Source organism: Momordica charantia, unplaced genomic scaffold (assembly GCF_013281855.1).
Source record: "Momordica charantia cultivar OHB3-1 unplaced genomic scaffold, Mcharantia_2.0 BLBB01000020.1, whole genome shotgun sequence".
Classification (NCBI taxonomy): domain Eukaryota; kingdom Viridiplantae; phylum Streptophyta; class Magnoliopsida; order Cucurbitales; family Cucurbitaceae; genus Momordica; species Momordica charantia.
In genome coordinates this window covers 1-57,809 of record NW_028275176.1, presented here as the reverse complement: position 1 = coordinate 57,809, position 57,809 = coordinate 1, and the positions used below count along the sequence as shown (strand labels likewise).

The following is a 57,809-nucleotide window of genomic DNA, read 5'->3' as shown; positions in this document are numbered from 1 at the left end:
CTAGCCATTGCCTCTTGCATCTCCCTAACATGCTTTGGCACTTTCTTCTCGGGCACTTTACTTTTTGCAGCACCTTTTTTGGGTTCTATAATTTCAGTGTTTACTTCCTCAATTTTCTCATCAGCAGCAGCTGCTGCGGCCGCTGCTGCAGCAGCTTTTTTTTCCTTTTCCTTCTCCTTCTTCTTTTTCTTCTTCCTTGCTGCAGCTGATTCTGTGCTCTCTTCTTCAGCTTCCTTTTCAGCTGATGCATCAGGAGGAGCAACAAGCTCAGGTGGATTCTCAACTTTGTCCTCTTGTGAAGGAAGAGGAGGGTCTGCTGGTTTTGATGTAGGAGGCCCCTCTCCTAGCTCAGCAAGAATCTTATCCAAATCATCTTCTTCTTGAGCAGTCCTTCCACTCTTTTTCTTTTTCTTCTTATTTTTGAAGTTTCTGCTAACCCCCTCCATCTTGTTAGCTTTTGATAAATCAGAATCAATATGCTACTTGCTGTATTCAATATTTCAGATCCGACTACATCTCTTACTTCATTGCCCAGCACACTTTCATCACTTAATGCAGTAACCATACCGCTGCCTTTCTTCTTAGAGGACTTTTTCTTTCCAGAAAATGCAATTACAGTGGCATCATCTTCATCAACACCATCAACATTTAATTTATTTGGCTCTGAAATAGAAGCATCCCCATCATTTTCCTCATCAGGGAATGCTGCACTAAACAAATTGCCACTTTTCTTTGAAGCCTTGGATGACTTCTTTTTCTTACCCGAGAAGCTAATTGATGCAATATCTTCATCCTCATCCTTCTTAGCATCTCCATCCTCATCCTCATTATCAAGACCACTAAAACCAGAAGCTGTAAATGTATTCCCAGCCTTCTTACCACCTTTCGATGACTTTTTCTTACCTGTAAATGCAATAACAGGCTCGTCATCAATATCTTCATCAACTCTGATCTCATTATCAATCACATCTTCATCATTCTCATCATCAAGAGCACTGAACGCAGCGGAAAAACCAGTCTTCTTAGAAGACTTAGACGACTTCTTCTTACCTGAAAAATTGATCACGGAATCATCCCCTTCATCATCATCCTTTTCCCCGGTTACCACAGATTCTTCATCATCATCATCAGCAGCGCCATCATTCCCCTCCTCATCAAGCAAACCAAAAGCGGAAGCAGTGAAAGCACTGCTACTTCCACTTCTCACTTACCCTTCTTCGACTTACCCTTCTTTTTCCCGGTGATAACAATCTCTGAAACACCATCCCCATCCTCCTCGTCCTCTTCCTCTTTAAGTTGTGAAGCTTTTGAATTACCCTTCTTACCCTTCTTCTTCCCCGTTATCACGACCTTCTCCTCCTGAACTTGGGCTTCTTCAGACAATTCAGTTCCAATGGAGTACTCATCGTCGTCTACTGCAAATGTCTTTTTCTTCGACTTCCCACCACCCTGAGCTGCCGCGGGAGCGCCGTCATCATCCCGTGCAGTTGGCTTCTTCCGACCCATGGAGATATCGGCAAATTAAAACCCCAAAAACCACCAACGCTACCGCCCCGAAAAACCTATCTGCAAATTGATCACCAAAAAATTAGACTCATCAACATCAATCAGCTATATAATCAGATCTCTCACCAGCAGAACAAACCCATCAAGAACAACAGATTATACAACATACATAAAGAAATCAATAACCCCACATCCAAAAACAAAAAAACGACAATGAAGCTCAGCTGAGATGAGAAGCAAAACACAAATACAAACACAAACAAACGCGTATCCAGAGAGAGATTATGCGCACTTCAGCTAGTGATTGGCGACAAGAAGAAATCGAAAGTGAAGGTAGAAAGAGATATTTAGGAATCCGGCGATAGGGAACGGGAATCTGGGAGAGGTTCGTAGTGCAGAATCTTGTTAACGAAGCGGAAATGCGAGAGAATTCAGATACGAACTGATGATTCCGAGTTTGCTTTCTCTACTTAGGGTTGCATATTGGCCGCAGGCAGTAGCCAAATGCAGACTGAACCGAACCGGCGTCCAAAGTTGAGAACAACCGGTTTCGACCGAACCGGTTGATTCGGTTTCTTCTGTTTGAGAAGGGGCAGCCAATGCGAGTTCCGTTTTATTTGGATTTTAATTAACCAACCAAACTCAATTGTAAACCCAACGGTCTCTCAATTGGTTAAGGTAAATCAAAATCATAAATATTAACACTCAAAGTCTTTTGCCATTGTGCAACACCCTGCAATGTAAATTAAATTTCTTTTTAAATAACAAATCTTTATTTTTAAACTTTGTTTAATAAAAAAAATATTTTTCTTTTTAAAACCAGAATATTTGTTTTTTTATGTTAATTTTAAAATTTTTATTTTATTAACCGTTGTTCAAATAAAGATTTTTTTTATATTTTTATTATTTGCACGAAGACCAAAACTACTCCACAAAACACACTATTTAGGATTTTTGTGTATTTAAAAAATGACATCAATAGCATAAAAAATTAATAAAAATAATTAGTTGGAAAATCCAAGACTTTAAACACCCACAAGATTACTAACAGTGATAGACCATTCAAATATCAAAACTTCAAACCTCCACGATCACAACTTAGATCTAAACATTATAATCTTAAATATCAACAACTACATAATTTCTAAAGAACGATCATAAATCAACTCAAACCGAATTCCCAACAAAAATATCCAGATACCAACATAATTTCAAGGTATAAACCAAATACCTAAATTATTAGAAAGCTTAAACTAGTTTTTTTTAGATAAGAAAAAAATCTACAAAATCTAATCCTTGAAATTATGCATTAACTTTGAAATATTAAAAAAAAACTACAGAATTGGGCAAAATATTTTATCACATTAATAACTAATTGCAGTCCAAATGATTTTTTTAGAAAAAATCTACAAAGTCTAAACGTATATCAACCTCACATAATTTAATTCTACAACTTAAAATATTAAAACTATAAATGTATAATCCTACAAATTCGTTAATATTTTATAATTCGAAAATCCTAAAATATCTCATCATATTACTTTGTTAAATACTTGTTGAACCTTCCTAAAATCTTCCCATGTAGAATTATAAATATTAATTCAAATATGTGTATCACAAAAAATTACAAAATTAAAGAATGGAGAAATACCTACAAAATTAAGATAAAACACGAACTAACAATATTGAAAATCATCAATCAAATGCACATCCAGAATAAAAACATACCAATAAATAATAAATGAATATCTCGCTTTATTCACTTTTGCTCACCTACACGTTTACTCGCCGGAGTGTGTTTAACTGTGAAGTTTGAGATTGGATTGAAATTGGTTGTCAAAGGGTCATCAAATCTGCACTGTCGGAATTCAGATCGTCGCGCAGAGGGAAAGGTCGTTGCAGGTTATCGAGATAATCCTGTCGTCGCTGGTATGGTGCGTCGTTGTCGTCGTAGTGGGTATCGTTGGAGTTCAAGAGAATGCTGCCAGATTATTCTGCTCTTCTCTTCTCTTGTGTCTCTTTGTATTGTTTATCTCCCCCTATACTGTGTGTGCCTCCTCTCTTAAATACTTAGATTTGCAACAGTAACAAACTTAGAAAGTGGGGAAAGATGAAGGATAAAAGGTCACATAACAGGGCTTTGACGTGAAAGATAACAAACTAAAAAAATCAAATATTAGTTTTAGTAAAAAAAATCCTTTTTAAATTTAAACAAATACTATTATTTAACAAAATTCTTTATTTAAAACCAAATCTTTTTTATTTATTTATTTTTTTACTTAATTATAAATCAAAATCTGTTTTAAAATTTTAATTTAATTAAAACTTTACCTTAAACTAATGTTACATTTTTTTTATTAACCAAAAACAATTACATTAAAACCTTATGTTATTTTTAATCAAATAATTAAATAACACTTAATAAAATAAATAATAATAATATTTTTTTAACAAAAGAGAGCCGGACCAAATACGGTGTCTACAGCTTGCCCCCTTTGTGTATCATTGCAGAACTAAAAGGGTAGACAAAGACAAAAGACAAACTATTGGGAAGGCGAGATTTTTATTTAAAGAAGGTTAGAATAACAGACCTTGTTGGACAGGCTTGACTGGATCTTTGATCGGATTCGATTTAACCAATAGAAAATTAAAAGGTAACAACTTGGCTTGATACAGGCTTCGACCAAGATCTTCGATAGGGTTCGATTTAACCAACGGGAAAAATAAAAGTCAACGAACCTGGCTTGACATAGGCTTCGACCACGATCCTTTGATCGAGTTCAATTTAACCAACAGGAAATTAAAAGGTAACGGACCTGGCTTGACACAGGCTTTGACCACGATCTTTTATCGGGTTCGATTTAACCAACAGGGATAAATAAAAAGGCAACGGACTTGACGTGACACAGGCTTCGACCACGATCTTTTGATCGGGTTTGATTTAACCAATGGGAAACTAAAGGGCAACGGACCTGGCTTGACACAGGCTTCGACCACGATCTTTTGATCGGTTCGATTTAACCAACAGGAAATTAAAAGGTAACAGACTTGGCTTGACACAGGCTTCAAGCACATCATCTTTGATCAGGTTCGATTTAACCAATGGGGAAAAAAAAAGGCAACGGACTTGGCGTGACACAGGCTTCGCCACGATCTTTTGATCGGGTTCGATTTAACCAACGGAAAACTAAAGAGCAATAGACCTAGCTTGACATAGGCTTCGACCATAATCTATGATTAGGTTCGATATAACCAACGAAAAATAAAAACGCAAGGACCTGGCTTGACACAGGCTTCGACCACGATATTTAATCAGCTTCGATTTAACCAACGGAAAACTAAAAGGTAACGGACCTGGCTTGACACAGGCTTCGACCACAATCTTTGATCGGGTTAGATTTAACCAACGGGACACTAAAGGGCAATAGACCTGGCTTGACACAGGCTTCGACCACGATCTATGATCAGATTAGATTTAACCAACGGGAAATTATAAGGCAAAGAACTGGCTTGACACAGACTTCGACCATGATCTTTAATCATGTTCGATTTAACCAATGAAAAACTAAAAGGTAACAGACCTGACATGACACAGGCTTCGACCACGATCTTTAATCGGGTTCGATTTAACCAATGGGACATTATAAAGCAAGTACCTGGCTTGACATAGGCTTCGACCACGATCTTTAATTGGGTTCGATTTAACCAACAAATAAATTAAACACGCTTGCTCGAGTAAAATGAGATGTCACGAAATTTCTTGCCCTAAGACTTTTTGGAGACTTATTCAAGAAAAATGTAAAGAATGCATGAAACAATGCATGAAATATGTTTGACGCACGATGATAACAGGAAACTTTATCTTGGATGTGAAAAATAGAGTGAATCACTTGCTTTTGTAATATAAACTTGGGATTGTCCAAATAGCCCGATCACCGCATTTCGCTTTCCTTCAAAACCCTTTTAACTGGATCGAGAGTACACAGACAAATTGAGACTTGGCTAAACACTCCTTAAATGGGATGATGACTTTGCCCTTGATAACTTTGTAATGTCATATTTGCCCCAATGATTCTAGAGAACAAATATCCTTATCTTTAGGCTTTCTATGCCCCTACATTTGATTTCGAGTAACAAGTGACCTTGGAGAACGTGAATGTAAGCAACTGCCGTCATTCATAAATAGAAAGAGACAAAAGAGAACATAATTTATAAATGAGATTTCCAATTATGACAAAGGACACATATCTCAAAGATGTTCAAAATTTGTAGGCTATAATAGAGAATGGATACACAAAATGTCTTTCAAGTAAAATACTGAGATCAAAGTGAAGTTTTTCGAAATACACGGGAAATTATGTATAATACTTTCGAACATGACTTGGATTGACCGGATTTAAAAGCTCGCTGCCATCCATATTGGCCAAAACTAGTGCTCTTCCAGAGAAAGCCTTTTTCACCACAAATGGTCCTTCATAATTCGGGGTCCATTTGCCTTGATGATCTTTCTGCAATGTGAGAGTTCTTTTTAAAACCAAATCTCCCTCTCTAAACCTTCTTGGGCACACCTTCTTGTCATAGGCTTTCATCATTCTTCTTTGGTTTGTCATCTGCATAATGTCGTCGACCTCTTTTCTTCTACAAAATTTAGTTGCTCATAACTCCTTTGGACTCATTCAGCCTATTGTAACTTAGATTCCATGATAGCTCTCAATGATGGAATTTCTACTTCAACGGGGTGAACAGCTTCCATACCATAAACTAATGAAAATGGCGTTGCCCCGCTTGAAGTACGAACTGAGGTGCGATAACCATGTAAGGTGAACGTTTCATGCCAATTCCTATAAGTTACAGTCATCATTTCAACGATTCTTTTTATGTTTTTGTTAGCGGCTTCCACTGCATCATTCATCTTGGGTCGATAAGGGGTTGAATTGAGATGCTTGATCTTAAACTGCTCGCAAAGCTCGCTCATCAATTTGTTGTTCAAATTCCTTGCATTATCATAAATTATGGTTTCAGGAAGACCATAACGACAAATAATTTCTTTCTTGATGAATTTGACCACAACTCCTTTTGTTACATCTTGATAAGAAGCTGCTTCTACCCACTTGGTAAAATAATCTATGGCTACCAAAATGAATCGGTGCCCATTTGATGCTTTAGGTTTGATAGGAACTATTACGTTCATGCCTCACATAGAGAAGGGCCAAGGGAGCTGCCAAAAAATGTAAATGAGAGGCAATAACATGAGTCTTGTCCGAGTAAATTTGACATTTGTGGCATTTTCTTGCATATTTGATACAATCTGTCTCCTTAGTTAACCAGTAATAGCCGGCTCTTAAAATTTGCCTAGTCATCATATGGCCATTTGCATGAGTACCACAAACTCATTAATGGATCTCCTTCATAATCTTATTGGCCTCTCTTCCTTCAACACATCTTAGGAAAACCTTGTCGTGGTTTCTCTTGTACATTATTTCTCCATTTAAAAAAACTTCATTGTCAACTTTCGGAGAGTGCACTTATCATTTTCTAAAGCATTGAGTTAATATTCTTTACTCTTGATATACTGCTTGATGTCATGAAACTAGGGGTTGCCGCCGGGTTCTTCCTCAATGCTCATATAAGAAGCTGGGATATCTCTCCTCCCAACTTTAATTGGACGAACCTTTTTATTGAGTTCTAAACTGAACATCACTACTAATGTGGCTAATGCATCTGCTATTTGATTATTTTCTCTTAGCAAATAATCAAATGGAAAATAATCAAATGAGATTTCATCAAATTCTTGTGACAATTCTATTATGAGTTATTTGTAAGGCAACAACTTAGCGTCTTTTGTTTCCCATTCTCCTCTTAACTGATGAATTACTAGCATAGAATCCCCAAAAACTTTGAGTTTCCTGACTTTCATATCAATAGCAGCTTGGACACCCATTGAGCATGCTTCATACTCAGCCATATTATGTGTGCAGTCAAAACATAACCTGGCGGTAAGAGGGTATAAATCTCATTTAGGTGACATCAATATAGCCCATATCCCATGACCTAGCTCGTTAGAGGCACTATCAAATATCATGGTCCAAGTTTGTGGGTCTAAATTTTCCTCACCTGTGGTTATGGTGGAGATTTACTCATCTGAAAAGTCAAACTTCACCAGTTCATAGTCATTTATAGGTTGTTAAGCTAGGTAGTCGGCCAGAGCACTCCCTTTAATGGTCTTTTGAGTCACATAAACAATATCGTATTCAGACAAGAGAACCTGCCACCTTACAATTTGACCTGAGAGAGATGACTTTTAAAAAATGTACTTTATGGGGTCCATCTTTGAAATGAGCCATGTTGTATAATACAACATATACTATTTTAGACGTCGGGTATCTCAAACTAGAGCACAACAAGTTTTTTCTACCTGAGAGTATCTAATCTTGCAATCAGTGAACTTCTTACTTAAATAATATATGGTTTGTTCTTTCCTGCCTGAATCATCATGTTGCCCCGGTACACATCCCATTGAGTTTTCAGTTACTGTGAGATATAAAATAAAGGGTCATCCTGGAGTTGGTGACACAAGAACTGAAGGGTCCTAGAAATATTGCTTGATCTTGTCGAATGCTGCTTGACAATATTCACTCCATACCCTATCATTGTTCTTGCTGAGCAACTTAAAGATGGGTTCATAAGTTGTTGTCGGGTGGGATATAAACCTTGCGATGTAGTTGAGTCATCCTAGAAGCCCTCAGATTTCTTTCTGAGTCTGTGGAGGTGGCATCTCTAAGATTGCTTTGACTTTATCTGGGTCAACTTTAATCCCTTCTTGTCTTACTACAAAGCTTAGAAGTTTTCCAGTAGTTGCCCCAAATATGCATTTGTTGGGATTGAGTTTCAATTTGAACTTCCTCAATCGATCGAATAGCTTCCTTAAAATAGGTGTGTGCTCATCGCGCTATTTTGACTTGGCAATCATATCGTCCACGTAAACTTCAATTTCTTTGTGCATCAAGTCATGAAAGATGGTAACCATGGCTTGCTGGTAGGTTGCCCCAACGTTTTTTAGCATGAATGGCATAACTTTGTAGTAGAAAGTTCCCCATAGTGTAATAATTGTGGGTTTTTCGCGATCCTCAGGTGCCATCTTGATTTGATTGTATCCTGAAAACTCATCTATAAAGGAGAAGGTTAAGAATATAGTAATATTATCTACCAACACATCGATATGAGGAAGCGGGAAGTTGTATTTTGGACTTGCACGATTCAAGTCTCTATAATCTACACACATTCTTACGTGTCCATTTTTCTTTAGTACATGGACAATGTTCGCCACTCCCTCAAGGTAATTAGATACCGTAAGGAACCCTACATCAATTTGTTTTAGGGGTGCACGTCAAAACCGTCAAAACAGAAAAAACCGAGAAACCGAACTGAACCAAACCGAAAAATTAGTTTAATCGGGTTCATGGTTCGGTTCGATCTGAGAAATAAACAAACCGAATTATTCGGTTCGGTTTCGGTTTGAAAAAGTAAAACCGAACTTCAGACCGAACCAAAACGATTACCTTTAAATATATATATTTTAATATTTTATATATTTAAACATACATATATTATATTATATTATATGTAAAGTGTTTGATATATTAATGGTGATGTGAGAGGATGTAAAAGATAGATAGGTTAGCGTGCAGGAAAAGAAATAATGTGGTGTCATGTCAGAGATGTCTTTTCTTTATTTATTTATTTTTCTTCTTCTCATGAGTCGTGAGTCTCTTCATATACGTGTTTCTTTCTTTTATGTTTTTTTTCATCAAATATGAATCTCCCTCTTCCCAAAGACTCATTAATCCCACCCATTTCTTTTCTCTCTTTTTTCTCTCTTCAAAATGGAGTCTCATCTACCTTTTAAAACCCACGAATTTCTTTCTTTTATCATTTTTTTCTTCTTCAAAATAGCTTATGAGTCTCTTCTCTTTTCAAGACCCACGAATCTTTTCTTCTTCCTTCAATGGCCGACACACATAAAGAAAACTCACAACACGACAGTTTTGACAACGTCAACAGATCCAACTATCTACACCATCGTCATGACCGACGCCCCAAGCTACGGTTTCTCTGCTCCGACGAGATTTGCAGACTTGCGTCTACAAGAACGACTTTCTTCATTTGTCTGCTAAACCGCAAAACTGAACCGTCAAAACCGTCGGTTTTCGGTTCGGTTCTATTCGGTTTGCATCTTGTTTGCGATTCGGCGCGGTTTTTGTTTTTCTCATTTTTTAAATTTCGGTTCGGTTTCGGTTTGGTCCCAAAACCGAACCAAACCGAACGTGAACACCCCTAATTTGTTTCCTCACTTCATCCTTTATCCTAATTAACATATCTGACCTCATTTTCCGTAACTTCTGTCTCACCGGCTTGAACTCTGGGTTGATTGGCAATTTGTGCATACTATATCTATATCTAAACCAGTCATATCTTGATAGGACCAAGCAAAAACATTAGCATATTCATGAAGTAACTCTATCAACTTTTTGCGACTCTCTGAAGACATATTAGTGCCTATTTTAACCTATTTGGCATCGGCTTGTGACCCTAACTTAACTACCTCAGTTGATTCCTCATGGGGTCCCAACATCTTTTCTTCTTCTTCTAGCATTCTCAATAACTCAACTAAGAGCTCATAATTTATTTTCTCATCAGACTCGACGCTGTATATAGATGTATCGAGCTCGTATTTTGAATCATTATCACATTCAATCTCAATATTATTGCTTAAGACATAATAAGGGAGAAAGGAAAAGAAAAAGAAACAAATGAATAAATTGACCCAAAGAAAAATAACAGAGCAAAGGAACAAAGTGAGTGAATTTAAAATTGATTGATATGGAAGAATTATAGACAAATAATAGGTCTAGATAGAATGTACAAGGAATAGAAAATTAATTTATTAATTAAGAAAATGAGAGAAAAAATTGACAATTACTTTGACGTATTATTCACTAAAGACGGTAGCTCTAACATGCTCCAATTGCTCAGCTTGAAACCGTTTGGGCACAGGAAGACAAAAGGTCTGATTTCCTCTCTCTCTTTCTTCTGTCACTACTGCCACTGCAGAACTCTCATCGTACTCCTGATGGATTATGCCGGCACTTCTGAAAGAGTGGCTGAGAGGTGGAACAATCCTCCTTGGGTAATCATGCTCCCTATTCTCAAATATTGCTAGACGTTTTGTTTTTTCACGGTTCTACACTCTAGTGATGTCGCCTCTATTTAACTTATACCCTAGCCTAAACCTCTTTGTGGTCTTAGCCATCCTCATCAGCTTGTCTAAACTCCCATTGTCTCCCTTAAAGACGGCCTCCAATAGTCTTGGCTTAGGCCTTCCAAACTTCCATTATAAAGTTGTAGCATTTGCAATCTCGAATGACTAGAATGAAGACTCAAAAGCTTCTTTTGTTGCTTCAACGTATGACATCGAAGCAAGCCTTGAGACTAGAATGTCTTCTTGTCCTGATATGATCACCAACTTTTGGTCAACCGCAAATTTAATTTTCTAATGTAGAGTAGATGGAACTGCCCCTGCCGAATGTATCCATGATCGCCCCAACAAAAAACTATAAGCTGATGTAATGTCCATAACCTGAAATGTTATGTCAAATGTGTAAGGATCTATCTGGATTGGGAAAGGACCTATCTGGATTGGGATCTCAATATCCCAAACAACAGCGTTGATAGCTCTATCGAAAGCTCTTACTATCACATTATTAGGCCTCATATAAAACATATCGACCAGTAACTTCTCTAGCATGGATCTCAACATTATGTTTAAAGAAGATCAATTGTCAACAAGGACTTTTGCTACTAGGAAGTTTTTACACTTAATTGAGATGTGAAGAGCTTTGGTATGTTTCTCCTTCTTCTTCTCACTTGCTTTCTTTTTATTTTTTTCACTAGTAGGCTCCTTCACACGCTTTAGCAGGCTATCTGGTGTATAACATCTCCCAGTTCGTGTCAAACCTCCTACCCCGATGATATTGTCAACTGAGAGTGAAGGAGATGATACCTCTTGTCAGACAGTTACCTTGCAATCATATCTCCAAGACACTGCTTTGGAACTTTTATACTCGAAAGAAGCTGGGACCGTGATAGTGATCAGTTTCCGACTATTGCTGGGTGCATCAGGCTTTTCAAGGTAAAATATGGTGAAGGGTTTTGGCTTAAGAGCGGCATTTGAGCTTTCAACTGCTGAGACATCATTCACAACATTTACCCTTTCTTCTGGTGAGATTTTGTAACAGAAAGGACTTTTGAGTCTAACAACTCTTAAACTCTCTTTTTAAAATGATTGCATTGCTCTAGAGAGTGTCCTTTTGCCCTAGCATGGAACAGGCACGTCAGACTTTCACCATACCCTTTATACTTGAAGTTTGGGCATAGGTACTCCACTGATACATACCCACCACCTAAGAGGATTTCAAATCATTCCTGTATAGGGGTTGTAATTTCTGCAACCTTACTCTTTGACTCGATCCCTTAGCATTCAACTGCATTTATTTGGAGGTTCTGATGATTCGGTAGTGGATTATTACTTACATCAGGCCCATTTTATTTTTTAAAGTTCAACCAACCTGCCTTGATTAAAGCTTGAACTTTGTATTTCAATGCAGTGCAGTTCTCTGTTGAATGCCCTACGGCTCATGCGTGATAGTCACAACGGACATTTGCATCATACCATCTTAGGTATGAAAGCTTAATCGGATCTACAGGTACAAGCGCCAACTGATTATTCTAAAATAACTAAGACAGAAGCTTAGTATAAGTCATGGGGATTGGGTTGAATTGAGTCTGTTTACGTGCCCCTTTATTATTCTGCTGCCTCTGAGTATAGAACGTATTATGCTACTGACCCCTAGGTGGGAAATTTTGACTAGCCGGGGGTCGAAAATTTTGAAAGGCATAAGGAGAGTAATGTGAAGTTGTATTATTTACATACTGTTGATTATACCCGTATGGTGATGGATAATAATATGGAGCATATCGTCCGACCATACGGTTGTTATTTTCAAGAGTGTCGGTATGCTCCTACCATTTGCACCTTACCATTTTTCTTCTTCGAAGAACTTGTCTTCTTTGTGGTTGATGTCTCACTAGCAATATTAGTTAATCGACCATGCTTGACACCGTACTCGATTTGAGCTGTGCTATGAGGCCATATTTTTTTATGAACTGAGTATTTCTGTCTGGTCTTAAGTCTTCCCATAATCGTTTCAAGGCATCCAACTGATTTTCTGGGAACGCTACACTTTGAAATGGTGTGACGACATTCTATGATAATGCATCACCATAAGTATGCTGCATGTTCTCTGACCATTGATGAACATTTTCTTGGTCTTGCTCTTTCCATTCTTGGGTAGGAGTCTTACTTGAACTCATGCTTTAATTTACTGTCAATATTAATGATTTAAGATTTAGGTCAATTTCGGTACAATTGGCGGAAAATAATTTTAAAGGAAAAGGGAAAGTTGTGAATTTTTTTTTAATTGTTGTAAAAAAATAACGATTATTATAATAATAATAAATAAATAAAGTGAAAAATGAAAAGCTTATGTAAATGCAATGAGACTCTTTTAAATACTTCACTTTATTAACACCAACCGAAACAGAACTAAACAAAAAATAAACAGCGAAAACTTATGCTAGTGCTAAAATGAGCGTAAAGTTAATGCTTACACAACTTAGAGGAAAACGACCCCCAAATTTTTCATATGCTTTCGCAGTAAGGTCCATTTGAGTGAGAATTCCATACGCCGCAGGGCAACCGAAATTCCACGAATGTCACACTACTCAATCTCCAGTCTAATCTTAAAGTAAAGTCTGGGTAGGAGGCTCATATATTGTGTGAAATGCATGATAATATGAAATTATAAAAGCAAATAATAAGGACAATATATGCACACACAAAAAAATGATGGACCAAAATAGTTTATAACGGATAATAAACGACAAAAATATGGCTTGACTCTCAATAGTTCCCAGTGGAGTCGTTAAGCTGTCTCAACGTTATCGCGACACGGAGCGGCCGACGTCATCGCTTGAAGGGTCTGTTTCGAGATAAGGGTTTAGAGTCGCCACCAATCATCTACGATGTGTGATTGGTCACCTAATTAAAAAACTTGGTCTGCGAAAAACTGATTTTTGGTTTAGGTGTCGACTGAGTGTAGGGAAAGTGTTAGCATCCTACGACACTTATTTTAAAAACGGTACCATATTTTTGTCTAAAATTATCTTGTTATTTTATTTGGTCCAAAAGAAAAATATCTAAATGTCCCACAATCTATTAATTCACACTTCGTAATAAAATATGAATTGATAGGTGTGAGTGGCACGGAAACCATTATAAAAATTTATCACCTCAAGAGTATCAGAAAGACTCCAATCTCTATCATTGGAGTTTCTGAAATAATTATTTAAAAATAAATAATAAATAATGATAAGTAAAATAAAGGACTTGGTTCCTACACACAAAAAGGCTTGAACCAAAATCATAAATATAAAAACTCAAACCTCTTACTAGTGCGTAACACCCTAGAATGTAAATTTAATTTCTTTTCAAATAACAAACCTTTATTTTTAAACTTTCTTTAACAAAAAAAATATTTTTCTTTTTAATACGGGAATATTTTTTTTTTCATTTTAAAACTTTTATTTTATTAACCATGGATTCAAACAAAGATTTTTTTAATATTTTTATTATTTGCACGAAAACCAAAAACTACTCAACAAAAACACACTACTTAGGATTTGTGTGTCTTTAAAAAAATGACATCAATAGCATAAAAAAATTAATAGAAATAATTAGTTCGAAAATCCAAGACTTTAAACACCCACAATATTTAACGATTACAAACAGTGATAGAGCATTCAAATATCAAAACTTTAAACATCCACGATCACAACTTAGATCTAAACATTATAATCTTAAATATCACCAACCACATTATTTCTAAACAACGATCATAAACCAACTCAAATCGAATTCCCAACATAAATATCCAGATACCAACATAATTTCAAGGTATAAACCACGTACCTAAATTATTAGAAAGCTTAAACTAGTCTTTTTTTTAGAGGAGAAAAAAAAAAGAAAAAAATCTACAAAATCTAATCCTTAAAATTATGCATTAACTTTGAAATATTAAAAAAAATACATAATTGGGCAAAATATTTTATCACAGAGAAATACCATTTGTATAAATAATTGTGTCACGAACCTAACTATTTGGCACGAGTAATCAAAATATTTTATCACACTAATAACTAATTGCAGTCAAAATGATTTTAAAAAAAATCTACAAAGTCTAAACGTATATCAACCTCACAGAATATTAATTCTACAACTTAAAATATTAAAACTATAAACCTGTAATCCTACAAATTCGTTAATGTTTTATAATTCAAAAATCCTAAAATATCTCATCCTATTACTCTGTTAAATAGTTGTTGAACCTTCCCAAAACCTTCACATGTAGCATTATAAAATATTAATTCAAATCTGCACAAAAACTTAAGAATGGAGAAATATCCACAAAATTAAGATAAAAAAAACAAACTAAAAATATTGAAAATCATGAATTGAATGCACATTCACATATAACAGCATACCAAATAAATATTAAAGATCTTGCTTTCTTCACCTTTGCTCACCTACGCGTTTACTCGTCGGAGTGGTCACATAACAGGACTTTGACGAGAAAGATAACAAACTAAAAAAAATTAAATATTAATTTTAGTAAAAAAATCTTTTTTAAATTAAAACAAATACTTTTATTTAACAAAATTCTTTTATTTAAAAACAAATCTTTTTTATTTATTTATTTTTTATTTTAATTATAAATCAAATTCTTTTAAAACAAAAATCTATTTTTAAAATTTAATTTAATTAAAACTTTACCTTAAAACTAATGTTACCTTTTTTTAACAAAAAAAACAATTACATTAAAACCTTATGTTATTTTAAGCCAGACAATTAAATAACACTTAATAAAATAAATAATAATAATTTTTTTTAACAAAAGAGAGTCGGACCAAGTACGGTGTTTATAAGCATGATAGGCCAAAGAACTATAAGTTATTTCAAATTACCTGGATACATGAGATGATATTCCAAATTTTATGTAGTAGAATCTGCGTGGTTTGAGTCTTCTTCAACCATACAGCTTAAGCCAAAGATGGGCATCCTCCCTATTAGATGAGAAATAGGATAATAAAGAAGCATAGTATGTTGGAGACCATAATTCTGTATTTATAAGTTGATTCTAAGATTTCCATAATCCTCTATGGTCAACGGGCCAGCAAGTCACACCACTAATTAGAAGTTTATGTGTTCTAATTAGACCACTTATTTTACCCATGAACGGCCAATACATACAATTTACCAGAAATTGTTACCCATTTAAGGAATTATTTTAATTAATTCCAACAATATCCTACTTGGGTAACAAGATTCTATGATAAATCATATGAATTTTAACCTTTAGTGCACAACCAAATATTATTAAAAAAACAAACCTCCTTTAGTTATAATCTGGTTCATCTTGTAGACCAATGTGGAACCAAGGCGATTTTTATTACATGTGAAAGTGCAACTCAACCTTTAATAATCACCACACCAAATATACTTGATGACATAGATCAAGTGTGGAAGAGCAGCATGAGAATTACGTTCATAGTGATCTGTTCATGTCTATTCTCAACTGGTCATAATCATACTTTATAAATATCAATACAATAAACATATATAAGTATATTTTGTGAATTCAAATAAATCATTATCTTTATTCTACATAAAAAGTATAGAAGAACATAGTTGTAAGTAAAATTACTCCCACTCAACCAAGACATTATCTACTGAAATGATACCCATACGAGTTACATGATCATGAAAGTTCTTAGGTACTAAGCCTTTAGTAAGAGGAACAGTTACCATGTTATGTGTTCATGTGTGTTCTATAGCTATCAGATTATTTTGAACTCACTCCTTGACAACAAGATACTGTATGTGTCAATATGTTTTGACTTTATCGAGCTCCTATTGTGATTGGAATACAACACTGCTTAATTATTGTTACGGTAAATTCTCAATGGTCTTTCAATATTGTCAATTATCTTAAGTGTTGTGACAAAAATCTTAAGCTATATTCTATGATCGATGCCTTATAGCATGCCACAAACCCTACTGCCATTGTTGAAGGGACTATAAGTGATTGCTTTGCACTTTTCTATGAAATAGCACCTTCTGCCATAATGTAAATAATATAACCAGATCTAGACTGCTTGCTATCTTAACAACAGCAAAATCACAGTCGGAGTAGGCAATGATCTCTATATTATCTTATCTCCGATATGTGAGCATGTAATATTTAGTTATTTGCAAATATCTCATAACCCTCTTGACTGCTTTCTAGTGTTGCATACCTGGATTACTAAGATATCTGCCGCGTTCCCACTATAAAAGCTATATCAGGTTGAGTGCAAACATGAATGTACATTAGATTCCCTACGGTTGATGAATAGGGAATCTTTTGCATCTCACTCCTTTCATGATCACTTTTTAGCAAACTAAATTTGTCTCCTTTAGCTACGAGTGTATCTCCTGGTTAACATCCATTTATGTCATACCTACTCAAATACTTTATCAATGTAACTCTTTTGTGATAATCCTAAGATATCTTGAATGATCTCGCAGTATCTATATACCTAAGACAAAATAGCGCCAAGATCGTTCATCTCAAAATGCTTTGTCAAAAAGTTCTTGGTTTCCTGTAGTAGGTTTAAATCACTGCAAGCCGATAAGATGTCATCTACATATAATACTAAGAAGATATATTTACTCTTACTATTCTTACAGTACACACGTTCATCAACTAGATTAGCCTCAAAACCAAAAGAAGTAATAATATTATGAAATTTGTGGTACAATTGACGAGAAGCATGCTTAAGTCCATAGATGGATTTATTTAGTTTGCAAACCGTTGACTTTGGATTTCTTAAATCAAAATTTTATAGTTGCTCCATGTAAATGGTTTCAACAATGTGTTCATTGAGAAAAGTCGTCTTAACATCCATCTGATGTAACTCTAAGTCAAAATGTGTCACTAGTGCCATAATAATTCTAAAAGTCTTTAAAAAAAACTGGAGAGAAAGTCTCTTTATAATTTATGTCTTCCTTTTGAGTAAAACTTTTTGCAACAAAACGTGATTTATATCTTTCAATGTTAACTTTCAAATTTCTTTTAGTTTTAAATATCCATTTACAACCAATAGGTTTCTTTTCTACAGGCAACTCAACTAGATCTCAAATGTCATTGTCACTCATGGATTTCATCTCATCTTGCATAGTCTCAATCCACTTATCTGCCTTAGAACTTTTCATTGCCTGTCAAAAATTGATAGGATCATTTTCTGTAAAGCTAATGTTATTCTCATGTTTTTGAAGAAATACAATATAATCATCTTACATTGCACTTTTTCTTTCTCTAGTGGATCTTCTTAATGACACTTATTGAGTATGTTGAGATTGATCTATGAGGTAGAGTGATGTGTCCTCGGTGTTGTCTTGAGAGGTAATCGCATCAAATGTTGGAACTTCATCTTGAGTGTTATTATCTAAAACTACTTTACTAACGACGGTAAGTAAGGTAACCACGTCATTCCTAATAGTAGTATTTTTTTTTTCAAAGACAACATCTCTACTTTTATTTCTCCCCTTAAACTTAATATTTTCAAGAAATCGAATGTTTCCCGTCTCGAAAAGGGTTCTTGAAGTGGGATTATAGAACTTAAAGCCCCGAGAATGCTCAACATACCCAACAAAATAGTAACTATGATTCTTGAGTCCAGTTTCTTTTCATTTGGACTATAAGGCTTTGCTTCCGCTGAACATCCCAAATATGTAAATACCTTAGAATTGGTCTTTTTCCTGTCTACAACTCATATGAGGTTTTCTTTATTACTTTGTTTGGTACTCTGTTAAGTATGTACACTGTGGTTTTTAATGTTTCTCCCCAAAGAGATTCTAGCAATAAAGAATGAGAAATCATACTTCTTACCATATATTTAAGAATCCTATTTCGCCTCTCACCAACTCCATTCATGCTAGGTTTCCCAGGCATTATGTACTGAGGAACTATACCATATTGTTAAGTGCAAAGAGTCATGGACGTTGTTTATCTTATCCATCATATCGACCATAATATTCTCCTCCACGGTTAGATGTGATGGTTTTAATTTTTCTATCAAGTTGAAGTTCAACTTTTGCGTTAAAAGATTTGAACATGTCTAGAGCTTGAGATTTTTCATGAACTAAATATAGGTAGCAGTATCTTGAATAGTCATCGATGAACGTGATAAAATATTATTGTCCGTTACATGAAGCTGTAAGGAATGGTCCACATATATGTCAGTATGTATCATTTCTAAGACTTTTTTAGCTCTTCCAGCACCTATATTTATCTTGTTTGTTTCTTTTCCTTTGATATAATTAACACAAACCTGAAGATCTGTTAGGTCAAGTGAATTAAGAGTTCCTTCATTCACAAGTCTCTTAATTCTAGTGTTAGAGATATGTCCTAATCGTTTATGTCATAGTGTACCAAAATTTACATTCAATTTTTGCTTTATACCACGTGATATATGAAACATGCAAATGAACAAGACTAACCAAATTTGTCCAATGAAAAAACAAAAATTAAATTCTGTCTGAATGACGAAACAACAAAAGTCTCTAACAAATCCAAATAAAAATCAGTTCCTAAAGATAATCTAAATGTTCTTATTGCTTCTACTTTTGCCCTATTGTTGTCAGCCACGTAGATGAAAGTCTCAGTATCACGTGGCGGTTGGCTCCAAATGCAACCCTGCATAGATACACTTATGTGAATAGTAGCACCTGAATCTACCCACCACATTTGCATAGGTCTAGAAGCTAGATTAATCTCATAACAAATAAGGGAGAGAAACATATCATTCTTCAATAGCCAGACGACATATTTGGCACACTGCTTTTTCATGTGCCCAGTCTTCTTGCAAAAGCAAAAAGTGGGTCCTGAATCCCGTTTCCTTTTCTTTTTCTGCTAGAAGATTCGCAGTATCATTCACTCTCTTTCTCTTTACACTATTTCAGGTAAAAGTCATGTGAACACTTTCTATCTTCTCTCGTTGCATCCTCTTTTCCTCTCGAACAGAATGAGAGATTAGCTCATTCAGGGACCATTTGTTCTTTTGAGTGTTGTAACTCACCCTGAAGTGGCTATATCCTGCTGGAAGAGAGTTAAAAACCAAATGCACTAAAAAGTCTTAAGAAACTTCCAACTTCCGTGCCTTAAGTTTTGCAGCAACATTTGACATTTGCATTATGTATTCCCTTATGTTTCCTTTACCAACGTATCTTGAAGAGGTGAGTTTTACCATAAGGGTACTCACTTCACCCTTATCGTTTTTTGTAAAGTACTACTCCATTTTCTTTAGAAAACATTTGGCATTTGTTCACTCAACAATAGAACCTCTGAGCATGGGAGTAAGTCAAAGAACTATAAGTTATTTCGAATTACCTGGATCTATGAGAAGATATTCCCAATTTACTGTAGTAGAATCTATGTGGTTTGAGTCTTCCTTAGTTATGCAGCTTAGACCAAATATGAGGACTGATTCTAGGGTTTCCCATAATCCCATAGGGTTAACGGGTCGGTATCTACCCAACAGGTCACACCACTAATTGGAAGTTTATGGATCTTAATTAAACCACTTATTTTCCCCTGAATAGCAATACCTACAATTTACAAGAAATTGTTACCCATTTAAGGAATTAATTTAATTAATTCCAACAGACCAAACTTCGACTGTGGTTACGGGCAAACGTTTTGATCCGTGTCTTGTAGGGAAGCTTCTTGCAAACAGAGTTATATCCAGTGAGGTTTCAAGGAAGACTTTCGTGGAGAGTTCATTAGCTATGGAACATATTTGGAGGAAATTTGTTTCTTTTTTGTTTTAGAAAAGAGTGCTTACATATGAAGATTTTGAAGATGGGTCCATGGTCTTTTGATAAATCTCTCATTATTTTGAAACTGTCACAAAGGATGATTAAACCATCTGATATGGAGTTCAAATTTGTGACTATATAGATTCTTTTTTATTACTTACCTCTGGTATGTATGAATAAAACAATGAGGATTCGCCTGGGCAATGCTACCGATGTTTTCGAAGATGTAGATTGTGACGAGGAAGGTTTCTACTAGGTGAAAGTATGAGTATTAAAGTCTGGATTAACATTACCAAGCCAATTTGAAGAGGTATCAAGATTAAAATTAGCAAAAGCTACGAGCCAACATTTATTGAGAGCATCCATGAAAATATTATGCTGGAATACTCGTGTGTTGGGGAATTCACGAACATCTATACTATATTAAAAAGGGAGGATATTGAAAAAACAAATTTTAAACAATTTTGTCATTTATCAAATTTTTATATTTTACTAAACATACCTTTTTAATTTTAATAATTTTAATTAATAAAAATATCAATGTTATGGATGTGAATAGTCTCAATACAACAAGTTTTGTTTATTTATTTCTAACCATTTATGATTTTACTTTAATTTGAATTAATAATGTAATTAAAAGTGTTGGAATCTCAAAAGTTTCCAACTTCATCTCCTACGTATATTTATATGAAGTTCCTCTCTATTTTTTTTGTTGCAACAATTTAACTCTCTCTTAATTTGTTTCTTTTTATTTATTGATTTCTTCTTCTAAATTTTATAGATTTAACAAGACTATATTGCACAGTGACCTAACACATTGTGATTTGAGTATCTCAATTTATAGAAGTTTTAAGACTGTTATTTATAGTTTGGTTTCATACATATCAATCAAAGATGGACAATCTTTGAGAAATGTTTTTTGAAACATAGGTATGAATCCCTGCTATAAGTGTTTATAACTTATTTTACAATAAGTATTATTATTATTTTTATTTAAGAAGTTCATAAATGGTGATAATTCTGAATTTTAATTTTTACTGAGTTTTTTAATTTATCTATGTAATATGAATTACTCATTAATTCTCTCCTACTAATATTGATAAATAATTCAATTGTCTTTGTTTTTTGAGTTCTCTTTTGAAAAAAAATGACATATTTGAGCTATAGGAATATTTTGTTTAAAATAATACAAAAATATTTTGAACTAATTATTTAAAATATTATCAATAATTAGATAATAAGATGGTTTAATTTAAATTCTAAAGTCTATTTTCTCATTAATTATAAATTTATAATAACTCATTAAAATTAATATAATCAATTAAGAGTGGATTGAGAATAAATATGATACGAGTAGTATATTATATATATATATATTTTTTTTTTCTTTTTTTGATAAGTTCATAATGCTAAAAATTAGAAGAAAAAAAGTTTAATAAAATTTTTATTAAGTAAAATATAAATCGTTGGAAACTTAACTCTTAATAAATAAAATTTTAAATGCACCAAGTCAAATGTGTGAAATTTAGAAACGTTGAATATGAAAAGTTTTGTCATTCACTCTTTTGAAATATTTTATCCTTACTTATATTTAACTATAAAGCTTTAATAATTGAGTTTAAATTTCAAAAGTTTTATGATTTTTTCACTCTCTATAACTATAAAGTGATTTTTTCTTCCAAATATTATTTCACCAACATAATTGAATTATTTATAGACATTTTTATACTATGATTCTTTTGTCAATAAATAGTGATATTGTTTAATCTTTTATTGGTGAAATTTTTTTAAGAAAAATAATGTGTATTACATGTGGTAACACACTAGTTCATATATGTGCCTGATGTAATGGATGTAATGGATCGCATAAATCTTCGATATTATTTATTATGGAAACAAAGAGTAATATGGTTCTCAAGACATTGTCTTCTACCTACAAGAAGCTTAGCTGTTAACCTCTGAAATACTAGCCATCCAGGACGACATGTGTTTAGCAAAGATGATGAATTTGAGTTTGCATCGCGAAATACATGACTTTAAAACAAAAACCAAATTTTGGGATATGTATAATTAGGGTTTTGTTTGTTTTACAATTATTTTGTTTTAAATTATTATATTATAGGAATATGTCCATCATGTGGTAGGTAATTAAGAATTACTTTCCAAATATAGAGAAAATTTAGATGATAGTATTTTTCTTAAATTATGGTCTTTTAAAATAAAATTAAGAAAAACAAAGGGATATTGGTGGGAAGTTGCAGGGCTATAATTTTTAAATTCAAAAGATAAAATAAAAATAAAAAATAAAAAATAAAAAAAAAAATAAAAGAGGAAGTGGGGAAGGGCTGCCCCTCCCAAATTTAACCAAAAAAAAACAAAGGGAAGTCAGCAAAGACGTGGCTCCATTTGCGCCACGTCAGGCAGAAGTCGTAGCCAATGACTGCGACTTTAGTGAAATCGCGGTCAATGACCGCGATTTCGACATAAATCGCAGCCTATCCCTGCGATTTATCTACCCTAATTTTGTAATTACTTTGAAACCTACCTTAGATTTGTCATTTGTTTTTAAAAAATAATTATTTAAAAAAAAATCCTTTGAGAGGGAAAAAATAAATAAATATATATATATATATATATATATATTTTCAAATTAAATCTCAACCATTCATTTTTAACCTTTTAAAATCTAATGATCCACGTTGATTTTAGTTTCAAACCAATTTCAAATCATTCTCCTCCCTATTTCATCATCCTTCTTCTCTCATAATTTACACGACAATTTTCTCAATAATTCCTCAATGTTTCTTCTCTCCAAAGCTTCAATGTTTCTTTGAATTCTTGTGAGAGATTTATTTTTAGAGAGATCTTTGAACTATCCAATTTTATTTTCTCTTAGCCATTAGAGGGCTTTATTTTTTAAGATTTTTTCTTACAAAATTTGTGAATTAAATTTGTATATCCATTCTTTGAGTGAGTTTGTAAGCTTGTTATTCAAAATTTCAATTCTTTGTAAGAGTTGCTCTTGAACCCGAAAAAGAGCGTTGTAACAGTTTGATCTTGAACTATAAAAAGAATCCGGGTTTGTTCTTGCTCTATAAAAAAGAACATTGTACCGATTGGACTCTAAGCCGTGGAAAGAGTCATGTACTTCAATCGAATATCAAGAGGAGCTTGGGGAATTAATTTTATATTATTATAAATTGCATGAAATTAATTGTTACAATTTCCGAGATTTAGAACTTTTTAACAAGGCTCTCATGGCAAAGCAACTCTGACGGTTCATCCAATCCCCTAATTTGTTTGTGTCAAAAGTTATAAGTGGTATTTATGTGACCGAAAGCTCTCTGTTGGAAGCCGATTATGGGACTCAATCCTCATATTTTTGGAAAGGTATGGTCTGGTGTAGGGATCTTTTAAAATTGGGACTTAGAAAGGTGGTAGGGAATGGAGCAACTATCGTTATTTTTTAGGATCCTTAGGTCCCTAGAGAATCCACCTTTAGATTGATCTCTCCGAACCCGAATCCTATCTGGAAGCCTTGGGTAGCAGCATTCATAGATGACCATAAGCAGTGGGATTTGAGGAAATCAGGAGAGGTGATAGGTGAGGCCGATATTGAAGAAATTGAGAAAATTCCTATTACTCTTGTGGAGGTGGCAGACAGATGAACATGGCACTATAATAGGAATGTCATGTACTCAGTTAAAAACGGCTATATAATTGCAATGAGAAACAAATTACTCAGGAATTCAACAAGTGATAACAATCAGGAGGAATGGTGGAAATCCTTTTGGAAAATTCCATTGCCCCCAAGATCAAAGTGTTCTTACGAAAAACATGTCATGATATAATCCTGGTTACGTCAAATCTAAGGAGAAAAGGGATGAATGTCTTATCGATTTGTCCAGTTTGTGCGAGAAGGGAAGAATATGTGGCTCATGCTCTTGTTGGATGTAAGCGCTCAAAGCAGGTCTGGCAGAGGATTATCCTGTCCCTAGAGATTCAAAGCAGTTTTCATGGTTGTTTTCGTGATTGCTGGGCTGAGTGGATGAAGATTTTATAAACATCATAATTAACTATTGTTGGGATCACCTGTTGGGCCATTTGGAATGACATAAACGCTATTTCAAATCACAAATTGGTTCCAGATGTGACAAAAAGGCAGATTGGATTTTCAAATATGCAAATGAATACTCAAAGACCTTAAAGAGTAGTGTGCAAGATAAAAATGCGATGTTACCTTGGAAGAATGTAGTGTGCAAGATAAAAATGCGAGATTACCTTGGAAGAATGTAGTGTGCAAGATAAAAATGCGAGATTACCTTGGAAGAATGTGTGGACTCCTCCTCCTTTGGATATGGTTAAAATAAACACAGACGGCGCTTGTGACAACTACAGATCGGGTATGGGGATTTTAATCAAGAACGAAAATTAGAACTTGATTGCAGCCATGGTGGATGTTCACGAATGCAGAAATCTTCTCTTGGCAGAAATTCAGGCAATTCGCGAGGCATGAGACTTGCGTTGCGTCTAGGTTTGAAGAAGATCCTGATTGAGTCTGATTCTTTGGAGACAATTAAGTTGATCTGTGAAGAAGCCGAGTGGATCAGTGAAGCGGCAAATTGGATTTCAGACATGAAAGAGCTGTCTCGCTCTTATCCTCTGATTTCTTTCCACCATATCTACAGGAAACCAGAGGACTCATTATTTGGCAATGGAAGCCCTTTAGGTTGGGTCAATGCATCTTTGGGTCTCTGATTTTCCCATTTTTCTTTGTCAGCGTATTGAAGTTGATTTTCAAAGCTTTGTAGCCTTAATGGTATCTTAAGTTTAATGAAAATTTTCGTTGTTTCAAAAAAAATTGTTAGAATTTATCGGGACTTTTAGTTGCTACATTTTAGTTCAATTACTTCATAATTATTTAGATGGTAAAATTAATTAGGTGTTTGAATTTCTAATTTATTGCTTAACTTGAGATAAATTTATTTGTTTGTAAAAAGCTTACTTATTTATTTAATTGGGTCAATCGTATAACAAAGTTTATTAAAGTTTAATTTAACCCTATTCACCCTTCGCAGGGTTGTCATACCATTCCAACAAGTGGTATTAGAGCGAGTTGTCCAACAAGAAGTGAAAATGATTTCCATCAACCGACTCCTCGCCACCATGGTTTTCTCGGTTTCGAATAGTATATGAGCGGAGCGAGAGCGACTAGAGTTTACTTCAGGAATAGAGGTTTTTGATGTAGTTGCGCACGTTTTTGCTTTTTTCATCGAGATTGGGTCGGTATTCAGCGTCAGTACAAGATCGAAAAGAATGCATAGCATTCCAAGTGAGATGTCCAAGATAAAAGGAACGAAGGGAAGAATCGACGAGCTTTTTCAGCCCCAAAACTCAGAATCAATGGAATGAATGTATCTAAGGCTATCCATGAAAAGATGAGGTAGTTAACTACCATATAAGGACTATCTTGATAGATTTCATTTGTTAGTTATGAAGAAGTTCGGCAAATTAATTTATAAGCCTTTATCTAACAAGAAGTGAAAATAGTGTTGGTTACTCGTCCCTAGGGAGTGGCTCGCCACCAAGAAAAAAAGGGGGGTCGATCTATGAAGTCCCTACGCTAAATTTTGGGGAGTAGGTAAGATCCTAGCACTATATAACTCCGTGTCGGACAGGGCAACGTAATTATTAAACTTTTACTAATGCATTATGAACTAACAAGTTTTTCCCTTTTTTTAAGGGCTATTCCCAAGCCACCCCTACCAATCAATGACCATTCCGAGGAGATCAGAGAGCTTGTTTCAGAGTTCAAGAACGACTTGTGATAAAAAGAACTCTACCCAGAAGATGCTGAGCAAAGCTGCTGGCCTAAAAAGTGGGACTGATTTGTAACATCAACTGTAGAAGAATAAGGTTCGAGTTGATGAACAGGAGAAGGCCAGGGGTTCCCTTGACGAGGCAGACGAAGTGCGGGTGTGCATCCGATGATCCAATTCAACTTGCTAGCCCAACCACGTCTCTCGATGACCTTTCGCCTTGTTGTCGTTCTTTTTTTTTTCGAATTCCCCATATTTGTCACAGTGCCTCCAACGTTAATTCTCTTCTCACTGTTGTTTTTGTTGAAGATTCGTGAATAAAAAATGTCCGAGCTCGCTTCGATTTGTTGTGCAGTTCTTTCGTACTTGTTTTTGGTGCAATTATTGGTCTCTGTAGATTTTTTGGCAGAATTTCATACTCAACCGTGCTCTTCTTCTTCTATTTGTATTCCACCAATTAGTTCTCCTCCATTGCCTCTACCAACAAATCTCGCTCCCGGGTCTTTATTGCCTCCTCCTACTTCGTCTCCACCATCATCTGAATATGTCGACATGAGTTGGGTCATGAGCAAAATAGATGAATCAGAAGGCTAATCAGAGGACGGAATAAATGGAGTTTCAGGAAATCGAAGCGTTTGTGTTTGGCTAGATTTGGGGGTGGTTTTTGTCAAAATTAGGAGTGAAAAAATCTCGGGTTGGGTCGGTTTTCGAGTAGAAAGAAAATAACTGAAATCTGTTCGGTTTGGTTTTCGATTTTTTCCTTTTTTATTTATTTAAAGGGCCTTAACTTTAAAGGCCCAATTAAAAAAATGGCCTCAAAATCTAGGTTGTGTTTGTGGCCTTTTTATATTAATAATAAAAAAAACAAAACAGAAAACATGGTGAAAAAATCTCTTTTCTTGTTTTTTTTCTTGCTTTTCTCTTTTAACTACACGGAGGGAAAAAAACTCAAAATTTCAGAGCAATTTAGATTTTATTCTTGCCCAGATTCAGAGCAAATATGAACTCCAAACCCACCACTAAGAAGATGAAAGGAAAAAATAGCAGAGGTAAAAGAAGGAAAAAATAAAGAGAAAACTCACATGTCCAAGAGAATAAATCCAAGCATCCAAACATTCTCGGCTCTCCCACACAAAATCAAGAATGCGAAGAGTCTCTCATTGACAGATCTATCTAAGACCAGAAAAGAAAAAGAAAACACACAAGCTCTCAAGTCTCAACCGATGGGAATGTTGTCAAGCGGTGGAGAAGGGTTGCCGCCGCCCGCTTGAGAGTGTCGCTGGAGAGGGATGTCGCCGCTGGAAGGTTGCCGCTGGAGAGGGTTGTCGTTATAGAAGGGGGGGGGAGGGGAGAGGGTACGAGTGGGTTGTGAGTGGGAAGGGGTGAGGCGGTGCATGTAGTTCTTTATAGATAGGTCAAAAACAAAACAAACAACCGAAACCGAATCGAAATTTTATTTTTAGTTCGGTTCGGATAAAAATTTTATAAATCGAACCGACCCGAACAGTAACAGTTCGGTTTGGGTTTTTGTTTGGTTTCTTTCGCCCCTAAATGGTAAAAAAAAAGTAAAGAAATCATTGCAAATTCAAATAAAAAAATCAAAATCAAAATTTTGTGCAGTTGATTTTTTTTAATTTGGTTTTGATTGTTTTTATTTGCAATTTCTAATTTAAATATTTTATTTTAAATTGTTTTTTTCCATGAAGATTTATTTTATTTTAAATAACCATCCCATAATTATTTTTTCAAAAAAGTAGTTCAACCAACAAATTAATTTTTTTAAAACATTTTTTAATCTACATTTTAAACTCTTACTACACAATGAAGAGCATTGCCATTGTCAATGATGTGCTAGAAAATTTACATTGACTAAATCATAAATGCTACTTGGAATGGGAAAGTGTGGAAAATTGGGATCAAAAGGAATGATAAAAGGGGCATGTCCACGATGAAGATTGATGATGATCAAAGAATTAATGAAAGAGAATAAGGGAGTATAAATACAGAGATCAAGAGATGATGTTTGTTCACACGAAATTTCCGGAGAAATTATATTTCGTGGAGTTGAACTTTTATATTTGTAGTATGTGTTGTATAGTGGATTCAATCTCTAATCTTTATCCTCTGATTCTTTCTCTTGAACTTGATGTGAAGATTGAAATGCTTGTTCTTGAATTTGGATCGAAGTTATATGTTCTTCGAAAGTTTTCAAGTTTTCAAGTGTTCAAAGTCTTCAAGTTGGTCTTCGAATCTTCAAGTCTTCAGAGAGTCTTCAATTTGGTGTGAATTCTCTCAATTCTGAAATTCTGAACTTTTTAACCTCCAAAATGATTGAGGTTTCCTCTATTTATAGAGGTTTCCATAGGCTTTGGTGGGTCATTGGGCTTGGGTAATTTTGGGTCAAGCCCAATTCTTTAAATGGATTTATTTAAATTTAAATATTAATCCATAAATTGGATTTTGGGCCAAGATTGTGAACCAAATCGATTCCAAGCCCAATACTCATATGACCCAATTACATATTTTAATTGTCAAATTATCTTTAATTTTAATTTAGGGTTAATATATAATTAATCCCTAAATAAAATAGATAATGACGTGGCCGTTTATGATTGGCCCAAATTTTTTGGTTCTACAAATGCCCCTTTTTCGAAATTTATGCCAAATATAATTGTGGCTGAATTTCGAAAATATTGTGCGATCAAAAAGATGAATTTAAGTCATAATTTTGAAAATATTAATCGTGGACCAAGATATCGTTGTAGGTCCAATTAAGAATAAATTTGCACAATTTAAAATGAGACATCTGAAATTTATCCATTGAAATTTAAATTATTTTCAGAAGTTTTTTTAACTTTGAATTTAATTTAAAAGTCTAAATATGATTCAAATTCGAATTTGGATGAATTTGAAAATTTGGAATTTATCCAACTTTAAATTGAACGCTGGATTTATAGTTCAAATTTGAATTTTGGATCAAATTTGAAAACATGAAATTTATCCAACCCAATTTAAAAGTTGGAATATAATTCGAATTCAAATTTGGGATGAATTAAAAATTTTTGAATTTATCCAACTTTAAATTAAACCCTGGATTTATGGTTCAAATTTGAATTTTGGATCAAATTTGAAAACATGAAATTTATCCAACGTAATTTAAAAGTTGGAAATTCAAATTTTGGATCAAATCTATGGTATTTATCCAATCGAATTTAAAAGTGGGAATATAATTTGAATTCAAATTTGGGATGAATTCAAAATTTTTTGAATTTATCCAACTTTAAATTAAACGCTGGATTCATGGTTCAAATTTGAATTTTTTGATCAAATTTGAAAATATGGAATTTATCCAAACCCAATTTAAAAGTCGGAATATAATTCGAATTTAAATTTGGAATGAATTAAAAAAAATTTGAATTTATCCAACTTTAAATTAAACGCTGGATATATGGTTCAAATTTGATTTTTTGGAATTTATCCAACGTAACTTAAAAGTTGGAAATATAATTCAAATTTAAATTTGAGACGAATTTGAAAATTTGGATTTAAATTTAATATCCAATCAAATTTAGAATTTGAATGAAGAATGATATTTGGACTGATTTGAGTTAAGATCCCGTCAGATTTCGATTTGATTTGAGTCAAAATTAACAATCCAATCAAATTCCCACCATAATTTGAAAAAGAAAATCATATTTGAGCTGAGATTTGTTATGGGTCAAATATAAATTAAGAATCCAATCAAATTTCCAACCATAATTTGAAAAAGAAATCATATTTGAGTTGGGATTTGATTTGTTATTCTGATTTGAACCCCAAATTGTTGCCTATAAATTGAGCCTTCTGGTGCATTTGTAGAAGCACAGCAGAAGTCGAGTGAAAAAGATGACTTCAAAATTTCTCCCATTCTTTGCTTTTTTCTTCTCTTCTTTTTTTTTTTTACTTCTCTTGTATTCAAATTTTAGAAAATATTTTTTTTCCTTTTTTTTCAACTTAAAAGTATTTCTCCCAACAATTTCTATTAACAGTGCGTTCTTTTTTTTAGGAGCTAATTTTATTTTATCGCTTCTTCTATTGGAATTAGGATATCAAACTTTCGCGCTTCACCTAATTATCAAGGTTTGTCTTCATCTTGTTTTTTTCTTTTCTCTTTTTTGTTTGTTTTTTCCTCTCTCTTGCAGCAAAGATACTCCATGGATTTACAAGACCACCTAATTTGGTGAAGTATCTCTCACGGTTACCATCCTTTCGGGGATGACGCCTATATAGGGATATCATCCGGCTCACACATACTCGCAGGACAAGGCCACCTAATTTGGTGAAGTATTCCTCACGGCTACCATCCTTTTGGGGATGACGCCTATATAGGGATATTGTCCGGCTCACACATACTCGCGGGACAAGGCCACCTAATTTGGTGAAGTATCCCTCATGGCTACCATCCTTTCGGGGATGACGCCTATATAGGGATATTGTCCGGCTCACACATACTCGCGGGACAAGGCCACCTAATTTGGTGAAGTATCCCTCACGGCTACCACCCTTTCGGGGATGACGCCTATATAGGGATATCGTCCGGCTCACACATACTCGCGGGACAATGCCACCTAATTTGGTGAAGTATTCCTCATGGCTACCATCCTTTCGGGGATGACGCCTATATAGGGATATCGTCCGACTCACACATACTCGCGGGACAAGGCCACCTAATTTGGTGAAGTATCCCTTACGGCTACCATCCTTTCGGGGATGACGCCTATATAGGAATAGCATCCGGCTCACACATACTCGAGGGACAAGGCCACCTAATTTGGTGAAGTATCCCTCACGGCTACCATCCTTTCGGGGATGACGCCTACATAGGGATATCGAAACGTTTACATATTATTTCTTGTCATTGCAATAAATCATTTTTTTTTCTTATATTCTCTCTTTAACTCGTTTTGTTTTAATTATTCATTTCTCTTTATTATTTGTGTTTTGCAGAACCATGATATATTTCACGAGACATTTTATCTCTGATAAAAAACATCTTGCTATCTTGGCACATAAAGATCAATCCATAAAAAGTGGGATTCTCTTTCCAGTGGAAGAACCAAAGTCAGGTCGCCTTTCAGGGTCGTTGCCTCAATTAGATGATCCCGCTTTTCTTTCTGAATGGTCTGTGGAGAAGCATTTGAGTGATGATTTTTCAACTAAAATATGGATTTTGCAATCTCCAATTCATAACGAGGTTCCGGATCATGAGCTAGGCTTAAAATTTGGACGTCGCATAATGAATAATAAAGCGCAATGGGGGCCTGCATTGAAGTTTCCTGGTGAGTTTTATTATATTACTTACTATTGGGAATGGCTAGAGGCCGTGGTTGCTCGTAGCGAAAAGACCCTTCGCGAAGCTCACATATTTGATGCAATAGTGGCTTCCCTATATACGTATGATCGTAACAACGATGTCGTTCGAGCCTTTTGCGAGGCTTGGTGTCCCTCAACAAATACTTTACATACTTCTGCCGGTGAACTATCTATCTCTCTATGGGATTTGTGGAAATTCGGAGGTCTTCCTATTATAGGAAAATTCTATGAAGAAGTCATTCCTAGCCGTAAAGAACTAACCGAATCGGGTAGGCAAGGCAGATATCTCCCAAAAAGTTGTGAGTACCTTTTTAAAGTGTACTACGGTTTGGCCTCTAAAAGAAATGGTCACTCTCATGTTGCCACCAGTTCCTGGATTTCCTTCTGGTTCAAGGGTGAACTCAAGTATATTAAGCCTCCTCCTCAAAAGCCAAAGAAGACAACTCGTCCTCGTTCAACCCATAATCCTACAGGCGTTTTTTCAAAGCTCGTGATTGGTCAAGTAAGGAGAAATGCTTGTTCCAGGAACATAATATAGACTATGAGTGGAGAGAAAAAACATATCTAGCTGCCTTCATATCCTGTTGGTTATGTTGCTTCGTGTTTCCTTACAAAAACCTCAACTTTCTTCGTCCAGGAGTTTTTAAAATCGCTAGCTTAATGGCCGAGGGAAACACTTTCAGCCTTGCCATCCCGGTCTTGGCTAATATATATCACGGATTACGTCAGATCTTAAAGGCCTCTGAGCCAGTTGTAGGTTTGGAAGCTTGCATTCTCATGCATTATATTCATGGTTGGTTGGCCCACTACTTCAACACACATTACAAAACACCTGGAGAGATCCCAGGCCCCCGGATGGTTGAGTTTTCAGGTGAAGGTGGCTCTATATACTTAAAAAATGCGACAGCTCGTGAGTTGATTCATAAAGGTAAGTCCATAGCATGGCATGTAAACGTTCAATCCAGGAATCAGAATGAACTTTTAGTGGATGATGGCAATTTGTCATTCGCACAATGTTCCTATTTCTCAAGCCTTGGAACTTGTGACCTATCATTACGATGCGGGGACTCAATGGTTATTGAATCATACAACCCTCACCGATTTGATCGCCAGTTTGGCTTCTATCAGGACATACCTTTTTTTTTTTTTTAAGAAATGGCCCCTTTAGTTACTTTGGACAACGTCTTATATCATTGGAGAGTTTGCACTCGAACTAATACATCGTCAAAAGTGTTCCTTCCGGCTCGTACATTAAATCCACATGAACAAGTCACTGCTCAATACAAAAGCTGGTGGTCTAGCAAACATGGGGATTACCTCGAGAAAGGTATATCAAAGTTGGTGAATAGTGCTCTTCCTCCTTCACCACAACTTAAATCTCCAAAACATAAAGGAGGTAATAAAAGAGAAAAAGACATAAGACTAATTGAGGATAAAGTCTCTGCTCCAACACCAGATGTTAGCGAACATACTGAAGAGAGCCAGGACAGTAATGGCGACCGTCATTGGAAGCGAACCAAGAGATCCAAGAAATCTTCCCACATTGACGATCAATTTTTTGATGGCTTTTCCAGCACCTCTCAGATTCCTGACAACGTCGAAGCATTGGTGAGTGGTTCCTTTTCCTTTAGTTCTTACTCTTCTTGCTTTTCCTTTATTGTCACGTCTTCTAATTTGCCTCATTTCTTTTTATAGCTACCTCTGGAGGATTTCATCGAAAAAGTGGACGAAGAGCATAGTGGAGAGTCGATGATGAGTCCAGATGGTTTTGAATCTTCCATAAAACATATTGAAAGTTCCAATACCTCTATAGTTGAGAAGATAACTTCCCCACCTCTTCCTATTATGGTCAATACTCCTCAACTAGCTCAGAATAAAGCACCAGTTGCAAACCCTAAGATCTTTCATTACTCTGTTGAAAATGTAATCTCTAATTTCGCCCAGCAAGCAGCTATGGCTATGTGGGAAGACATACAAGAGAAGATTGTTCGTACCCCCCTTGAGAATGTTGCTGATCTAAAAAACGAAGTACATAAAATATTCGGCTGGATCTCCAACACTCGAACAGGTAACTTAACATCTCTCCAGGCATTCGTGGACGGCTACTTCCAAAAGGTTGAAAGATATAATAATCTAGAGTCCTCATTTTCTACTCAACTAACCAAGGTTCGTCAACTAGAAGAGATGAGAACTAATTTGAAGAAATCATTACTGGATGAAGATCTCATACTCGGAGAGCAGCATGCGCTCCAAGAGCGATTCAATAAATTGGCCTCAAGAATCGATGAGCATGAGGCTGAGCTTAAAGCTATGAAGACTGAAGTTGAGACGCTTTCCTGTTTAATTTCTGAGAAAGCAAATGATCTGGACAAACATAGGGTTGAAACCTCTACGATACGTGACGAGATAAGTAGTATGGAATACACCACTATTACCAATGAAACAAATGTGAGATCTCTCGAAGGAATTCGTAATGCTTTGGAAAGCGCACGCCAAGAGCTGAAAGAGTTCAAGTGGAAGCCCTGATTTTTTTATTATATATTTTTTTTGCTTTTATAATCTCATGTAGAGACATTTCATTTGCAAATTTATTAGCTAGTGACATATTAATGTACTTAGCATTGTTTCTTTGGTTTAATAAAATTCTTGAATTTTGTTTACACATTTTTTTTATTTTTTGATGAGATTGAACTTAAAATTTTCTTTAAGCTCCCTACGTACCCTCCCGATGAAAGGAATCAAGTCATAACGTAGTTCAAATACAAGATTTTTTTTTTGGGCCGTTCACCTTTTAAACTCATGCGGGCCAGGAGTATCATGTAGTTTAGACTCTTACGATAAGAAGTGTTGTATTTCAAATGCTCTCATTTTCATCACAATTTCTATATCCTCCATTTTCAGGATTGGTTGAGATGAAAAGCTTTTGTTTTACTTTTAAGGAACCTTCTGTATTTATGAGAATGGAGAATTTTCTTTTCATAAGTGAAGGAACAATGCTGTAAATTTTCTTCTCATCATTCACTTCATCAGATGATTTTGCTTCCACGGTCTTCATCATTCTTTCGTATTGATCGTTTGACACTTCAAGACGATCAAAAATAGATTTCAAATATTGATTTTTCTTTGACGTGGAGATGCTTAGCCTTTGAAATACTGAAGATCGAATGGGGATGTATGTAACACATTGACTTTCCTCTTTTGCAGTGGTCATACTCATCCTCTGAAAGACTGAAAGTCGAGTAGCTGAAGGCTTGATGCGATCGAATACAGAAGTCATTTGCTCAGTTATTTTAGAGTTGTCAATTTCTTCCACATTTACGTAATGTGAACTTGCCAGATTTTCTTTCTTCTTTTTGATATAGAATAATTTTTTTGGGGAGAATTTTTTTAAGGTCGCCGATATCTGGGGTCGAAATGAGTCTTTATTTTCTTTCCTCTCTGATTTAGGCTTCCTTGAATCCTTCTTTCCTTGGTGTTCATGCTCTTTGCTGAGCATAGATGACTTCTTCTGAGCAAAACTTTGTTTTTGTTTCTTCTGACGAGTCACAGTAGCCCAATTTTCCTCTCCCTGATCAACAGATTTGACAACATCTTTAATGACATTTCTTGAAGTCTTCCATTGAGAGCGAACAGATATAGGCTTCAACGTTCCAAATTGGATCAAGTCTATCCCCTTATTGTAGAATAGACTTTGAGGTGTTTGGCTGCCTATATTTGTTGTTACTGCATCGTGATTTGATTGAGCTATTTCATTGAAATCCAACTCAATCTTTCCTTCTCGAGCTAAATTTAGGAAACTCTCTTTTATGACAAAACATTTTTCCACTGGATGACTGATAACTCGGTGGTACTTGCAATGTTTTGGATTATCAACTTTACCCATTTCTTCTGGCCGTATACACTCAGGAAGTACTATCAGTCGTGTTTTCAGTAGTTGTTCCAACATATAAGGGATATCGGAATCAGGAAAAGGATAGACATTTTCTTGTCTTTCCTTCAAGCTTAGCCATCTTTCAAGCTGTTCCCAACTCTTGATCGTTTCAGGCTCGAGATCAGTATACCAGTCAAAGGCGTTTCCCTTTAACGTTCTGACGAACTGCTTGACCAATTGATCGCCTCTTGTACCAGCATTCTCACAAGTTTCGACGAAGTGAGCAATATGTTGTTTGGGATTGTCCTTCCCATCGAAATGTTGGAATTTTGGAGGTTGGTATCCAACAGGCATTCTCAGATCATTAATCCTCTTAGTATATGGCTTAGAATACAAGAGGGAGCTTTGAGAAGATCCGTCGTATTGCGCTCTGATCGTGTTCGTGATCATATCTTGAAGCTGTTGAACAGACAGCGAAGCGATCGAAGTGGAATATTGCGATTGATTTTCTTGAGCGATAGTCTGTCCCTTGTCATTTATCTTAATAGCAAGGATTTGACTCGACTCAGCAAGATCTCTGTTTTCAATCTGATTCTTCAAGGAAGCGATTTCATAATCTCGTTCTTCCACTGTCTTCATCAATGTAGCGAGCTTCTTTTCCATTTCAGCCATTTTTTCATCCATAGTGCTTGCATGAGTCATCATAACAGAGACAATGTCAGGATTAAGATCAAATAATGGGTTATGATTAACAAGAAACTCATTTTCAATAGATGTTTCTTGCAGCATCATTACTTTGTTTGCAACAACAGGAGAAGTTTGATGTTCCCGTAGTTGGAATTCATCAGAGCAACCATAGCTGATATGACCCATATGAAGGTTACTCATGTAAGCAGCTGTTGTAGAAGCCTTTTTAAATTCCATTGATTTTCTTGAAAAACTTTAAGTCTTGAGAAAGAGATGAGAGGTAGAGATTGTCCCACTGGGCGTGCCAATTTGTTCACACGAAATTTCTGGAGAAATTATATTTCGTGGAGTTGAACTTTTATATTTGTAGTATGTGTTGTATAGTGGATTCAATCTCTAATCTTTATTCTCTGATTCTTTCTCTCGAACTTGATGTGAAGATTGAAATGCTTATTCTTGAATTTGGATCGAAGTTATATGTTATTCGAAAGTTTTCAAGTCTTCAAGTGTTCAAAGTCTTCAAGTTGGTCTTCGAATCTTCAAGTCTTCAGAGAGTCTTCAATTTGGTGTGAATTCTCTCAATTTTGAAATTCTGAACTTTTTAACCTCCAAAATGAATGAGGTCTCCTCTATTTATAGAGGTTTCCATAGGCTTTGGTGGGTCATTGGGCTTGGGTAATTTTGGGCCAAGTCCAATTCTTTAAATGGATTTATTTAAATTTAAATATTAATCCATAAATTGGATTTTGGGCCAAGATTGTGAACCAAATCGATTCCAAGCTCAATACTCATATGACCCAATTACATATTTTAATTGTCAAATTATCTTTAATTTTAATTTAGGGTCAATATATAATTAATCCCTAAATAAAATAGATAATGACGTGACCGTTTATGATTGGCCCAAATTTTTTGGTTCTACAATGTTTAATTATGTAACTAAAGACGAGATTGAATTATAAATTATCAATAAAACATAATCAAGTAACATTAAATTTTAATTTACTAACTAATATAATTTCATGTATGTATACATGATTTTGTTTCGACATTTGCATCGCGACGAAATTTCCATAAGTATATTAGTTATATATTTGGATATGATGGTTAAAAGTGATCAAGTATAAGCTAATTAAGTTACAATAATATACTTCAAAGAGGAAATAAAAATGGATGAGACTTGAAAAGCTATATATCTCGTTCATAACATTAAAGGCATTTTTTTTACACACATTCCCTCCAAGTGACTTACTATGATTGCTTATGATTATTGCTTAGGTCCCAACTAAGTAGAGTGAGAAGGGTAACCATACAAATCTGTTATTGAAAACCTCTTTAACATGTAATTTCACTTTTACCCACATGTTCAATAAATCATCTCATTTTTTTTACTAGTAACAAACACGTGCTATGCACGTAAAATTTATAGTTTTATTTTAAACTATTTAAAAAATAAAATTTAATTAAATAGTTAAAATGTTAAATACCTCGGTTATTTTCTTTCTCCATATTTATCTCATCAACATTTTCAAATTTTTTTTCTTTGAATCTAACACAAAAGTGATGTTGCATTGATCTCATCAGTCAATTTTTAGAAGCAACAATTACTTGATATTTTTCATAATTAAAATACAGCAAGCAATAATAAACAAGTTAACACGTATCTCTAAACTTATGATAGAAATAGACAAATCTTTTTAAAATTAAAATTTTAATCATATCTTTATTATTAGATATTTGGAAGTTTATAGGTTTTAATTTAAATAAAAATATGGTATTGAGTTTCAATTTAAGGCATTAACGTCGTATTTGTCTTATTAAATTTTATGGCTTTTTTTTTTGGTTTCTAATTGAAATTATAAAATTAAATTAAAAGGTAAATTTTAATATTCAAATAATACAATTTCCACTATATTTTGTACTGACAATATTTATAGTGTTAATGCTATTAATTTAATTTTATAGTTATATTTGTGGATTTTCCAGACTCAACTAATTTAAGGCCCCACTTTATTAATGAAAAGGAAATACTATTTATACAAGACCAATAAGCAAAACAGAATTAGTTTTGCTAACTAATAAATAAGAAAATTACAATAGTAACCCTAGAACCAATATGCCCTCAAACGAATGGCAAAGGCATGAGTTTGCCACGTAAAAATGCAAGACGATCAGCAGACAAAGGCTTTGTGAATAAATCTGCAGGTTGCTGAGCAGTAGGCAAGAAACATAGAGAAAGCGATTTGGAAACAACCCGTTCGCGAACAAAATGAAGATCGACCTCGATGTGTTTCGTACGCCCATGAAAGACTGGGTTACGAGCAATCTGTAAGGCAGATTGATTGTCACAAAACAGAGTATGAGGGCCAACAACAATAAACAAATCCTTCAACAGTTGAGAAATCCAAGCTAATTCAGCTGTGGTAGCAGCCAATGCCCGATACTCAGCCTCAGTGGAGCTACGAGAAACAGTGGTTTGCTTTTTAGCAACCCACGAAATAGGATTTGGCCCAAGAAAAATTACCGAGCCCGTAGTCAAACGACGATCAGCAGGATTACCAACCCAGTCTGAATCAGAGAATGCAGTGAGAAGCAACGAGCACGAACGAAAACATAAGCCCAACATCAGAGTTCCTTGAAGATAACGAAGGATGCGTTTAACAGCAGTTAACTGAACCACAGTGGGCGAATGCATGAACTAAGATACTCGGCTAACAGCAAATGAGATGTCGAGACGAGTAAAAGTCAAGTATGTAAAGCACCAACCATACTACGATAGGCAGAGGCATCTTCTGAACTACACATAGGAGAATCAACATGTAACGAGCCGGCCGAACAAGGCGTAAACAAGGCTTGAACTCAGCCATGCCAAATTTCGAGAGAAGATCTCGAGTGTACTTAGTCTGAGTGACAAAAATGCCTGAAGCCTTACGTTGAACCTCTAGACCAAGAAAATACGTCAAGCTGCCCAAATCTGTCATATTAAAAGACTGTTTTAATTGAACAACCAGTAAGTCAATGTAAGACAAATCATTCCCAGTAAGCATAACATCCTCAACATAAAGAAGAAGGTAGGTGAGAGAGCCACCAACATTCCGAACAAAGAGAGACGGATCAGACAAAGATGCAACAAAGCCAAGAGATAACAACTGAGTTGTGAAGCACTCAAACCAAGCACGGGGTGCTTGTTTGAGACCATAAAGGGACTTTGTTAAGTCGACAAACATGCTGAGGAAATTGAAGATGAACAAAGCCTTGAGGTTGTTGCATATATACTTCCTCTTGAAGAGTGCCATTAAGAAAAGCATTCTTAACGTCTAACTAATGAAGAGGCCAATTAAAGTGTGCAGCCAAAGAAAGGACAATAGAACAGTCGGCTTCTTAACAACGGGACTAAACGTCTTAGAATAATCTACATCCTCCTGATGAAACCCCTTAGCTACAAGACGAGCCTTATAACGAGCCACACTCCCATCCGGATTACGCTTTACCCGATACACCCATTTGCAGCCAATCACATTTTTATGAGAGGGTAAAGGAACTAAAGACCAAATATTCTGGTCAACAAGAGTAGTAAACTCTTCGGACATAGCCTGCTGCCATTCATTAAGTTTGGAAGCTTGAGTGTAGGACGTAGGCTCTAAAATACTGTCAACAGAAGGCTGTGCTACTAGAAAAACCCTTTTTTTAACAATACCAGGTTTTAACCTTGTTTGCATAGGATGCAAATTTGAAGAAGTAGGTACAACAGAATTTTCAGCACCATTAATCATACCATCAACAGGCAAAGTAGATGGACAACCAATATCAGAAGTGCTAATAGAGATAGAAGGCACAGTGGATGAATCAACACAAGCAGCAGTGGTATCACAAGCAACAGACATAGTGTTATCACACATAACATTTTCAGTGAAATAGTACAAACCGAATTACCACCACCAACAGATGAACCACTAGATCCACTGGAACCTTGAGAAGCAGTAGGTAACAAAAGGGGAAGAAGTGAAGATAAAAAAGAATTAGGAGGGGAAGGTGAGAAGAGGCATAAGAAGAAGGAGAAGACACAGATGCAAAAGAAAAAACAGTCTCATCAAAGACAACATGGCGAGATATATATATACGTTCAGAGACAGGGTCAAGGCACAAGTAGCCTTTATAGCCAAGAGGATAGCCAAGAAAAACACATTGCTTAGTACGAGGTTGAAGTTTATTGGTGGTATAGGGACGAAGTAGGGGATAATATGCATACCCAAAAACTCGTAAATGACCATAATCTGGATGTGTAGAGAAAAGAGTCTCATAAGGAGAACAATGATCAAGAGAGGCAGACGGAAGACGATTTATAAGGAAAATAGCACAAGCAAATGCATGGAACCAAAAACGTAGAAGAACACAAGATTTAGACAGCAAGGAGAGGGTCATTGTAACAATATGGCGGTGTTTACGTTCAACTACACCATTTTTCTCAGCGGTATGAGGACAAGAACGTTGATGTAACACACCACGAGACTCAAAATATGTACGAAGAGAATGATTAACATATTCACCACCATCATCACTTCTAAAAACTTTTAGTTTAGAAGTTAACAAGTTTTCAACAAAAGGCAGAAAACGTTGAACAACAGAGGAAACTTCAGATTTTTGTGTTAAGGGAAAAATTCAAGAATACTGAGACATATCATCCACAAAAAGAACATAATATCGATGGCCATGAATAGAAATTTCAGGGGAAGGACCCTACACATCACTATGCACAATTTCAAGTGGTAAACAAATATAAGACATAGAAAAGGAAGTTTAGTTATTTTGCCATCAAGACAGTGTTTACAAACAGAAGGAGAAAGTGAAGTAGTAGCATTCATCAATGTGAGTACAGTATTAAGAACAACATTGTTTGGATGTCCAAAACGATCATGCCAAACATAACAAAAAGATTTATTATGTAATTGGGCAGAAAAGGAAAAAGTTGGAGAAGCACAGGGCTTATAGATGGAATTTGAAGGTAATGGATAGAGACCATTGACACTAGGTCCATGGAAGAGTACACGTCCCGACACTTTGTCCTGAATGGTGAAGGAATGAGCATAAAAAAGAGACACACAGTTATTATCAAGACAAAATTTATATAGAGAGAGAAGATTGGCTGATATATTTAGGACACGAAGAAGATTGGAAAGTAGAAAGTAGAAGAACCAGTGGAAATAGAAGTAAAACCTATATGAGTGATAGGTAAGGGCTGGCCATTGCCAACAGCAATATGTGATTCACCATTGTAGTCAGAAGAAGAAACAACAATTTTGGCAAGATCTGAAGTTAAGTGCGCATTACAACCTGAATCAGATAACCAAATCTGAGAACCAGTAGGAGTAGATGGCTGATTTGGTGACGCTTTAGCAGTACAATTAGCGGCAAGAGCAGCTAAATGTGCAGGAGAATGGCGACATCTGTAATCTTGATTCATGCGGTGATAACAGTCCAATGCAGTATGACCAAAACGATGACAAATTTGGCAAACAACACGGTTAGAAGAAGTAGGCAAATCAGGCTTAGTATTCAAGAAACCACCAGAACTATTATGACCTCCAAATCTAACCGAATTAGGGTTCGAAAAATTAGGCGAACCACGACCAGCAGAAATTTGACTACGGCCACCACCGTTATGATTACGCCACCGCCATGACCACGAGGAACAAAATTAGCCATCATAGCAAGAGCTGGAGCCGTCGTTGAAATATCATCCACTTTCGATTGTTGTTCAATCGTACTTTCCTCACAATTTAGTAAGACATGAAGATCCTCAAAGGAAAGAGAGTGCGAATGAGTACGAATGGTTGTTTTGAAGACATTATACACAGATGGAAGGCCACAAGCTTATTGACCAAATCTTTAATCCGCTGAATGTAAACATCGATCGTTTCCGTAGATTTCTTGGATATATTCTGTAATTCTGTTTTGAGACTAACAATATGCGTTCGAGTAGATGACGAAAAATGCTTCTCCAATTTATTCCAAACCTCCTTGGAGGTTGTACAACCAACAACATATGCCAAAGTCGTTTGAGACAGAGTAGCATTCAACAACGTAATAAGTGCTTGATCCTTCTCAAACCATTAAACATAGGCTGGATTTGGTACGAAGATTCCGCAGAAGTAATCACTGAAGCAGGAGCAGAAATTGATCCATCAATGTAGCCAAAAAGCTTGTGAGCTTTAAGGATCGACGAAATTTGAAACTTCCACAAAACATAATTAGTGGAATCAAGGTGAACAGTAATCAGATTGCAGATGTTTGTAAGAAGAACAATCGGAGAGTGAATAGAAGGAACCGATGAGAGAGACGAAGTTGTTTCAGAACTCTCAGCCGCCATTGCAAAGACGAAAAAAAAAATAAGAAACTACCAGGATAGGATGCTTATCAAGTCTGATACCATGTGGATTTTCAAGACTCAACTAATTTAAGGCGCCATAATGAAAAGGAAATACCATTTATACAAGGACGAATAAGCAAAACAGAATTAGTTTTGCTAACTAATAAATAAGAAAATTACAACAGTAACCCTATAACCAATAATATTTAGAAGAATATTTTATAGTCTATTTATACAGAAGGACCTAATCAAACAAATTTAGACAAATTTTATCGAGAAGATAAAAGATGTTAGTTTTTTTAAAAAATCTAATGTTATAGATTTTAAAGATTTTTTATAATGTTGTTGATTTTTGCCCAACTTGACATCAATAATTATTTGTTTATGTAAAAAGAAAACATATAAATTATTAATTGTTAAAAAAACTTACAAACACTCCCTACGAAAATGGGGCAGCGGTGAAGCTTCTAAATTATTATTATTATTATTATTATTGTTTTCTTTTTTTCTTTTTTTTTTAGTAAAAAACTTCAAAATTATTTAATTAAATATAAAAATAAAAAATAAACTTGGTTTTGAAAATTATTAATTTAAAATAAAAATACAGTATTAAATCTTTATAAATAGAATTACAATATTAAAATGAATGTAAACTTGGACATAACTGCCATCATATGTAATAGAATGTAAAAATGGGAAATTTACTCATGTGAAATAACTAAGATTTTTTTTTTAGTATAAATAACTAAGAATTCATAATCACAATGCCATTTTATTACACATTTTTGTCACTTCCTCAAAAAGAAATAAATACATGTTTTTGTCTATTGATGACTTTGGCCCAAAGTCCACTTACAAAACTAAAATAAGCCTAAATATAAAATGGTATCAAATATCAAGGAAAATTAAAAAAAAAAACTTCATCTAGACTCTTTTGACTCAACAATATCATGTTCCTTCGTGCCTCTACCTTATATATTTTGAACCATAAATATGTGATTGTTGAGGTATTTTCCAAAATAAAGAAAAGAGGAGGATTGTTGATGATGAGATGAAGAATGCTTTTAAATTTTTCATTCTTCTTTTTTAGAAAAAAAAACTTATGTACGTAATATGATGTTATGAAATTATTGAACCAGAAATTGGGAAAGAAAAAATTAAGATCATGTGAAAATGATGCATGCGCAAGGATAAAACTTTATTTTTAAATGATATGGACATATGAAATGATGCATTCAAATGATAGTTTTTAAAAATTGTGATATGAACATGAAATGATACATGTGGAAGATATAGTTTTTTATTTTTCTTAAGAAAAGAAAAATTTACCATGCAAATGGCCCCAAGTGATATAATATATACTTCATACCATTATTAATAGATTCTAATGCAATACTAGACCCTAATTTATGCATATAAAATGAATTGAAAATTTTTATGTGCCCTACATAGGAATGAGAAAATTAAATATGGGAAGAATAATGTACATGACTTCTGTTTTTTTTTTTTTAAAATGTGGTCAAAACTTCAAATTGATCCTCATTTTATAAAAATAAATAATAACAACAAAAAACACTGTTTATGCAAAGATTTGCACAACAGTGTGTTTCTGGTTGTAGCTCGAACCCGGCCTCCGGACCGACCTGACCACTTGGGCGGACCTGCACAAAAAGGTGAGCACTCCGACGATCAAGTCAGTATAGGTCGGATTCCAAGTCTAATTCGAAGCCAGAAATCATCGTACCTGATCGGGGAGTGAGGTCCCCTACTTATGGGTGGTGGTCCCGCTAATCTAGCGACCGTTACATTCGGTAATCTCGGGACCATCGGTTACATCCGGTAATCTCGGGGCCGACGGTTACGCCCGATAATCACGCCACAGACAGTTGCGCATCTCGGCCCATACCGGGCTCCCCGATGGGTCGGACCTGAGCCGGGCTCACCTCGGCCCTCACACTTGGCATTTGTCGGCGTTGGTGGCGGGCATCTCGGCCTTCCGAGCTGGGCGTGATTCATGAGTCATCTTGGGGCACCAATAGGGGTCTTCCACGTGTCCCGAGTATACCCTTCCCCAAACATTGGCCCCCTCTCTGTCTGGTCCGATCTCGACCTGGCAGAGAAGTTCATTCGACCTGCTTTGGACACGTGGCGACTTCCTATTCGTGGGAAAATACAACCGTCGCAGAAGATTTATCGTCGGAATATTCAAATATTCCGACGCTTCGGGTCAGAGGGGATCCCAGCCACTCGTTGATTACACGTGTACGGTGGGGAAGTTCCTTCGACGGGCTATAAATGCTCCCAATCCTTCAGGTCATACCTTACGTTCCTTGCATTCTTGGAGTTCGATCTGAAGGCAGCTCGAACCCTTGGTAGGTCGGTCTCTTCCCTCTCTCTTTCGAACATAATTGCCATGTCGTCCTCTATTAGCAGCAACCTAGGATCCGATCTAGCTCGTAGGTTAGAGGCCGAGCTCGAGGAGATAGAACACTTCAGAATCTCCGATGACGGGGAGGATAGCGATGCCTCCACTTCAGGTCAGGGTTTGGAATATCCTTCCAGGATACCTGAGCACTACCTCGGATCCCTTCGTAGGGGATTCGCTATCCCTGAGAACATCCTCCTCAGGCTTCCGGAGGAGGGGGAGAGAGCTGACCATCCTCCAGAGGGATGGGTCACTTTCTACTTCAAGATGTTTGAGTACGGCCTCAGACTTCCCCTTCACCCTTTTGTCCAAGAATTTCTCTTCTGGACTGGGTTGGCTCCGGCTCAAGTGGCCCCCAATGGGTGAGGTGTCATTTTCGCTTTGGCCATCCTCTTTTGGCTTCGAGCTCGGGATAGTGAGGAGGCCGAGCTGCTGGACGTAGACCAGCTCCTCGCGTGCTTCGAGGCAAAAAGGATAGCTAAGAAGCCTGGTCGGTTCTATATGTGCGCAAGGAAAGGCGCAGGTGGTATAGTTAAGGGGCCGACCTCCATCAAGGGATGGGTGAGGAAGTGGTTCTACGCTTCGGGGGAATGGCTCGCAAAGGACGAGTCAGGTCGTTCCTTATTTGACGTCCCCACTAGGTTTGGGAACCTAGGTACGGAGTAGCTCTTACTTTTCGTAATTTTCTTCTGTCATTCAGGTCTAACTCGGATTTTGTCTTCGTGCAGTTTCAATCCGACCAGTCCCCGAGCTTACGCAGGCCTCCTTCGATACTCTGAAATACTACAAGGAGCGCTTTCCGAGGGGTAGAAAGGTCGGAACCCTGGTGACTGACGAACTGCTGTTCGAGTCCGGGCTGCTAGATTACAACCCTGCAGTTCGTCCCATCGAATCCTCTAGGCCGAACTCTGAACTCGGTATGCCGAACTTGCATCCCCCCTTTTTTCCTCTAACCTTGTGTTGACCCTTGTTTTATCTTGTAGCCATGGTTTGTGGATTTGCAAGCGGCGTGAAGCGCAAGTCCAAGGGCCGAGCCCATGCTCTTGAGGCTGCCCAGAGTTCGAAACCGCCCACCCCTGCCGTGGCAGGGCCTGCCTCGGAAGATCCAGCCCGGTGATCGAGCTGGAGTCTTCCGGGGGTCCCTCGAGGGAGAAGCGCCCCAGGGATCAGGCCGAGGCGGTGGACGCCCAGACCGAGGCGGCGGACGCCCCGCCTTTGGGCGAGGAGGAGGCGAGGAGGAAGCCTCTCTAAAGCGAAGAAGGAAGAAAAAGAAGGCGATCTCTCCCTCGGAGGTCGGAGCTTGCAGGGTCTTGCCTGCAAGTTGGGCTGATCGGGTGGACAATCCTGCGGCCAGGATGGGCGGGACGTCCGATGTGACGGCGCGGTTCAGAATTGAGCCGTCAAGTCTCGGGGTGAGGGAGCAGGTGACCCGCATCTCAGCTGCGAGTTTGGACCGCTGCATAAGGAGGGCGTCCAAATTTGTGAGTGCTCCTGGGTCCGTTCTGCAGAGGACCATTGACTACGCTGCCGAGGTAAGACTAGTGCCCATTTTTTTTGCTTGATTTCGCCCAACAGATAGTTCGACCATACTGTTTCCTTGTACCATTTCTCAGGCGTTTGTTGCTTCCATTCAATCGGCTCTGGTTATAAAGGCCGAGCTGGATGGGAGAGAAGCTTTGGCAGCGAGGGAGAAAGAGGAGTTCTCCGCTGCCTTGGAGGCTGCTTCCTCCACCATGAAGGATGAGCTGCTGAAGGCTCACTCCGAGGTGGAGACTTTGAAGGCCGAAGTGGAGTCTCAGGCCGAGCTACTGAAGAAGGAGGAGGACAGGCGCAAGGCTCAACTCCGAGCTGCCCACGCCATCACCAGGGGCTTGGAGAGGGAGAAGTTCCAGCTCCTGAAGGAGAAGGACGACATGCTCCAGGCGCTCGAAGCGAAGGATAAGGAGTTGGAGCATGCGACTGCCGAGCTGGAGACGGCGAATGAGCGCCTCAGCAATGGAGTCCTGCTGGAGGAATCGTTCAGGCAACATCCTGACTTCGATGGATTTGCCAAAGACTTTTCTGACGCGGGCTTCAAGTTCCTCATGAAGGGCATTGCTTCCGACATGCCCGACCTTCAGATCGATTTAAGTGGTCTGAAAAGGAGGTATGCCGAGAAGTGGGCGTCTGGGCCTAGCGACACCCCTGGCCCCCAAGCGTTGGTGGATCGGTATGTCAGGGATCTGGATTCTGACTACTCCGATCCCGAAGAGGACCAGGTCGACTCCACTCAGGAGGGCGCTCCCCCAGCAGGCTCTTAGGCGACCACCCTTCATGAGGCTTTTCGCTGTTCTCCCTCCTTTTTCTTTTGTTTGTAAGTGTCAGGGCAGAGCTGCAAGGTCTATAAGCCTTGGCTCTGCTCTTTATTCAATAAAGAGACTCCCATTCGCTTCTACTTTGTTGTTAGTGACCTTTTCCTTCGCTTTTCCTTTGAACTGCAGCTAATGTCACCTCGCACCTCTTTACTTTTGAGGTCGCGCCTTTAATTAAAATAATTTGAAAGCTTGAGTTTGAATCTCTTAATGTTTAATCACATTGCACCAACTCTGGATTGTAACATTCCACCCTTAACTTAAAAAGGTAAAAAGGTCAAAATCCTAAGTCCGTAGCTGTTTTCATATCATTCTCGTACCCCCAAGTTCGGAGGCTTGATCACTTTGAACTTTCCACATCGCCCATTTGCCTTAAATGTTTGAATTTTAAATTCGTTAGTGGTTTTGGCATCGCACCTCGTACCCTTAGGCTTCGAAGGATTGAATTTGAACCAACTGCTGGAACGCGATCGCGTGGGAGTCCGTGGCCCCTATTTAATTTCTGGTCGAACTCGGAAGCACGAAATTAAATCATCACATTTATTCTGATCATAATGCTTTTGGAACAGCCGTTACAAATTCATTGAAAACCCTTTCGGCATTTCAAGGATAATAACGCTTCAGGTGTTTCGCGTTACACGGGTGCGCGAGGACATCTCCTTCCAGATCGGCCAATACGTACGTCCCAGGTCGGACTATGCCCTTGATCTCAAATGGGCCTTCCCAGGCCGGATCGAGGGCACCCACATGCGTTTGGACCCTCCTTAAGACCAGATGGCCGACCTGAAAGTCCCGAGGTCGAACGCGGGCATTATAATGTCTGGCCATCCTGCCCTGATATTCCGCCAGGCGTAGCTGGGCCAGTGCTCTTCTTTCTTCCAACAAGTCGAGGTTGAGGAGCAGCTCTTCCTCATTCATCGAAGGCTCGTAACGCTCTACTCTATCAGATGGCATGCCGATCTCAACCGGGACCACAGCTTCGGAGCCGAAGGCCAGGGAGAATGGGGTCTCACCCGTCGACCCCGTTGGGTGGTCCGGTACGACCATAGGACTTCTGGTAACTCCTCGGCCCACCTGCCTTTCTTGGAGTCCAATCTAAGTTTGATGCCTCGCTTGATGATCTTGTTGACCGCCTCCACCTGCCCATTCGCTTGCGGATGTGCGGGGGACGAGCTGAGGTGACTTATGCCAAGTTTGCTGCAAAAGTCTTTGAACTTGGCGTTGTCAAACTGCTTCCCATTGTCTGTCACTATGGCCTGTGGTATACCAAAGCGACATATGATGCTTGTCCATACGAAGGGCGTGACCCTAGATTCCGTTATGTGGGAGAGCGCTTCGGCCTCGGCCCACTTGGTGAAGTAATCCACAACAACCACCGCGAACTTGGTCTGGCTCTTGCCCAAAGGGAAAGGGCCAATGATATCCACCCCCCACTGCGCGAATGGCCACGGGGCCGAGATGAGGGTGAGCAGCTCGGGAGGTTGGTGGATTATGGTTCCGTAGCGTTGGCAATTGTCGCAAGTTCTAACGAACTTCTTGGCGTCCTAGCTGAGGGTCGGCCAATAGTATCCTTGTCGGATCACTTTGGCTGACAGCGACCGGGCGCCTGAGTGATTGCCGCACACTCCTTCGTGGATCTCTCTGAGGACGTACAGGCCCACTTCAGAGGTTAGGCATTTCAACAGAGGCAGGGAAAAGCCACGTCGGTACAATGCCCCATCTCGGATCACGAACCGAGCTGCCCTTCTTACCAACTTTCTGCGCTCCTCGGGGTCTTGTGGTGAGTTGCCCCTAATGAAGTCCGCGATCGGGTCCATCCATGAGGGTTCTGGAGCGCCGATCTTCATCAGATCTGGCTCTAAGATCGAGGGATTATCTAGGATCTCGACGGGGACCGACCTGGCCAGGTCGGTCTCGTACGCTGATGCTAACTTGGCCAAGGCGTCAGCATTAGAATTTTTCGCCCGCGGAATCCGGCTTACTTCGTAAGTTCGGAACTGGGCGAGGTATGATCTGACCTTGCTCAAATACTTCTCCATTCGGGTGTCTTTGGCTTGGTATTCGTCCTTGATCTGGCTCACAACCAGCTGGGAGTCACTGAAGACCTTAACACAAGAGGCCCCCAATGCTCGAGCGATTCGCAGGCCAGCAATAAATGCTTCATACTCAGCCTCGTTGTTAGAAGTCCGGAAGCTGAACCGCAAGGCATACTCAAATCGTTCACCCCCTGGTCTGAGCAAGAGGATCCCGACTCCGCACCCCTTCTCATTGGAGGATCCGTCGACGTAGACTGTCCAAGGCAGGTCGGACCCGCTCAGCTCGGAAGGTGGTGTGAGCTCGGCTATGAAATCTGCCGCTGTTTGCCCTTTCAACGCAGTTATGGGTTCGAACTGGATGTCGTACTCACTTAGCTCTATCGCCCACTTCATTAGGCGTCCGGAAGCTTCCGGCTTGTGGAAGATACTTTTAAGGGGCGAGTTAGTGAGCACCAGCATCGTATGGGCTTGGAAGTATGGTCTAAGTCGTCGGGCCGAGGTGACCAAAGCGAGAGCCAACTTCTCCATCTGAGGGGTATCTAGCCTCGGCTTCGGTCATAGCCTTGCTTGTGTAGTAGACCGGGTTTTGCCGCGCTTCCTCTTGCCGGATTAGGGCCGAGCTGACGGCACTGTCAGACACTGCTAGGTATAATTGGAGCTTGTCCCCCGGCATAGGCTTGACAAGCAAGGGTGCCGAACAGAGGTAGTTCTTCAATTGCTGAAACGCTTGCTCGCACTCCGCCGTCCATTCAAACGGCCCTTTCTTTCGTAAGACCTTGAAGAAAGGGAGGCACTTGTCCGTTGACCTTGAAACAAACCGGTTCAGGGCCGCAATCCTGCCATTGAGGCACTGAAGCTGTTTCAGCGTTTTAGGTGCCTCCATCTCGATGACGGCTTTAATCTTTTCGGGGTTGGCCTCGATTCCCCGGTTGTTTACCATGAAGCCAAGGAATTTTCCCGAGGAGACTCCAAAGGCACACTTAGCAGGGTTGAGCTTCATTTGATATGTCCTCAGAACCTCGAAGGCTTCGGCCAGGTCGGAGAGATGCGACTTAGACTGCTTGCTCTTGACAAGCATGTCGTCCACATACACTTCCATATTCCGGCCGATCTGCTTGGCGAACATTTTGTTCACCATTCTCTGGTAGGTCGCTCCTGCGTTCTTTAACCCGAAGGGCATGACCTTGTAGCAATACAGACCTTGGTCTGTTATGAAAGCGGTATGACCTTCATCTGGGACATGCATCTTGATTTGGTTGTACCCAGAGTAGGCGTCCATGAAAGTGAGCAGTTCGTGCCGGCTGTGTAGCGTCGACGAGCTGATCGATCCTCGGCAGTGGGAAGCAATCTTTCGGGCATGCCTTATTTAAGTTCGTAAAATCTACGCACATTCTCCACTTGCCGTTAGATTTTTTAACTAATACAACATTGGAGAGCCACTCGGGATACGAAATTTCTCTTATGTATTCAGCTGTCAAAAGTTTGTTAACTTCCTCAACAATTACATCACTCCTCTCCTTGTTTATAAGTCTTCTCTTTTGTTTCACAGGTCGGAATGATGGATCTATGCTGAGGCGATGCGTCATAATTCGCGGGTCAATGTCAGGCATGTCCTCATGGGACCATGCAAAGACGTCCAAGTTGGATCTGAGGAAGTGGATTAGCTCCTCTCTGTCGGTGGCCCCCAGCTTGGTTCCTATGCTTACCTGCTTCTCGGGACTAAGCAGAGGAACAAGCTCGAGCTCCTCAGTGGGTGCGGCAAACTCCTTCCTCGGCAGGTCGGCCTCGAACTCGAGCGTCCCATCCCTGAGAGTTTCGAGGGCGCAGACCGATGGGCCTTTGAGTGCGGCGGCATAACACTCCCTCGAAGCGCTTGTTCTCCTCGGACCGTGCCCACGCCGTTGGGGGTGGGATACTTCAAAACTTGATGAAGTGTTGAAGGAATGGCCCGAAAGGAGTGGATGATGGGTCTCCCAAAGATGGCGTTATAGGCCGACCTACCGTCAACTACCACGAACTCGGCCATTTAAGTGATCCGGGTTTGGTTCTGCCCCAGCGTGACCGGCAAGTCGATGCAACCCTCTGGGATGACCGACTCTCCAGAGAACCCAACCAGCGGCGTCGGGCTTCTCTTCAATTGCGACCTCGTCCAGCCCAAGGCGAGGTAGGTCGGTAAGGACAGGATGTTAGCGGATGCGCCCCCGTCTACCAGCACTCTTCTAACCACCACATGATCAATCAAGGGAGCAATCACAAGAGCATCATTGTGGGGCAGGTGTACCTCCTCCAAGTCTACACCGTCGAAGGTGATTAGGCAGGTCGGCCCCTGCTCCCTGATGACGCACACCTCGCGTCTGGCTGCACGGGCTAACTCCTTTCTTTTATGTCCGGATTGACCCCCGCTTGGCCCTCCAAAGATGGTATTGATGACCGCAGGTCGGTCGGTGCGCCGGGGTGGCGTCCTTGAACGCTTTCGCTCCTCCTTTTTCTCTGCTGAGCCGGTCCCGGGCTTTCCCACAAACTTCTTGAAGTAGCCGTCTTGAATCAGATCTTCAATTTGGCGCTTCAATTCCCAGCAGTCCGACGTGTTGTGGTCGTGCTCCCGATGAAAGCGGCAATACTTGTCCTTGCTGCGCCTCTCCGGGGCTCCCCGAAGTTTCTCCGGACGCTTGAATAGTTTTTCCATTCCAGAATCCTCGATGTTCGTTAGGATCTCGGAGATTGGAATCGTTGTTGGGGTGAAGCGCTCGTAGGGTCGGCTCCTGGTAGGTCCGTTCTCCGCCCTTCGATACTCAGCTCGGCCTCTGGAGAAGGATCCCTTGTCCTTGGACTTGGGATCTGCCCTTTCATCTTTTCCACTTCTGCCCCGGCCGATCTTTCGTTCAGGTCGGCCGGTTTTGGTTCGGAGGAGCTCCTGTCCATCGATGACTTTCTTTGCCTTCTGGAGCACCTCGGCGAAGGTGGCCCGGGGCCTCCTCTCCAAGTTTCACCGTGAGGGCCTCATCGGCTAGACCTGTGAGGAAATAACACATGGCCGAGTCATCGGAGCAGTGTGCGACCTTCAATTGCTTCTCCTGGAATCTGGTGACATACTCCCGCAGCGTCTCCCCCTCCTTCTGCCTGATGGTGGCGAGATGGGTCGCTGTCTTTTTGTCGTAGTGCCGAGAAGAGAACTGGGCGAGGAACTCCCTTCTCAACTGGGAGTAGGTCGAGATCGACCTGGCTGGCAGTCTCCGGTACCACAATCGCGCGCTGCCAGTAAGCGCGATCTGGAAGGCGCGGCATTTGATTGCGTCTGATGCCGCTTGGAAGTCCATGAGGCCTTCAAAGACTTCAACATAGTCCTTGGGGTCCTTCGTCTCGTCATAAGGCTTCACGGTAGGAGCTTTGAACTTCGGGGGGATCGGTGCTTCCAAAACGTCCGAGGTGAAAGGCGATTCTCCCAAGTCGCCATCGTTCAGTGAATCGTCTTTCTGCTCACATTTGGCCTTTAAGGCCTCCACTTGAGCATCGAGCTCCCCCCTCAGCTGGTCGAACTCCTCCCTTGTGATTATCCCTGCGGGGTTGTGAGAGGATTCAGCCTGCTGGTTGGAGTCCTGTGGGAGCGGGATGACGACTGCCCTTTTTGGAGAGACGAGCCTCTCTTTCGGTTGAGATGCTCGCGGAGGTCTCCCCTCTGGCGAGCGTACCCCTCACTCCCGTTGTCTTCGGGACGTTCCTCCTCGGCCGGGCCGAGGTGGGAGCCCCTTTGCTCGCGTACGTGCATGCGCGTCGCCCGATTTTCAGATCGGGACCCCGCGCCTGCAGCTAGCACCATTTCGTTATACATCGCCTCCATGGAGCGCATTTGCGTGCGCATTGCCTCCATCTCTCTCTGGAGCGCATCAAAATCCTCGCTTGTTGGAGTCGGGGCTGGACCTCGAGCGCCCTTCTTAGAGGTCCCACCTCGACCACGGATGGCCTTGGACGTCCTCGGGTGTGCAGGCGGCAGGGCAGGCGCGCTGTGATTCGTGCCGACCTGCGGAGGGGTTCCGCTGCTAGGCCGTCGTGACCTTGCCCCTCTACCGCCGCTGCTCCGACCTCCCTCTGGTGGGCATCGCTGGCAGCCAGAGTCCTTCGATCCGTCGTATTGGTCGAATTCGCTGGTTGAACCATGTTCGCTCGCGTGTTGGTTTAAAGGAATTGGGATGACTTAGATTGTCAGTCGGTTCCCACAGACGAAGCCAAATGTTTATGCAAAGATTTGCACAACAGTGTGTTTCTGGTTGTAGCTCGAACCCGGCCTCCGGACCGACCTGACCACTTGGGGGACCTGCACAAAAAGGTGAGCACTCCGACGATCAAGTCAGTATAGGTCGGATTCCAAGTCTAATTCGAAGCCAGAAATCATCGTACCTGATCGGGGAGTGAGGTCCCCTACTTATGGGTGGCGGGTCCCGCTAATCTAGCGACCGTTACATTCGGTAATCTCGGGACCGTCGGGTTACATCCCGGTAATCTCGGGGCCGACGGTTACGCCCGATAATCACGCCGCAGACAGTTGCGCATCTCGGCCCATACCGGGCTCCCCGGTGGGTCGGACTGAGCCGGGCTCACCTCGGCCCTCACACTTGGCATTTGTCGGCGTTGGTGGCAGGCATCTCGGCCTTTCCGAGCTGGGCGTGATTCATGAGTCATCTTGGGGCACCAATAGGGGTCTTCCACGTGTCCCGGAGTATACCCTTCCCCAAACAAACACTATGACCATTAATGGCTTGACAGCATAAACAAAAATAATATACAATATAAATAGGGTTGAGGTCATTTTTCTAATGCATTATAGAGGAAAATGTTCCATATGCGTTCTCAGTATAGTGGAGAATTTCATGCACCTATTCGAAAAATCCTCGAAGGTCACACTACTCAGTCTTCGATCTAAGGTGTAGGAAACTTGTGAATGTGTGTGAAATGCATGATGATGCAAAATAAAATTTACAAAAAAAATCATTACTATAAAAAAACAATCATTTGATTTTTTTTTCTTGAATATTTACAATAATATGAATAAAAAAAACAATAAAATAGACCAAACAGATTACAAAAGGATAATAAATGACAAAATATTAGGATTGACCCTCTAAAGTTGTCCACAGTGGAGACTCCCTAGAGATGATTGGTCACCTAAAAAAATGGTATTAGTTTTAGTTCGGGACTCGAACGTCAGTTACATATTTTATATTAAATTATCCTATTAATTTATTGGTCCAAACAATAAAATGATTTTTTTTGTTTTATTTTAATCTCACACCAAAAATAACCCAAAAATATTCAATTTTAAGCCCAAGAAAACACCGAAAAAATGGCCCCAAAATTCACACTGAAAACAACCCAAACAATTTTCAATTTTCAGTTCAAAACAGTCCTAGAATTGTTAATTTTCACACCGAAAACAGTAAAAAAATGTTGAATTTTCCAGCCCAAAAAACAGTCCAAATTTTGTTAAATTTCAAACAGCCTAAAATCTCTACCAAGATGCACACGAAAAAAAAACGGTTTTACCCACCCACATAAGGGGGGAGATTCGTCAAGGTCGTCGACTCTCACTGTCGCACTCCACGTCGCCGTCGGAGTTGCCGCCACTGGAGTGTGATGGAGTATGAGAGAAGATAGATGGTTGTGGTTGATTTTTAGAGTGAGAAAGTGTGAAGAAGAAAATGAGACTATAATAGGGTAAACGAGGAGAGAGTGGTGTTTTACTTAAAATAAATTTTAGAAACAAAAATTCCAAACTTTTTCATTTCCACCCTGTTGTTTGAGCCCTCTTTATATAAGGCTCAAAAGAATCCATTTTTTAGATTGTTAAATCTTTTAACTGAATATCCAGCGTGTTAAATAAAAAATAAAATTTAAATTTATTTTAAAAAACCCAACCTTAACTGAAAAATACAGGAAATAAAATCAATGGAAATTTGAAGTCAATTTCAAACTCAAAATTTCATATATATATATATATATTGATTTATTTTTTTGAATATTTCATTTTTTAAGATTGTTTTTGGTATATTTCAAATTTTGAAAACCTCGTAGCCTTAACCAAAAAAAATCAAAATTCAAATTCAAACCCCATAATTATTCTAAAAACATTTGAGTTTCTTCTTTTTTTTTAATTAAAGATAAAAATATATATTTCTAATTTCTTTTTTTTAGACAAATAAATTTGGGCTTGACCAAATACAGTGTCTACATCGGAAAACATGACGTGATGTTTCGCCCGAAAGGTGAAATTAGACCAGCTTGGATGTGCAATACCGAGTTGGTTGGGGGATTTGCAAGTTCTTCGTTGAATCAATTCTTGTACAAAGTCTTCTTAGATGTCGACACGTGATAGGGATTAAAACGGCCTCGAACAACACGGAAAAAAAAATTAAACTTGCTAATTGCCATACCTCAACTTCTCCAAATTTAATTAGTCTAAAAAGTTTTATTAGAAAGAAACATAGGCTGACTATTCAATGCTACTCTTTAATTATTTGAATGGTCGAGGATGGATGGATGATAACATACTAATCATAAAAGTTCCATGCTTGGTGTGTGAACCCATTTATTTCAATGACTTTTTAATTTAGTTCTCCACTTTTTCCGTTTGAAGAGTTTGATTTTAATCATATTTGAAAGCACTGATTATCGAAAAACTATAAATTTAAATGAATAGATCATCGAGACAAATATAGGGGTTGTAACGTGTGAAGAGTTGTCAAATATAAAGAGTTGGTAATTACTCCGAAGATGGTGAGAAATATAATTTATAACTTTAGTTTTTAAAACTTTCAAATCTGTATCTAATAGATCTACAAAAAAGTATATAATACGGTATCTATCAACTTTCAATTGTGTCTAGTAACTTCGTTAAACTTAAAAAAAAATGTTTACGTAAACTTCGATTTTGTTGAATATGTTCATGGATTTTAAATTTTATATAATAATAGGTCATTGACATAATTAATATTTTGTAAATCTTAATAGACTTATTAAATACAGAATTCAAACTATATTATAATAGATTGGGTAATTTGAAAAATGTAGAAACACCTGGTCGTAACACATAATTTCAAGGTCCATTATACTTTCTTAAAGTTTAGAGACCATTAGAAAGTGTAACACTGAAAGACTTATAAACACAAATTTTTAAATTGAAAAAATCGAAATAGGTTTTAAAGGGGACTAAAGGAGTTATTTGTTGAGTTCAATAAAAAACGTGGATGAGAATCTCAATTAAAAGGTGACGTCAACATGAACTTTGCTCAACAGTATTGACATCTTCTCTAACTATGAAGTTGTAAGTTCGAATCCTTCGCTTCACTTGTTGCACTCAAAAAATAAAAATAAATAAAGCGAGCTATATACACTTTTTTTTGTGTAATGTAATAATTTTTTTTTGTGTAATCTAAATAATTATATGTGGAAGGAAAAAGGCGAAAAAAAAGAAAACAAAAGAAAAAAGAAAAGAAAAGGAAAAAAGTGACAGTTGCAATTAGAAAATGTGTCTGCAAAAACTCAAAAGCCAACCCAAACGACATCGTATCTTCACTCCAACCGGCAGACGGGACCATCCCCAAATTCGGGGGGGAAAAAGGAAGAAATAAAAGAAAAAGAATCATCAATTCAAAATTTCCAATCCAAATTTCTCCAGTCACCTGCTTCTTTGAAGTCGAATTTTGAGTCTCATCGAATTCGTCCTGTTTTCGCCATTTTCAATCCTGAAAAACAGATATATGATATTGATTTAAGGCGTTGGAATTGGTGCCTTAATTGGCTAGGGCTGTTGCTCCCGGATCTGCGGAATTCAATGGCGGATCAGGAGGAGGAGGACCTCCGGACGGCTCTACGGATGAGCATGCAGCAGCACTCGCCGCCGGAAACCAAACGGAGCAAGCCCAGGGATTCCCCACTCGGACCTCCGACTTGCTCATCGGAGAGTCTCCGGAAGTCAAGACCCGGCGGTTGCAGCGGGAGCTTATGGCTGCTGCGCTGAAAAAGCGAATGCTGGCTTCTAAGAGCTATTCCCAAGCGGTTGGTTCTGCATCAAAATAGGGGAAGAAAGACAGGAGTTTAGTGTGAAGGATGTGAATTTGGGAAGGAATTGTTGGAGAGTGAAGCCAACCAGTTGTTTTCATGGTGTCGGGGACGGGGTTTCCAAGGAATACTTGCGCAATGGGAGGATATCAGGCATAAGGTGTGCTAAATTTTCTGTTCTAGCATCGCTTTATTTATGTTGCAACTTGATTTCTGCATGATAGAGTAACGAACTATCATGGAATAATAGGGCTGCAAGTGGAATTGATGCTCGTAGTTAGAATAGGACTTCACATTTTTTGAATTTTAA

At 38.2% G+C, this 57,809-nt stretch overlaps 1 protein-coding gene, 3 long non-coding RNA genes and 2 pseudogenes across 6 annotated transcripts; 2 read left to right on the top strand and 4 right to left on the bottom strand.

Moving 5' to 3' along the window:
* Positions 1 to 5: 5 nt before the first annotated feature.
* On the bottom strand, positions 6 to 1,990 carry LOC148207945 (uncharacterized; annotated as a pseudogene). Its single transcript, XR_015787561.1, has 2 exons — positions 1,762 to 1,990; positions 6 to 1,566 (listed from the first exon to the last, which is right to left on the bottom strand). The product of XR_015787561.1 is annotated as an uncharacterized LOC148207945 (transcript).
* A 22,325-nt stretch (positions 1,991 to 24,315) lies between these two features.
* On the bottom strand, positions 24,316 to 25,427 carry LOC148207944 (uncharacterized). 2 transcript variants are annotated; one of them, XR_015787562.1, is made up of 2 exons: positions 24,862 to 25,427; positions 24,316 to 24,820 (listed from the first exon to the last, which is right to left on the bottom strand). It is a non-coding gene; the product is annotated as an uncharacterized LOC148207944 (long non-coding RNA). The 2 variants fall into 2 exon arrangements; XR_015787563.1 differs by having other exon boundaries at positions 24,316 to 24,631.
* A 138-nt stretch (positions 25,428 to 25,565) lies between these two features.
* Positions 25,566 to 26,712, top strand: LOC148207943 (uncharacterized). The gene is made up of 2 exons (XR_015787564.1): positions 25,566 to 26,180; positions 26,283 to 26,712. It is a non-coding gene; the product is annotated as an uncharacterized LOC148207943 (long non-coding RNA).
* Positions 26,713 to 31,348: 4,636 nt separating this feature from the next.
* Positions 31,349 to 32,862, top strand: LOC148207942 (uncharacterized; annotated as a pseudogene).
* Positions 32,863 to 38,960: 6,098 nt separating this feature from the next.
* Positions 38,961 to 41,963, bottom strand: LOC148207940 (uncharacterized). Its single transcript, XM_088118186.1, has 2 exons — positions 41,600 to 41,963; positions 38,961 to 39,242 (listed from the first exon to the last, which is right to left on the bottom strand). Exons 1-2 carry the CDS (start codon positions 41,727 to 41,729, stop codon positions 38,980 to 38,982), a joined length of 393 nt encoding a protein of 130 aa, XP_087974312.1. The 5' UTR covers positions 41,730 to 41,963; the 3' UTR covers positions 38,961 to 38,979.
* Positions 40,131 to 41,551, bottom strand: LOC148207941 (uncharacterized). The gene is made up of 2 exons (XR_015787560.1): positions 41,483 to 41,551; positions 40,131 to 41,331 (listed from the first exon to the last, which is right to left on the bottom strand). It is a non-coding gene; the product is annotated as an uncharacterized LOC148207941 (long non-coding RNA).
* Positions 41,964 to 57,809: the final 15,846 nt, after the last annotated feature.

Bases quoted from the DNA above. Each gene is read 5' to 3' on its own strand.
- LOC148207940 (XM_088118186.1), bottom strand. From the start codon at position 41,729: ATGAATCAAGATTACAGATGTCGCCATTCTCCTGCACATTTAGCTGCT. The intron at 39,243-41,599 runs GTTGTAATGCGC...TTAATATGACAG, and splicing joins GATTTGGTTATCTGATTCAG to ATTTGGGCAGCTTGACGTAT.